Source organism: Aristolochia californica, unplaced genomic scaffold (assembly GCF_029961685.1).
Source record: "Aristolochia californica isolate CCGP_79_NKW_82.1479 unplaced genomic scaffold, dmAriCali1.0.hap1 SCAF_6, whole genome shotgun sequence".
Classification (NCBI taxonomy): Eukaryota; Viridiplantae; Streptophyta; class Magnoliopsida; order Piperales; family Aristolochiaceae; genus Aristolochia; species Aristolochia californica.
The window spans coordinates 35,815,126-35,887,214 of record NW_027182257.1 but is presented as its reverse complement, the minus strand read 5'-3'; the positions used below and the strand labels follow the sequence as shown (position 1 = coordinate 35,887,214).

Sequence of the window (72,089 nt, the reverse complement as noted above, 5' to 3'; positions counted from 1 at the left end):
TAATGCCTTGCTCGAAGTGCCCTAAGAGCCTCTTCACCGCTACTTCCTTTGCTGGAGACAACAGACCCTTGTAGACTGAACCGAATCCCCCTTTTTCGAGCTTATTCTCCTCAGAGAAGTGATCTGATGCAGCTATAATTGATGCCAAGGAATATTTCAAGGACTCAATAGCCAAGATTTCAGATTCATCTGTTGCACCTCTCGCTGTTGCCACTTGAAGTTCTTCCTTGATAGCATCCATTGGATACATTAGCTCGTAATGTTGCTTCTTCACACGAAGTTCTGGACTGTGAATATCTTGACTTACTGCATACACCTCTTTAGGGATAGGATACTGAGCTTCCAGACAAGTTTTAACCCAATTAAAGGTGAGGATCCGGCAAGCATCAATTGCATCAGTGGGTGAAATCAGAAGACTGAGACTTGGATCCCAATTCTTTTTAATAGTTAAGCCAGTCAAGCTTGCGAACTCATTATCCCATCGGCAACCTTCTGTGTAAAATGAACATGGAACATGATAGCTACACCTACAGCTCTTAGCATAGCATCCAAGGGCTTTCCACTTCTTCCCACATTCACTGCAATTGATCTTTTCACTCCGGGCAACTTCTACTTCAAAATTCATGACTATCTCATTAACAAAATATACTTGTGGCGCCCATTCAACACATCTTTTATGAACATGCACAATATTAATATCTTGTGCTTGATCTGCCACAAATGCTTCCCCATTGACATAATGCAGCCTTGCCCCTGTAACCTCATAAGCCTTAGGAGACTGGCAAAATGCACATTCAACAACAAGATTTACATCCACAGGATTTGGTTTGTTTGATGACAAAACTTGACATTCAAGGTTTAATTTCTCTCTCTTTGATTCCTGGTCAGAGTTCTCTTTAGCCTTGGGAGACTTGTCACTTGTGGAAGCACCTTTAGTGTCATAACAAACAAAAGATTGAAAACCCAATCTCCCAGGTCTATAAATTTCTATATCAAGTCTAAGCTCACAAAAGCTTGGAGGCCTTTCTGGCAGCTCCTCATCCTGTTGGCTTGGGAAAATAGGAACATCAGCCTTGTTTTTGCATAAGAAAGACGACTAAGACGAGTTCAAACAGATTGCATCTTCCTTAGGACTATTTTGTGGTGCCCCCCCCCCCCCCCCCCCCTGAACTTTTCAGTGGTACTCGTATTTTCAGAGCCCACATTGTTGCCAAAATCCAAACGTCCATCATGAAAATTATTCAGGGACTTCAAATGAAAAAGATAGGTATCAAAAGCAGACTCCATGCTCTTGTAGATGCTTGTCCTGTTTTCAATAAAAGGGGCAGACCTTACCTCTTGTGATGTATAAAGAAACTTGCAAATTGGACATTTCAGTTCTAATCCCATTTTCTTCATGTGAAGTAAACATAGATTCAGAAACCCTTTCTCACCAACCGTGCTCACCATTTTTGTTGTCGTCCTTCTGTTGGTATAGAGTACACAGTGGTAGCCTAGAACAACAACCCTTTCTCTACTGAGTATGTTCTCATAGGCAGCAAAAAAGAAGGGAACCTCACAAGCATCACAAGCAGTTTCACCTCCCATATGAATGTGCACGATTTTAACCTTGCACCCAGCTCTTGTCTTAATACTTCTTAGCATTTCGACATACATCTTGCAAGCTACATCAATCCCACAACTAGTTGGAATCTCCTAGAATTTTAGATCACCCACAAATGTTGACCGCCCACTAACATGAGACTGCATATTTTTTTCCTTTTGCTGAACCTTATGGTTCCTCCTCTCATACTTTAAAATTGCTCGACCAGCGTCTGCTAATTCCATAATTCTGTTGACTACACCAACAGGACCCTTCTGCAACAGTGAACTCATCTCTTGTTTCACAGTTTTGGACGGAGCGAGACAGAGATTAGTTAGAACGGAGTATGCCCCAATAGCATTCCAGAACAGAGTAGGCACTTCAATAATTTTTACTCACAGGGCAGAGGGAGGGTGTCGAAGCTCTAAGGCAGTCCTGAATTGTTCCTCAGTGATAACCAAGGCATTCCGAACCTCAGCCTCAATTGATTCATTTTCTTTTCTTAAGTTGTCGAAAAGTAGCCCAACATCGGAATGAGAGTCACCCCCACCAACGATTCCAACACCGAACTTCAGTTTCTCATTAATTTCATCTTCCGCCAAAGCAACAATTTCCACTTCAAAATTAAAGTCTCCGGATTTTTTGTCTTTCCTGTTCGCATCCGTGTACACTCTCTGTCGATTTATCAACAAGATCTTCTCAACACCGTTGTCACCGAGAATAATGACCTTAGGAAGCTTTTTACGACGGCGAATAGCAGCAATAGTGTTGACGAAGGAGGCATCTGGTTGAACGAAAACATGCAAACCCAAGTCAGGTTGTTCCGAAGAGATTTGAGGTCGAACGACTTCGGAATGGATGAAATTATTCACCAAGACAGAGGCTGCACCGTCTTCGTCCGGAACGATGATTTTCCCCTCTGAATCCTTATCAAAAAGTGTCTCTATTTTGGCCCGTCTCTCAGACATTTTAATGGAAAATTGTCATATCTCATCACGTATTGCCAAAATTAATTCTATGTGCACTGCTGCAAAATGATCATGGATTAGAGCACATATTTCATCTAGGATCGAAGAATCGCTCATTGTATTCCTGCTCAGATACCAATTGTTATGGTCCTAGATCCCACAAGGCAATTCACAAGGAAGAAGAAGGAGGAGAAACAAATCAAGCTCGAAGGGGATCTTGAAACCCTAGGTTCATTTAGGAGAACTTCGATCCTATGTTTTTGGATGAAAATAGACTTGTCCATTTCATTTCAGGTCGTCCTTTAAATAGGACTCAATGTTTACAAGAAGAGTTCCAAAAATTACACAATTACATTTATGCATGAAAGGTAAAATGCAAAGTTAAGCTATGAATTGTAAATTAACGTAAGTATGGTGCCTCTGAGTGACACAGGACACAATTGGGTCCACAACACACTATGCCAAGGCTTAAGGCCAGGCTTGTGACTAAAGGATATACCCAATATTATGACATCAATTATGAGAAGACTTTTTCTCTGGTGGCCAAATTAAATTTCTTACGCATTCTTCTATCTCTTATTGTTAATTTTTAGTGGCCCTTGTATCAAATTAATGTAAAACATATATTAGGTCTATATGGATGAACCACCTAGATTTGTGGTTGAGGGGGAGTTGGTGCAAAAACTACATAAATCCTTATACGGGTTAAACCAATCAACTAGAGCATGGTTTGATAAGTTCCAATCGAGTAACACTTTATTTTGGTGTTACAAGATGTATAATGGATCACTCAGTCTTTGTCCAACATACTAATAAAGGGGTTGTTCTCCTAGCTGTACATGTTGATGATGTTATTATTACAAGAAATGATTTAGAAAGTATTAACTAAGTGAAAGAAGACTTATGTGAAGAATTCAAGACACAAGACTTGGATTCCTTAAATACTTCCTTCGAATTGGAGTATTGCAATCTAGACATTTTATTATTTTGTCACAAAGAAAACATGTGCTTGATTTGCTTATTGAAACATGGATGTTAGAGTGTCATCTTCGCAAAAACTGTAACTAGACCTGGCATCTTCTTTGTTGTAAGTGTCATTAGCCAATACATGCACAAGCCTCGGATCTCTCACTAGCAAGCTCTAGAGCGGATCCTCCTATACTTAAAGAAAGCTCCTGGACATGGACTCTTATATAAACGCCATGGTCACATTAATGCTAAAAGCTTCGAAGATTCAGATTGGGTAGGCTCTCCATATGATAAAAAATCTACCTTTGGCTATTATTGCTAGATCCAATGTAGAAACAAAATATAGAACTATGACACATACAACAAGTGAGCTAAACATGGATCAAGTCACTCATAGAGTTGGGATTCAACTGAGCAAGTAGCCATCTATATTGCCCCTAATCCGGTCTTCCACGAACAAATAAAGCACATTGAGGTTCGTTGTCATTTTGTTAGAGAAAAATTACATGTTGGTATTATAATACGAGTATGCATCATCACAAGGTCAAGCTGCTGATATAATCACAAAACCGGTTGCGTTAAGGACAGCGGCCACTACATGCTCTAAGTCGAGAGTGTATGAGGTTTTTGTACCTCCAGTTTGAGGGGGAGTCTTAGAAGATTAGAAGATCAAGCACATACATCTAGTTTTAATATTTTTTTAGTTCTTAGAAGATTAGAAGATCAAGCACATACATCTAGTTTTAATATTTTTTTAGTTCTTTTTCATTCCTTAAGTTAAAAGGCCATTTATACAATTCTTAAGTTCAAGCTATTATAAAAATACACAGGGGGAGGCTTATGGTAGGAGATCAAACTCTAATCCTTTAAGTTTTCTCCTTGTCAACTTTGTCATCCCCACTTTCTCCTCTCCTTATCTTAACTCATCCCTTCTCCACAACACTTCTTCTAATTCTCCTCTCACACTCATCTCACTAAAGGTTCTCTAAGTGCTTAATAATAGAATCCCAAGATTCAACAAAATAGACTCTTGATTCATTCAAGAAGTAGTTATGGAGGAACGATCACTACTTTGTGTTTGCATATGAAGACTAATTAGAAGATTTTTTCACCAAATCTTTCGAATACAAAACACTTTGATGTATGGCCTATCAAGTTGAGTATATTTGATGTATATGCTCTAAATTAAGGGATAGTGTTATATCACACTCATAATGAAAAGAGACTAATATTTTTTTTCTCTTCTAACTAAAAATCAGATGATAAAAGTTTTTTCTCTTCAATTTGGGCTTTGAGGGACGCATTGCCTCCTCAACCTTCCCACCATTGATAAAAACTATTAATAGATATTACACTACCTAGACAAAGGGGGGTTACTCAACAAACATAAAATTTGAAGTTCATCTTCATCTCCTGCTTTAAAATCATTTCATTCACCTACATGAATTTCATCTTCAAAATGGGTATTAGTGTGGACGAGTTCATGTACATTGGAAAATAGTTTCCAGTGTTAGTACCCAAAATGAGAAAAAGGAGAAAAATATGAAAAATAAGAGAATTAGTAACTTGTAATAGTAAACTTAATTAAAACATAATACTTAAACATTAAATTAGGTAAAACAAACAATACTACTACACGAATAACTAATTTAATGTATAACTAATATATATTAATATACTAATTAATTGAATTACATATTATATTAGTTAATGATTACTGTTTATTGTACATTAATATAGTAATTACGTGAGCCAATTAAATGTGTACATGATTAATCATAAAAAAAAAATAACATTCAAAAAAACATAAACGAATATAATAAGTTTAGTTATTAATTTATTGATAATATATGGTATACTTTAACATAAAAAAGGCATGATTAAACAGGAAAATCTATCAAATGCTAACTTTAACACACTATATATATTTACATATTATTAATTAATAATATTTTTCTATTAAATTTAAAACCATTGATTTTATTAATTATAAAAATGAGTTAATTAAACCAAAATAATTGATCAAATGCTTGAGTTAACAATATTTTAATTACCACTATTAAATCACTAATAAAATAGAGTAATTAAAAATTAAATATAATTAATAAATTAAAAAGTATTTTATTAATAACACAAGATGGATTTTTACATGGTATTAATTAATAATATATTTACACAAAATTAAAAATAATTAATTAATCAAATGCATACTTTAACTATATTTTATTTACCAGACTTAAATATCAAGTTTAATATAATAATAAAATTTAAAGAAAATATTAAATAAATAAATATACAACTTTATTAATAACCTAAAAAAGATTATTCAAATAACTAGTTCGTGCGAGTTCGTGCCTTTAATATTAAAATCATAAAGTTACAAGTTTAGTACATATGAATGACACATGTTCAAAAACAATAAGATACAACCATCATTTATCATTCCACATGGAAGTCGCTTTGACATCTCGAAATTGTGCGGCTCTTGTGGATTCTAATGCACGCTGCCTTTGAAAGCTTGTTACTTGGCTATCCTCATCCTCAAGACCATCGCTATTGTCGTTGTCTGTTTCATCCATTTCACCTAATTAGACCACATCACCTCCTCCACCAAGCTCTCCACCCGAATTATCATCTTTCAATTCAAATAGATCATTGTAATCTTCTCCATGTATATAATTGTGCAATATGCAACAAACAATTACAATTTTTTTTTGGATCTTAAAAGAAAATGGAGGAGTGCCTTTTAGCATTTGGAATCAAGCTTTTAAAGTACCAAAAGTTCGTTCAATAGTATTCCACAAAGATGAGTGTCTTCGGATGAATAATTCTTTTTCATTTCTAGGAATATTATCTCCAAATTCTTGCATATGATATAGAGTTCCTCGATATGGAGCCAAAAATCCTGGAAGATTTGCATAACTAGCATCTACTAGATAATATTTACCTATAATAGAAATTATATTTCACATAAAATAATTGAAGATAAAATAGATAAAAAATTACTGCATAAAAATATATTATTTACCTTCAAGTAAAAAGATTCTATCTCGGTGAGCCAATGTGTCCTTCAGTACACGGAAATCAACTCTTGATCCTTCCCATCCAACTAGTACATAAGTAAATTGCATATCAAATAAACATGTTGTCATCACATGTTGTGAGAGATAACTCTTTATGTTCCAGAACCTTTGTTGTTCTTCAAGTGGAATGTTCGCTTTGATATGAATTCCATCAATAGCCCCAATACAATCCTAATTATACAATTTCAATTCATATTGACTAACTTTGTATATTAATCTAAAATTGTTTAGTAAGAGGGCAAGTGATGTTACCTTGAAGTACAAATAAAACATTGAATTGATTAAAATCTTTGAGTGTGTGCGTTCCGAAGGCTGTATGATGTAATCAGAGTGAGATTTGAGGATTGTATCCAACACCTTGTTGAAATACCTACTTATGGTCTAGCTCGATCTATCAAACATCTCTGTTGTGATACTATAAGAATGTTGTTGACCAACAGTTAGGAGGAAATATGCAAGTTGTTCTTCCACTGAGATGGTCTTTGTACTGATAAAAACCCTCTACTAGTAAGTATCTCTGCCAATTTGTGAAATACTATTTGATTCATCCTGTAAACTTTTCAAAATTTAACAGGTGATTTGTCTAGTGCATTTTGCAAATACAATTAGACCATTAATCCCACAAGAATGTGGTACATGTTTGTTGCAATGGTAGAGATAGTATCTTCCCATGGCGAAAATGAAACTTGTGAATGCAACAATAGTTGCAATTTTTTCTTCGTCTGTCATAATATCCATGGAAATCTAAAAATTCAATCACTTAAAAGTCATAAACACAAATAAACATCATTCTTCGATCACAACCTATTTGCAATCACACCTATACACAACCATATTCATCCACATTCCCACATCCCTACGCAACCATATCCATACTCATCCACCATATTCATCCATGCAATATATTAACACAACAATCCTATAAAATAAAAATATTAACCGCACTAATAAGTCTTGCAATATCATAATTCAAATATCATACCTAATACATAACAATATTCCCAAAGACGATATTGTACTTAAAAGGCATTACAAATAGTTTTTTGCACAATATTTATGTCATTCGATTCGCTCTTCCACTATCATCTCCGTAAACATGACCTTCTTACTTGGCATATCCAACCATGCAGGAGCGCAAAATTCAAGTTTACCGACAAGTCCAAGATTTCCCTGAGGGCATTGACCCAATCTCTTTCGATATTGCCCTCTTTAGGCTTGATGACATCCTTCAATGCCTGAACAATTTCCTTCATTGCATCAATGAATCTACCAGTGTCATCACCAGACATTTCGCTTCTCTTTCTACAATGACTTGAAGATGACCGGTTACTTCTTCAAGATTGATCAGTTGTCGACTCATTCCGGCTAAAGAATGGTGATGGAGTATCCCTAACTATATCGACATCCTCGGGCTCGTCCATAGGGACATGTTCTGATTCACGGAGGAGTTCATCGCCCTGATATATAGTAGTTATACTTGCTATCCCCATGGCTATTGCGTTTCCCACCACCACAACCAATTTGTTGTAAAGGGGGCAGCCTTCATGTCTATACTTCTCAGCATCTCTATGCTCCTACAAGAATAAAACATCCTTTAGACGTCTTGGAATAGACTTATAGCAACACAGAAAACATAAAAAATATTTTATAGTACATCATGATTTACTGACCTTTATGTAGTCTTGCCATACAAAATTACATGCAGTAACTCGTTGTGTGGTTGCATCCCAACCGAACCCACTAGTGTTGATACAGCTCGTTACCGTTTAGTATGTTTTCTTCTATAATCTTGTTTGATTCTTGACCTGCTCAACAATTTTTTTTATTGACTGCTTATTCATTGATCTTATTAACATAGTCCATATATATCTCATGCTTCCAAACCCCATTGGGCAACTTGTTCCCTGTATTGACTTGCTCGACCAAGAGATTGAGCTTTTTGCTATCATCTTCGAAGGTCCAAATGTCATATGGTCGATCAGTTTGTTGTCTTCTTAACACCATTTATAATCTAAATCCGAGATGGTCATCATGGAAAAAACTTTATCAGACAATCTTTACCCGTCACGGAAACACAAACCACAAAAAATAGAATACCATGTGGTGGATATGTATAACACCCGAATCTCCTCACCACATGGAAAAAACATTCCATAACACTTAAAAAAAATTTCAACATAATTTTAAAATATTTCAAAAGTAATCAAACTATTATCACTACTGTAGATGCACTAAACAATGCAAAAAAACACACATCAAGTCCAAATTCACCATATAACTTCGTAGTCACTACGAACTGTACGTCGTCAGTGATGGGGGTCGAGTTTCCTTGGCTAATGGACGCCTGTGTAGGTGATTCAGCCTTGTTTGAAATGGACTAAACACCCAATACTCTAAACCCTAATTGAGAACCTTATAAAAAACCCTAATAAACCATAAACTCCCTAAACCCTAAACCCTAAACCCTAGTCCTTAAAAACCCTAAAAGCCCCAAACCCTAAGCCCTAAACCCTATCACCCAAAACACCTAAACCCTAAAAATACCATAAATCCTAAACCCTAAACATTTAACCCTTAAATATCGAGCACCAAATCCTAAATACACTAAACCCTAACCCTAATCAAGAATTTAGACCATAAAAACCATAAATCGTAACCCTAAATCCACAATTATGCAACAATCAATAAAAATTAGGCACTGAAACTAAAATTAAATCAAATAAAACACTAAGTTAATAAAAAAAATTAGGGTTTAGGTATACCTTCTGAAATTTAGGGAAAATCAAAGGGCGAAGGGTGAAATCGAAGCCGAATGGGGAAATCCATGCCGAATCGAAGTAGAAATGAAGACATTGATGCCCACATGTCAAAATTGAAGAAAATCAAAATCAAAATGGGGGAAATTGAACGAAATCGGAAGGTATCTTGGGGGAAAAGAGAATAGCGACAGGGAGAAGGGAGTGGGAGACCGAAAGGGAGAAGAGAGGGAGGCCGAGAGGGAGAAGAGAGAGGGAGAAGCGAATGGGAGGTTGATAGGGAGAGTGAGTGCGAGATAGAGAGATGAAAGCCGAGAGGACATTCGCAACGAGAGGGAGAAGGGAAAGGGAGGCTGGAGAGAGACGGAGGCCGGAGAGAGATGGTGGAGAAGCGAGAGGAAGCAGGGAAAACGGAAGCCGCAGAGAGACGATGGAAAAAACATCGAGAAGGAAGAGACCGAGAGAGGGGGTGCAGGAGAGAGAGAGAAAATAAAATTAAAATCGTCGAGGCGAACCCCCGTGTTTGCTTCATCTAGATGATTAGCAAAATCGTGCGGAAATCATATTTCATAAATTAAACCATGGAGATGATTTTTGAATTCATCTTAGTCATCTTTATGACTTGAACTCTGGTGTTCCACTAACGACGACAGGAAATGAACTGAGTAATGTTGTTGAAGTTCATCTTCGTAAGTTGATGAGGTAGGGAAAAACCTGAAATATCATAGTCAAAAGTTGAGAGCCGAGGGATTGATGCTTAGGCCTTGCTAGTGCGTAAATTTCACTTACACTGCGTAAATGGAGCCAAAATGCATTAGTGTGCAACGTAAGTGCAGGGGGGAAAGTGAAATACAGATGTATTTCGCTTGCCCCCATTTTCGAGCTCTAAATTCAATTACCATTGCTCAATTACATCTTGGGCTCGGGTTGTAGGGATGGAAGCTCTGTCGAACAAGGGTTTCGAAGAAATTTTTTTTTATCTCTCGCTCGTTTGCGACCTTCGACGATTTCAATCGCCCTCTTGTGTGCGACCTTCGACGATTTCAATCGCCCTCTTGTGTGCGACCTTCGACTTCTCTTCTCTCTCGGCCTCCCTCTCCTCTTTCTCTCAACCTCTGTCGCAGTGCATGGGTGGCCAAGCCTCTGTTGCAAAGCCTCTCGGCCTCCCTCTCGGCGTACCATCGGAACACCACCTCCGTCTCTGTTGCCCGTTGGCCCGCCGCCTCCGTCGCTGTTGCCTGTTGCCCCACTGCATTCGATGTTGTTGCCCACTAGCCCGCCGCTGAGGAAGACGATGGTTTAATTTTTTTCTAGTTAAGGAAAATTAAACCATCGTCGTAAAAATAATAATTTATATTTTTTATTTATAAAATAATTATTTGTATTTATTTAATATATTTATTTTATAATTACTACATTAAATTAGTGATTTAATAGTCATAATTAAAATATTTTTAAAATAAATATTTGATTAATTGTTTTGGTTTAATTATCCCATTGCTATAATTAATTAAACCAATGGTTTTAAATTTTGTGACAATATATTATTAATTAATAATACATAAAAATATATTATGTTATTGATAATATATATATTTATTTATTATATTAATTTTTTTAATTATTGTATTAAATTAGTGGTTTTTAATGTTAAAACATATCTTATGTATTAATTTATTTATTATATTCACTTATGTTATTTTTTATTTTTATTTATTTATTTTTACTAATTTATTCTTGTCACACGTAATTATTTTATTAATTTATAATAAACTACAATCATTAAGTAATATAATATAGTTTTTTATTAATTAGGATATTAATATATTCTAATACTACACGTTAATCACTTATAACCCTGTTAATGCGCAGCGTAAAATTTATTAACTAATATTAATTTAATTTTTTGAAAGTCTGATATATCAAAATATTTTATTTAATAAATAATCTATATGCACTTTACACCACACTTTCCCTTGTGCACACTGACACAAACAAGTACTTTTCACTTTACTTTACATTGTGCACACTAACACGAACAAGTACTTTACATTGCACTTTTCATTGTTAGGGGTGGTATCGAGCCGAGCCGATCATAGCCTCGAGCCTAAAATTGTTATCGAGCTCGAGTCCAATAATTTTAACCGAGTTCGAGCCAAGCTCAAGCCGAACTCAAGCTTCATCCTTCATTTAAAACTTTTCAGAAAATTACATGTCTCGAGTTCGAGTTCCAACATACATTTAAAATTTTTCAAAAAATGCATGACCTCTACTTAAAATTATATATATATTTTACATAAAATTTTATATATATTTTACATAAAATTGGGCATGACCTCTACTTAAAATTGCGCATAAGGGTAGCTTCGAATCCAGCTGAGTCTGAACCTTCCTATATTCGAGCCGAGCTTGATTTAAAGATTTCGAACTCGAGCTTGAGCCGACCTAGCCTCGAGCCTAAAATTGTAATCGAGCTTGAGCCTAATGATTTTAACTGAGTTCGAGCTCGAGGTTAACCTACATTTAATACTCTACATAAAATATATGTCAAATAAATTATCTATAAAATTATGCATACATTTTTAAAAAAAGAATGATAGGGAAGGTTCGGGATTGAATCTCGATAATAGATTAGAACCCACCAATATTAATTTTTTTTACACCAAATGTGTTCTATCTTATTTTGTAATTTTTGAATATGGCCATAAATTTACTATGACCTCCTTTAGTGCCTTGATTGAAAATTTATATTCTAGGAAAAACTAGAAATGTTTTTCCTAGGATACACATTTCCAAAAAAACCTTTAAATAAAATCCTATTACTATTAGAGACTTACTAGAAAATTACAAGAATTTTTTTTATTTTTTTTAGAAACGTTAAATGGACCTCTTATTGCCACTTCTAGGGAAATAAATAAAAATTAATAATCAATCTAATATATTACTATACTTATCGATAAATTTTTAATCAAATAAAATATCAAACACAAAATTGTTATGAAAATTGCCTCATGCTAAAAGTATTATACCATCAACTGTCTAATACTTATTCAAAAATTTTCTATATGATTTTCTAGCCCATCTTGGCAAGAAAATCTTACTTAGAAAATTATATGATTTTTAGTAAAAATTTCTAATTAGAAAAATATTTCCAAAAAATAAGAGGTACTTGACTTTCACACGTGCGAAATCGACTTTCACGCGGGGGTGGGAGAAATTATTTTCTCCCAACTTAGGTATCTCTCTGTACTCACATTTTCCGCCAAGATGACGCAGAACGAAGGCGTGGCGCCGGCGACGACAAAAACATAGGAGGCAAATAAATTGGAGGAAGATGAAGCAATCAGAGGGAAGAGGATGTAGCGGCCGGCGAGGAGCTGTCGATGGTGACAAAGGCGGCTAGATCGGTGGACGGGAGGGGTTCCCCCCCCCCCCCTTAACGAGCAGGCTCGCGAGCTTTCGAGCCCAACCTTGATTCAATCGAGCTCACCTCGTTAACTCAAACAAACCGATTTCAAATCTCGAGTTTGAAAGATACCGAATCGAACCAAGCCAAACTCCGCTTGTGAGCCGGCTCGGTTTAAAGCCACCCCTATCCATTATGCACACTAACACAAACAAATAATTTACGGTCCGTCTCCATTTCCCTCCCATGCCCTCGTTACGTTGTAATCCACTTTCCCTCCGCACTTACGATGTGCACTAACCCCTCCCATCGAAACAAAACTACGCCCCTTTGCCTCTGTGCTTCGACGGCCTCCCTTGTCGTCGTCGTTGTCCTCTCCAGGTACCCCCTCTCTCTCTCTCTCTCTCTCTCTCTCTCGGTTCTTTTACGTTTTTTCCTGCAAAAGACGCCAGAGGAAAGGTTGCTGGGGGATGCTGGGCTCCGGTATCTTTCTGTAACAGAAAGGGGACGCTGGTGGGGCAAGGATGAGGGTCTCCCCTGCTTCCCAAGCTGAAAAGTGAAGAGCGGGAACAGCCCCCCCCCCCCAGCTGTTCCCGTCTGTACAGAGATGAGACTGGAGCCTGGGAGGGGGAAGCTCCTCCTCTTCCCGTCTATGCCTGGGGAGAGGGAGGTTTCTCCCCCTCCCGTGTGTGAGTGACTTCAGTAGGCTTTAGTCTTTTTTTTTTTTTTTTGTTAGGGTGAATGTGATTCTCAGCTCTGCTTACGCTTGGTATATACTTTTGCTTGCCTTACAGGAAACGCCCTCTCCCGGCGCTTTCTTACGTGAAGTACTATTAATGTATGGGACATCTCTGCAACTTCTCTCCCCGCAGTTTCCACGGCGCCGTGCCAGGCTTCGTAGACTAGGGCTTGGTTTCAATATTAGGACTTTCCGTTACCCTCAGTCTCCTCGTTGCTCCTCTCATCATGGAACTAGGACTCGCTGAGCTTCTGAGAGCGTCATGGCTCGCTGGAACTTTACCCATCATTATGACGTCAATCCCTTTTTCGCATCTCCGGTTTCTCCAGAAAATGCTACTTGGATTCGCAAAGCGGGGAAAGATCATGGACCTCCCTTCTCATGTGAGTGATATGATATTATGATTGTCTCTGATTCTTTTTCGGCTGCACACTTGTTTTTCTGTATTTTTTTACTTCCAGAATCATGCTTCGTCCATTTTCATGAAACACTATTAAACACCGATGAAACATTAAGCATGCCTGTAGTCATCTGTTTCCATTCATGGGATTGATAATAATTATAAAGTTGAATTCTTTCAATATCAAAGGCGGTTGAAGTTCATTTGTGTAACCTTGTTCTATTATCTCTTGCTCACCAACTAAGAGTGTTGGAGTTCTCAACGAGGGCTGGAGTCTCCACCTACTAAGCGACCTGTTGGATGAGGAAGCTGCTGAAGTAAGCTCCTCGTTGCTTCCCTTGAGAGCATCAGTTGCCGCTGCCTGTTTCCTGATAAAGTGATATGGACTAACTTGAATTATGGCAATTTTACTACCACTTCTGCTTATGCGGCCTTGAGGGAGCTGATTAGTGTTGCTGTTGCCATTGCTTGGTCTCTATCCACCTCCCAAATATCAAGTTCTTTATGTGGAGCATGCTTCATGGCATATTCCTACCTTTGACAACCTTCAAAAAGAGGCACGGTCCTTAGCAACAACCTATGAAAATTGTTTGGTTTGATGGGGTAATGTATTGATCATTTCTGCTTCATTGATCACTCTCTGGAAGTTTTGGACCCATTTTCTTGACAAATTTGGCCTATTTTTGTTCTCTTTCCTCCTTCCTTGATCTAGTCCATCATGGCCTCGGTATTTCTTTGCCAAGAATTGGGCACATCTTGGTTAAGGTCTGCCTTGCTTATATCCCTTGGGGAATTTGGCTGCAGAGGAACCACAGGCTTTTCAATGGCAGTTTCTGTTTTGAAGATGGTATCATTGAGAAGACTTCTTTCAGCATTATCTCCGGGATCAGCACCTTCAGGACTTTCAGGAGTTGAATCGGGGTATTATTCTGAGTATTTGGGACCTTGTTGCCTCTCTGGTGGTGACTAGACACAATGACCTTTTTCTGGACTCCCCTTCCTCTGCACTTTGTGAAGCTCAACTTCGACAGCTTTTCTCTTGGCAATCCTGGTGTTGTACACTTTTGGGTTGCTTTTTGTCTCCATATTGGTCGATAATCGCTTCCTACACCAGGTCTTTGGGCATATTGGACTCCAATGTTGAGCTTCAGGCCTCGTGCTATGGGGTCAAAATTATTAGTGGCTCAGTTTGCAATAAGGGGGAATATAAAGTTGTGATCAGTTGGTGCTCTGAAAACCTTGACCCTCCTTGGCAGCATTGGTAGATTTTGCAAAACTTATGGGTCTCTCTTTTTTCTTGAAAAAGTAAAATCAAATTTTTTGTGCCCGCGGGGATTTGAACCCACACTCAAAAATGAGATCTCTCTTCTAAGAATGAGTGTTCCTTTTTCTATTTCCATGAAAATGGCAAATTCATTAAGTGCCAAGAGGCCAAAGAAATGGACAATGTTGACTGAGGGGAGATCATAACAATAAGAGATTGGTGATCAACCCTATCCTTAGCTAATTTGTCAGCGAGATCATTAGCACTTCTGTTTATCTGAAACCAACTACAGACAACATTAGCAGCAAGATTACAAATCTCAAAGAACACAATCAAATGCCTCCACGAAGGCCTTGGGCATTTTGAGCACCAACTGATGACACCCATGGAGTAGCCTTCTACTTTCAGAGGAATAGAGAAATTTTCATGATAGAGTCTTAATGCATGAAGTATAGGTTGAGTGCATGCCCAGGCTACAATTTGCTGAGTGACCTCCACAATTAAGTGTTGTGTGGGATAAACCTTCCTCTTGAAATGTCTCACGTTTCTCTCAACCCCGATGATCAGAGGAACATAGGCTAAACATGCCTTTAATAGCAGTTTACCCTTGAGGGGGAAATTACAGAATTACATCTACTGAATCAACCTGCCAAAAAAGAAACGAAGGGGATCTGCAAGTTGAAAATCAACAGGAAGTGATTTGGAACATTGCGGGCTACAGTACAATGGATGAGCAGATGGTCCATGGTTTCACCGGTCATATGGTAGAGAGTGCAAAGAGTAGACTCATGGGGGCATCTCTTTTACATAAATTGTGAAAAGTAAGGGTTTTCCCCCTACCAGCATTCCAGGCAAAGAATTTAAACTTTGGCTTTTTTTTTTTTTGGGGGGGGGGGGGGGGGAGTACAGTGTGGGCCAACGAATATCCAATTTTGATATTGTGGACTCATGAAGCAATGGAGACCAAACTAGAGTGTCACTGGCTATTGGACTGAAGATGTGTGTGTTTAGCATAGATAAAAGTGTGCAGTGATCATCTATTTTTGCATCTTTGAGGTTATGCAAAGATTCCAGTTAGTCATGACTCCAAAATTAGTGGCTCACCTGTCAGCAACAACTTCTACAACAAGTTAATTGGGTTTGTTGGAGATAATGAAGAGTTTGGTAGCCAATCGAGAGATCAGGCTAGAGCTTTGTTGTGTCTCCAGCTCTGGCAGAGATTCTGGTTTGACACTGCACAATATGGGACATGGGAACAATTTTATGCCAGATTGGTGACAATTTCATGTTCGAATCCCATTGAGCCTCCTAGTTTCATTTACCATGCCTAGCTTTGCAAGGTTGATCTTTCTTTGGCTGGACTTGTCTTGCTTTGCAAATTTCTTGGTCTACTTGATCATGTAGGCACTGTTAAGATAGCTCACTTTTCTGATTCCCAATCTGCCAATTTTCTTTATGTAGGATTTTGGAAGAATAAAAGAGTTGGGGAGGGATTAGGGTTTCTGACCCTTTTCCCCTATTTATAGTTTAAATACTATAAAAATTACATCTATGTCCCTAGAATCCATAGAGCCTAGGAACCTACTTTCTAAATTACTAAAATGAATAGCTAGAAAATAAATAAAGCCTAATTAATACAAACTAATATCTTCCAACACTCCTCAAACTGGAACACATGGCTTAGCTTGTTATAAAATTTATCTCACAGTCCCTATATGCAAAAAAAAAGAAGCAAATTTAGTTGTCAAAACTTTGTAGTCTATGTAAGCTTCAAAAACTTTAAAATTTGTGGCTTCTGTGGTCTTTGACTTTGAGCTTCAATTGAGCTCACGGAAATAATTCCCAACTTAATACCATAGTAGACTTCTTAATAAATTTTCAATAAACTTACAGTTGAAAATTGTAGGATTAGAACAAGCTAATACTAGGATCTCAGAAGAACTCAGACAAATTAAAATAAAAATAGAAAGGTTATTAGATAATACTGATTACCTTAAAACCAGTAAAGGACAACAACAAAATATAGATAAAGAAATAGATCAAATTACCCAAAAATTAAAAAACATAAAGGTAGACACTAAAATTGAAAAACCTAAAAAGCCATGGCTCTTTCACTGGGAAGTGGAAGGACCATCCCAGAAGTAGGAAGTTCTTCTAGATCCCTTAATATTATTGAAAGACTAACAGGAAGAAGAAGTGTAGATTAGAGAGACATACAGTTAGATGAAATTATAGACGTAGATCGAGATATTACATTATTTAGTAACAATCAATTAAGTCTCTTAAATCCTAGACAATTATATAGAACAAGACCTCTAAATTTTAATACAAGATTATTTAGACACTACAGGGAAATCCAAATTAGTTGTGTAAGACAAGAATCTGTTAGCCTTAATTTTATAGCAGAACAAGCCTTTAAACAAATAAGAAATATATATAATCTAATTCATATAGGTTTAATAGTAATAGGTGTAAAAGGACTAGGTAGAAAACATTTAGGAACTAAAACACTATTAAGTATATATGATGATAGATGGGCAGATCCTAAAAAAGCTATGTTAGGAATAACAGAAGTAGACATGAATATGAATGGTGGGATATTCTACTGTTCACCAGATTTTCATATTGGCATAAATGATTTTAAAAAATATTTTAAGATAGGAATTCAAACAAAAGGATATGAATCCTTTGTAGGAAATAATTTGTTATTATGTATAGGATTTTTAGGAAGATGCACAACTTCTAGTACTACTAAATTTAAAGTTAAGATAGATGATGTTGTTAACCTTATAGGAAATAAAGGAATTAAATTAATAAAATCAATAAATATTCTCTGAAAGAATTAGCAGGTTTAGATTGGAATTTAAAATTTAGAGAAGAAAAAGTAATTAGTCCAGAAGATAGTATAATGTATACATATACAAAAGGAATATTAATATAAGATTTAATAATTATGAACACAATTTATCAGAGGAAACTGAATCAGTTACTAGTGAAGATTATGGTCCAGTAAATATAGAAATAGAACAAGACAATATTATATATCCAAAGGAACTTGAATTAATATTAACTGAAAGAGAACTACTTCATTTAGAAGAAGACTTGATAAAAAACAAAACAATAAAAGAAGAAGAATATTTTTACTATGATCAAGATAGAAATATTAGAATTGGAACTATGCCATTAAAACCCGAAGAATCTAACGCAGAACACTTTAGAGAAGAAACCACAAGTATACAAGACTTTATGGATGTAGAAAGCTCTGTAAGAATGCCCAATAGCAGCTACGTAAGAACTCCAACACCAAAAGTATATACTTCAGGAAACATGTCTAGATTTCCTTCACCCAAGCTGTAGATTTCCCCTATAAAGTAAAACCAAAAGGAAAAAGAAGAGAATTAGAAAAACCCATAAAATTTCAAGAAATGGGAAAAGGAAAAATTCTTAATCTCTTAGCTCATGACCCCAAGAATGGACCACAACTTTAGATGTTTGGAAAAACCAATTAGTTTCAGATTTTATCCAAAACTTCCAAGCCCATGACCTTGAAGAAATGTATAGATATTTAGAAACCTTTCTAGGTGAAAGCATAAAAGCTTTATGGGAAAGTTATAAAAGAGAAAACCAAGAAGAATTTGGAAATTTAATGAGTTTAGGATCAAACCCTTATAATTTTGTGAATAAGATCTACCATTTAGTAATAGGAGATGATCCTAATTCTGGATTTATGACTCTCCAAAAAGATGCAATTGTTTACCTAGAACAACTCAGCCTTTATAATTATAAATATTTTAAAAAATTTCTACAAGACTATTTCTACTATACCTGTGTTTCAGGTAATGCTTTTAATAAAGACTTAGGTACAAAATTATTTCGTAAACTTCCAGGAGCATTAGGAAAGGAAATCCATGAAAAATGGCAGGTTGTAGAAAATAATAACCCTAATCATATATATTCCATAGGACAAAGAACAAAATTCATAATGACAATCTTACAAGAAAATTGTACTAACATCCAAATACAAAGACAGCTTAAAGGAGACGATTTTGGTTTTTGTAAACAGATATATACTACTCAAGCCTATGGCCTTAAAGATTCAAATGATAAAACTAGGAAACATAAATTTTTTTATAAAAAAAGATATTTTATCCGAAGATCAAAAAATAGAAAACCATATTTAAATAGGGATAGACATGTAAGAAGATTTAATCCAAAAAGAACTCACAAAAATAAACTTGCTTGCTATATATGTGGACAACCAGAACATTTAGCAAATACCTGCCCAAAAAAGCAAAATATTAATTCTAGAAGATCATCCTTAGTAGAAAATGTTCAACAATACCTAATAGAACTAGATGAATATATGTCAGATACAGAATCAATCTATAGTATTGTAAGTATAGAAAATGTGCTCCAAGAAAAATCAGATTCTGATGAGGATTTAATTCAAGATCTTACTACTGAATCCTTAGTTGATTTCATGGATGTTAATCTAGAATGCCAACATACTTGGTCCTGGCAAACAGGTCTTGATAGTAACCCTTGTTTTAAATGCAATTGGTACCCTAGTAAAAAGAATAGAGCAAAATGTAACCAAAGTTTTGATTGAAGCCTGTACTCCATGCTTAAAAAACTTAGGATTCCAACCAGATGAGTCTACTCTGCAAAACAGAATCAGTACCACTAAATTAGAAATTCTATCTAGAAAAATAGCTAACTGTGAAGCCGAAATTAGTCTATTAAAACATAGACTGGATACTTTAGAGCAAGACGCTTATGAGGGCATTACTATGGGCTTAGATGAACCAAAGAGCTCCTATGTACATAATCTCTCCGAACCAGGCCCCGAAACATCCTATGTCTGTAATCAGAATAAAACTTTTTCTAGTATTATAGTCAGAGCCCAACTTATATTTCCAGATAAATACACTATTACTCTAGATGCCTTAGTAGATTCTGGATGTACAAAATGTATAATTCACCAGAGATTAGTCCCTTCCAGATATCATAAGAAAACTCCCAAACAAGTCTTGAGCTAGCAGGTAGATGGTACTTATAATCCTTATACTACCTACGTAGACACCGCCAAAATCCAATTCCTTACCAACTGCTCTTCTTACTCCTGCCCTTATACTCTTCCTCTCACCTGGATTAGAGATCTTAAGTTAAAAGTAGATTTTATATTAGGATTTCATCCTCCATAATAATGGATCCCTTACTATCTCTTGAGATTATCTCCATTTTTCCAAAAATTGCCATACCATTCCTGTTTATACCACATACTCCTCTACTGTCATCTATACTTCTGCAACAGAGCGTGGTGGTCCCCTTAGCACCTCCTGTCCATGCAAAATTCCAGGCAGCTGTAAACAACAATTAGCACAAGAAGGAAGCCCTCTTTATCCTATCCTCATAGACATAGACAACCAAATAGGAAGTACCATTACTAAACTAGATAATAAGCTCCTGTGTTACGAACACAACCCTGCAGATCCTCATCAAAATTTAGCAGACCCTACATACCCAATCGAAGAAGATTTAGTAGACGTCTCTATCCAACAAGGACAAGTTTATCATAATCCAAACCTACAAGAAATGCAGGAAGATCTTCAGATTGAAGATGAAGATTTTGAGGATTGGTTAGAACATTTCCTAGAAGAAGAATTCTCATATTTAGACACAGAAAAATTATACGTAGAAATTATTAATGTCACCCACAAAGATAAAATCCATCTTTAACAAATCATAGACAAGTTAGATATGCTAGAATATTTTGAAGAAAATCCTTTGAAACACTGGGCCAATAATCATATTCAATGTAGATTAGAATTACTAAATCCCAATTATATAGTAAAAACAGCTAATATTGAAGCCATAAATATAGACAAAGAAGATTTTAAAGAACATATTACAGAACTTTTAAATTTAGGGATAATTAGAAAATCAATCAGCCCACATAGGTCAGCAACGTTTATTGTAAGAAAACATAGTGAACAAGTTAGGGGAAAATCCAGAATGGTAATTAACTATAAAAGACTTAACGACAACACAATAACTGATAGTTATAATATTCCTGATAAGTCACAATTAATTAATAGGATTCAAGATAAGAAAATATTTAGCAAATTTGATTGTAAGTCAGGATCCTGACAGGTAAAATTGCATCCAGATAACATAGAATGAACTGCTTTCACACGTCCAGAAGGACATTTTGAATGGTTAGTAATGCCTTTTGGCTTAAAGAATGCACCAACTATCTTCCAAAGAAAAATGGATAACATTTTAAAAAAATATGATACTTTTGTGTTAGTATATATAGATGACATACTAGTTTTTAGTAAAAACATAGAAGATCATATTGGACATCTTCAATTAGTTTTAGCTGCATTTATGAAAGAAGGAATTATAATTAGTAAAAAGAAAATAGAACTATTCAAAGAATACATAAAATTTCTTGGAGTTAACATTGGGAATGGCCAAATAGAACTACAAGACCATATATCTAAGAAAATCTTAGAAATGCCAGATGACTTATCAGACACAAAACAATTACAAAGGTTTTTAGGATTAGTAAATTATGCTAGAACTTTTATCAAAGATATTGGACGTATCATGGGACCCTTGTATGCCAAAACCTCTCCCACGGGACAAATATTCTTTAACCAAGAGGATAAAAATTTGGTAAAAAAGGTAAAAGAAAAAGTCAATAGTCTATCAAAACTACAAATGCTCCTTGACTCAGATTACCTTATCATAGAAACCAATGGTAGTAATATAGGATGGGGTGGAGTCCTCATAGCTAAACCACACAAATATAGTGATAGAGAAGAAGAAAGGATTTGTAGTTATGCTAGTGGCAAAATCAAAGAAAAAGGTAATATGAGTAGTATTGACACAGAAATTTTAGCCATTATATATTCCTTAGAAGCTTTCCGCCTTTTTATTATCCATAAACAGAATTTACCCTAAGAACTAATTGTGAGGCTATTGTAAAATATTTCCAAAGAAGCAAAGAAAATAAAATTAGTAGAAGAAGATGGTTAAATTTAGTAGATATATTACATGAAATGGTTATAAAATAGAATTTGAACATATTAAGGGAAAAAATAATAGTCTTGCAGATACATTAAGTAGGAGGTTTTTTTAATACATCCCTTATTCATTGAATAGATGGATCAACCAGATCAGAATTCATCCAGACCATCCTCTTCCGGATTCAATAATTATGGACAAGAGTTTTTACAATTTGGTAATCAGAAATTAGTAGTTTTTCCCAAGTCAAATATTACTTTCAAGACTTTACCAAGTATTATAGTTACTAAAGAAGAACAATGCTTATTAGATAATCTTTGGTTATCTTATCAAAGAATTCCAAAAGATCAGAAGTATTTCTTAGCAAGTATTCATAGTCTTTCATAATATTTTTGTCAAAATAAAAAAAGGCTTTAATTTTTATGTAGTTTTTCAAGGTAAAACTTCAGGGGTTTTCCATTCCTGGACAGAAGTAGTAGAAAGTATTCAAGGTTTTCAAAAACCTATTTATAAAGGATTTAATAATTTACAAGAGGCCTTAGAAGCTGCTAAGCTAACAATAGGAACAACTTATTACATAGCTCCGTCTTTAAGATTTATGAGAGAAGATCAAGTATCTTATGAGGTTGCCAAAGACAATAGAAGAATTATTCTTTGTCATCACTGTGAGACTTTATCCAAGACCAAACAGAGACTAAATGAAAAAAGAAGGTTACTCCAAGAAAAGAATGACTTCCAGAAAGAATATATCGAGGAGATAGAAGAAGAAAATAGACAACTCAAGGCAAGATTAACAAGTACGTTCTCTACTCAGATACCTACTAGTGAGGGTAATTCACTAGCTAGTCCAGCTCAAACGGTAGCTGGTAAAGACAAATCAAATCTGTTTACGATTGGACATTAGCCAAAAAATGTCAGGAGAAAAGAATAAAGACAAAAAGATAGACAGTCAGATAGAACCAGACACAATAAAAAAGATGATGCAAGAATATTTTGAAGAATATTTAAAAGATCAAGGATACATAAGACAAGGTTCAGAAATTTCAAGCAAATCTGGATCTACGGGTACTCAGACACTTCAATGCTTTTCCCAAGAAGAAGATAATGATTATGACTTCGATTCAGAAGCCATCCATAACCTGGCTACTTTGGATGGAAAATAAGAAAGAAAGTAATGATAGAAAAGACATAAAGATTGATCCATCATGGTGGATGGCAAAAAGCAATCATAGGAAAGACGTATGGCTTCAGCAAATGGTTAGAGAAGATAAGAATTCCAGCCCACGGTTTCAGCACATGGTTTGAGAAGACAAGAATTCCAGCCCACAGTTTCAGCACATGGTTTGAGAAGACAAGAATTCCAGCCCATGGTTTTCCAGCACATGGTTTGAAGACGCCCATGGTTTTCAAGCACCTGGTTTTTGACTTTGTAAAAAGTTGTAATATCTTTTTGAGTGTTTACACCTCTGCCGCAAACCTGTAAAGACTATGAGATAAGTCATTGACGATGGGGCCCAATGAGCACCCGGATGATAATCTCTATGTCCATCTTGTGTCGGTAGAAGATTGTCTATAAATACTCAGTTGTAAGTTATAGATGATATGAATGAGAAACCTCAGTTCTTGCATACCTTGCTCTCCAAAACCCATGTCTCCTTTATCTCTCTCTGAATATCAAGCATAATTTCTACATCGACGTTGTTTCTAAGTCCTTATTTTCTTCTTAAATTTTACGGTTTAGGGGACTCCCCGAAGGGCAGTCCTAAAACCTTTTTCTGTTTGGATCTATAATAGCGTTCCCTTACCTTGGATTCATCTCAACCGCTTTGCAAAAGCATTGTATTGACCCTCTGAAGTTACACGGTCCAGAGTTTCGATTATATGCCCGATTTATGTCAGTATGGACTTCAGGGCTTTAGTTGTTTCGGAACGGAGACGGAGCCCATGGCTAATGCAAAGTTGCAAAGGAAGCACACACCGCGCTGTGTCTTGAGTGTCTGAAACTTGCGGGAAGCTAAAAAAAGATTCAAACAGTATAGGTTTTAGGATACACCTTAGGGGATTTTACAACATTTGTTACATCACTTTAGGATTTCTTGTTTTGATGATCGTACTCTTACTTATTGCTGTTCTTATTATTAGTCTTTTAATACTTACAATGTTTATAGTTTGTTAAAAATAAAAAAATAAAAAAGTTGATGAGGCTGGAAACTACTGGGTGAGGGCTAGTAGCTCTGACAAACCCCTCTGCCTTGAAAGACAAGGGTTGCTCCTGGTTGACACAACGCCACATACTCTTTCTTTTTATGCTTGTTTTGTTTATAGTTTTATTTATAATCCTTACTGCAAAGCTTTATATTTATATTTCAATCTTGTATAGGATCTTATATTTAGGAAAAGCTTTTAATATATATAAAAAAAAAGCTTTTCTTTTATTACTTTCCTTTTAGCCATAGCCATAGTTGATCTTTCTCTAAGAAACCATTTCTTGATATCTGTTTATATTATTCCTTTCTTTTGCTTTAGTCATAGTTATAATCAACTTGTCCCTCTTCTTTATTACCTATATTGTGTTATCAACTTATTTCTATAGCTATACCAGATTCTTAGGACCCTAAGCATTATTATACCCCCTTGAATCCATAGGAATAAAGTATGGATGCATATTTAGAGTCTACTTCGTGACTCAACTTCACTTGGTTCCAAGACTCGGTTGTTAAGAAGGGAGTATTCATCCCTTGTCCAATTTGTGCGTTCCATCTTTGGAATTGAACGGTGTGGTTGGACTCAATTTGTGAACGACGCTGTCCACCTTTTGAGGGCGTAGCGAAGGTTCTGTAGACATGATGTCTGAAAGTTTCAAAGGTTTAAATTTCTTTAAAAACTCAAACTCATTAAAACTTGTTATGTCTGGCTTATTGATGCTTTTCAACCTTGTAAACTCAGACGGGGTAACCAATTTTGTCTTGAATGATTTCTCATTGCTAGACAAGTCCGTTTCCATCAGAGATGGATCCGTTAAGGGTTCCTTTTCAGCTCGAAGCTGACAGGTAGAAGTCCCTGATTCTGATTTCAAAGAAATCGTTAAGGTTTCCTTTCCATCTCTAGACTGGCAGGTAGAAATCCCTGATTCCCCTATCTTCAAAGAAGACTGGGTTGTAATTTCCTTCTCATGCCTGACATGACCGGTAGAAATCCTGGGTCGATCTGTGTTTATCAAAAACTAAAGTCAACAGAGTAGCTGACGTTGAGGCTTCCTTTTCTCGCGATGGAGATCCGGTAGAAGTCCCGGAGGAGCTAGGCATATTATGCCGTTGAGTGAGTTCTTTTAACGCTTCGGTTAATTCCTTAACCTTGAGTTGTAAGAGTTCTCCACTTAACCCGTAACGGGCACAATTCTCAGATATGTCTCCTCGTTCTGAGAGAACTAAAAGACTGTTGAAGAGTGATAGTAGGGTAGAGAGCAATACCGAGAGAGTGGCAATTGCTGCTGCTAGGTCCGTCAGTGTGTTGCTGAGGGGATCCATTTTACCTGTCTGTAACACAAGAAAATTCTCGAGTAAGAGTATCAGGTAAATAATTTTTATCTCCTTTAACGTGTTCTACAGTAAAAGAGAATTGGAAGAACCATTGCTACCAACGGAGTAGTCTACCGCGACAAAGTGAATCTTCTAAATTTCTTGTCATAAAACCGACAAAATTTTTACAGTCAGTTCTTACCAGAAATTCTTTGGGGGCAAGATAAATATACAACTTCTTTATCCCATTTTTACTGCTAAAATTTCTTTTTCATAAGAATGATAGTTTGTTTCAGCAGATGAAAATGTTCCTGATGTATATTTGCATATTCTCTCAGAATCATTGATTTTGCATTTTAGGACTGCTGCCCAAGTATGATCCGAGGCGTCAGTTTCTAAAATTACTTTTGCATCTGGATCTAGTAGAGTTAACACCGGGAGGTGTTTCATCATTTGTTTGATCCTGATTACTTCTAAACTATCAGTGGGTGTCCATTCCCATTTGATGTTTTTCTTTAGTTTCTTTTGAAAGGGTTTCCTAATTTTTGCTAAATTCTTTATGAATTGTTCAGCATATGTTAGGCATCCTAAGAAACGTTGAAGTTGTTTTACATCTTCAATTTCATTTGGAAAAACTGCTAGTTTTTCCAGAATATGATTTTGGAGGATGATTTCTCCTTTTGAGATGTTTAGTCCTAAGAAGTCTATCTTAGTTTTAAACAACTCTGATTTCTTTTTGATGAGTGCTATCCCAACATTTTTTAAGGCATTTAATACCTTAAGTAATTGCTCTTTATGTTGATCCTTTGTTTCTGAAAAGACTAGGCAAAATTTAAAGAATGGTTTTAGAATATCGTCCATTCTTCTTTGAAAGATATTGGGTGCTTGTTTCAACCTGAAGGGCATAACAAGCCACTCATAATGTCTCGAAGGACAATTGAATGCAGTAAGGGGAATAACTCTTTCGGTTAGACGAATTTGCCAAAACCCTGATTTGCAATCAAATTTAGAAAACCATTATTTTCCTCTTATAGCGGCTATTAATCTTTCTTTGTTTGGAAGATAGTAGCCATCCATTTTGTGGCTTCATTAACCTTTATATAGTTAATGACCATTCTAGCTTTTCCACGTTTTATCTTTGTATGATTCCGAACCAGGGAAGCAGGAGATGTATGTGGAGAATAACTTGCACGGATTAAACCTTGAGTTAGCAAGTCATTTATCTGTGTTGAGAATTCTTCAGCATCAGAAGGAGTGTAAACCATAGGTTTTTCTTAGATTTCTTTTTCAGGATCAAGAAGTTCGAGGTCGGCATATGGTTTTTGTTTATTCCACTATTCTAAGAGTTTCTCAGAACAAGTGGAGTCTAGAAGCTGCTGAACTTCTGATTCGCAGGATTCGGCGAGGAGGAGAGATTCTAAGGGAGGAACCTAATCACCACGCTTGTTGCGTTTTTTGAAGACTTGATGGAGGACGTCTCCATTACCAGAGATGGCAAAGACTTCAGGGGGTTTTACTGCATAGACAAATACAGCTAAAATTCCTTTGAAAATTCTATGCGCTGTGCTTCCCCATAGGTTTCATAAAACCATCTTTTGAAACCTAGATTGTTGGGATGAAAAAATTCAGCTTTAATGGCTGCTCTAACCACCACAAAAGGAGGTGGATCTTGGAAATCAATCTGTGGAGGTGTGAAAATCATAATCACAGATTAAAACCAGTCATTTCACTGGGAGTGGGTGAAGTGCGCTCATGCTCCCGTTCGGTATAGACACCATGAGGTATTTGGGTGTCTGATAGGTGGATTCCTTTTAATGAGGAATCATCCTTACAAGATTGTTTTTCATCTACCTATTGTAGGCGCGAGGTCTGGCCAACGATGGTAATGAGACATGGTATGGAGTCTTATTTTTGAAATTGATAACCACGTCTCCATCAATGGATTGAATAACTTGATCAATATCCTGATTTATCAGGAGTCGTGGAGGAACAACCTGAGGAATTGTCCAGTTGGCGGGGAAATGAATTTCCTCCCAATTGATCATTCGAGGAGTGGCAACATTAGCACTCATTAGATCGGTCTCGATCAATATAGTCTTACCTTGATCTGGTAAGTGAAATACCTTGAAATGAATCCTAGCAATTATTGCTATGGTTTCAATTCCATGAATAAAATTGTATCCCTGTGTTAGAATCCTCAATTGGAGAGCTTCTAACAGATTCCTGTCGGTCAATGATAGGGTCAGGTTTGGATGGACTATAAAATAAACGGGTCCCTTACTGAGACTCGTTTCCACTATACCCATCAAAGAGGGTTTCCAATCCAAACATCTTCCATCATGTAAGATGGCCTGCAAACAGGTATTCATCCCTAATAATGTTAGGGGTTTGAAAGCAATTTGTATGAACCCAATATGCGTATATTTCTTTTCAGTATCGGCTAGATACTTATTGAGATCTGTTAAGTCTAATAATTTAAGAGTTGAATCCTGATTTGCCAGATTAATTGTTTGTTCCATAGTTTTAATTCCCATGGTGCTAGAAAGGGTGAAAGTACCTTTCTTGTAGATTGAAGTTAGTTTAATGGATGGAATTGTCCAATCATTTAATTGTTGTTGAACTTTATATTCAACTAAGGAAGCATTCTTGATAGATCCAGTAATCCTACTACTGGATGCCATTTTTACCTAATTAAAAATTTAAAATAAAACTAAATTAAAATTAAAACTAAAATTACACTACTACGAAGTGTGGTAAGAGAACAACAGAAGGTAGAAGTATTATAAACCTATTATATGATAATCATAAACGAAGCAAATTATTATTCATAATATCATAATTAATTTACTGTTCATCATCTTCTTGTGCAGATACACGCCTGTCAACGATTTATGAGTATAATGGCTTTCAATGCCAACCTCGGCAACACGGTCTGACTCAACGCGATTTGGGTGACGTTTCGTATCTTAACAAGAACAATGATGAATAGTAAAATCATTATAACATTACGAATGAAGTTAACTCCCCCGATGATTAAAATATAAAAAATTTATAATAACCTACTCCATACTTGGATATTCACAGTTTAGCCTTCCATGGCTCTGATACCAATTATAGTGGGAAGTAGGGAAAATAAACAGAAGGCAGCTCAAATCATTAAGGGAAAAGTTAGACAACTTTTTCTTAACTAGACTGATCCTTCTTATCCAAAGGTTGTAGAGAAAATATACAATGCTGTTCATATTAAAGGAGAATTGAACTCCTTAATGTATTTTTTTCTCCCCCTCCCCCGTCCTCCCTCCTCTTCCCTCCTCCCTCCCAAGCTAGGGAGTATATGGCTATAATCCTAGCTTAAACATGAAAATGCAATAGTTATCTTCCTCTATCTCCCCCTTAATAACAAACCATTTCAAAAGTGTCCCAAGAATTAATACTAAAATGGATACGGAATCTTAAAACCTTAACTAGCGGACAAACTCAAAAAATGAATAAAAGAAATATGGTCAATACAAATAAGAAAAATTTGAAATCGAAACAAGAGATTTCAAGCACAAAATAGTGATAATAATCAGTAAAAGTAAGTCACTAAAAGAAGGCAACAAAAACCTACCTAGGGTCAATGAAACATCCATATATTGCAAAGTAAGAAGACCAACCCAAGGAACTCAAACAAAGGGATTGATACAAGCAATTCCTATGACAAAGTTCAAATTAAACAAAATTTAAAAGTTCGAATAGAACTAAAGTGTTTCAAAACAAATATAAAGAATTGGTTTTAAAAAAATAGAGAATCAACTTTAAAATTTTGAGATGGCATGTGAGAAAAGTAGAACAAAATTTTCAAACAACACAGTTATGGAGGGTATATTGACATAAATGCACGAATATGCTTTCACATTGATATAACCAATAGGGTTTTAAATTCTGCTGCCTAGGCACCTGAGAAAGATTTCTTGCCTATGCAGATGCTGCCTCACTCTAGATTTTATGTTTTCTATCAAAAGACCTTTCTACTACCCTTTAGACTCTTTGTCTTGTTTTCTTCCTCTCTCTCTTTTCTTTTGTTTGATTCTAGGGTTGCATGTTTAGAGCATTTAAGGTTTGTGAGAAAAAAAATGAAAAAGAAGAAAGGAGAGAAAGAGCAAAGGAAGAAGAGAGCTCGAGTGGGTGAGGGATGGGGAGAAATTAGGGTTGAGGGCACGTTATGTTTGCCCTCCCCCTCACACCTTTATTTATAGACTTAAGGGCATAAATCGCTAGTACATGAGTGAAGTAAAAAGACTTAAAGGTTTAACATAATTACATCCTCTTGCCACTTACTCTCTAAATTACATACAATACCACTACCTTCTTTAACACTCTCCCTTAAGCTGGTGAGAACAAACATTACGAATTCCCAGCTTGGAACATGTCTTTGAGAGAGATTTTGCAGCAATGGCCTTAGTGAAGATATTTGTTAGTTGATTCTTAGATGGGTTGTATTACATAGATATTACAATAGCTTGTAATTTTCGACGCGGCAACCTCTGTCCAGGACCCATCTTGCCCCTTACTCTCTAAATTACATACAATACCACTACCTTCTTTAACACTCTCCCTTAAGCTGGTGAGAACAAACATTACGAATTCCCAGCTTGGAACATGTCTTTGAGAGAGATTTTGCAGCAATGGCCTTAGTGAAGATATTTGTTAGTTGATTCTTAGATGGGTTGAATTACATAGATATTACAATAGCTTGTAATTTTCGACGTGGCAACCTCTGTCCAGGACCCATCTTGCCCCTTTTGCCAAAATACTCTTGAAACTGCCTCCCATGTCCTTCTCCATTGCCACTTTGCCCATGCCGTATGAACTAGCCTCCTTAATAAAATCAGTCTCCAGTATAGTTCCTCCCAAAATTTACCTTCCATATCCTCTCAATCACCAGTGCTAGACTCCCAAAGCTCAGGAAACTGCTGATATCTAGTTGCGTGGGTCATATCCTCTGGGCCTAATGGAAGGAAAGAAATAGCCGGAAATTCAAATTTAAATCCTCCCCCATTGAAATGCTGATAGATAATATGGTCGGGCAAGTATCAACCTGGCTCATGACTCGAAAGGAATTTAGTGACCTTAGTGGCTCTAATCTTAGAGGGAACTAGCGGGTGGTAGCTGGGATGATACATCCTTCTCGTCCTTCGGTAATGGCGACCTGGGTTCCTCCACTGGCGGACTACTATAAGTTGAATTTTGATGGCAGCGCCTTTGGTTGCCTTGGTTTTTGATGAAATTTGTCGTCTCCTTTTCTCCTTCGCCGGGTTGCGGGGAGTCTCCGGCTCTACCATCGCAGAACTCTTCGGACTACTCAATGGGCTTCAGGTCTTCCAGGGCCATCTTGTGGGCCCCTTCTTATTGAAGGCGACTCCAAGATTGTCATTGAGTGGTGTCCAAAGTCAACCTATCCTCCTTGGCGTCATTGGAACATTTATTCTGAAATATGTAATATAACTTCTCTTTTGAACTGGAGTTTGATCGGTCATATGACAGGCCCTTGCAGGACTCTAGTTATGGCCATCTGGGATCCTCCCCCTTGCGACTGCATCAAACTCAATTTTGATGGCAGTGCTTTAGGCTGTCTTAGGCTGGCTGGAGCAGTTGGTGTTTTTAGAGGTAGCAATAGAGACCCTATTCTATCTTATGCTGGGCCGGTGGGCATTACTGATTCAAATACTACTGAAGTGAGTGCTCTTCTATTCGGCCTCTGAATCATCAAAGAACTTCTCTATGGCAAGCTGATTATCGAAGGAGACTCAAAGATTGTCATCAGTTGGTGTTCAAAAGATAGCTCCCCCCTTGGTGCCACTGTCCCATTGATTGTATTGCTGACATTGTGTCATCTATTCATTGTAATTGGAATCTTGTTCCCTACATCAACCAATTCTTTGGCTGATAAATTGGCAAAATTCAAAATCTCCCAGCAACCTCTCATTGTTTGGGAAGGTTTCCCTCCTTTGTAATTTGCTCGTTTGAGCTTTTATCTTAATAAATTCAGCACCATTTAAAAAAAAAAAAACTTCTCATTTGAACTATTCTTGTAACCACATCCCTAGGTCTGCCATTCACTTGGCAGACACTCAAGTTAAGTTGGCTATTTCACTCCAACACCTTGTTGTGGAGGAAGGTCTGCTTAGTTAGGTTTGTATATTCTCTTCCTCTTTTATAATAGTTTTTACATCCTTCTTCTTCTTCTTCTTAAAAAAAACAAAACAATAGCTTGTAATTTTCAAAAACAAAATGGTAGTATCTCGATATGTCTTGTTCTTTCATGAAACACTGGGTTGTTTGCAATGTCATGACTGCTTGATTATCACAATAAAGTTGCATCGGTTTATTTACTTGGGACCCCAACTTAGTCATGTAAGATTTGTGACATAATAGTTCACTTACTGCATATGCCATTGATCTATATTCTACTTCTGCTCTTGACTTTGTTACCACATTTTGTTTTTTGTTTCTCCAGGCGACTAGATTACCTCTAACAGTTGAACAATAACTAGAGGTGGATTTTCTATCATTGGGTGAACCTGTCTAGTCTGCATCTGCAAAGCTTTCTATGTCTTATGGCCATGGCTCTTGAATAATAAACATTGATCAAGATTTTTCGTTAAGTGTCGAGGAATCCTTTCCAATGCTTCCCAATGAGTTTGCTGAGGTTGATGCATAAACTGACTGATGACACTAACTGAATAAGATATATCAAGTCTTGTAGTCAAGAGATAGATTAATTTTCCAACTAACCGTTGGAACCATCACTGCCACCTTCAGTAGATAATTTAAAATAGGGTTCCATAGGTGTATCTACCAACTTGCACCCAAGCATTCCGGTTTCTTGTAACAGGTCAATAACATACTTCCTTTGTGACATAATTATGCCATATTTTGATAGTAGAATTTCTATGCCCCAGAAGTGTTTGAGAAACCCTAAGTCTTTGGTTTGGAATTTTCTTTTCAAGTCTTTTTTGATTTGTTGAATTCCATTGTAGTCACTACTAGTGATAACAAAATCATCAACATATACTATTGTGAGAATTTTTCCTCGAGTGTTATTTTTGAAAAATACTGAGTGATCGCTCTCACAACTCTTAAACCCGAGTTGAGTGACAACCATAGTAAACTTATCAAATCAGGCTCGTGGGGATTGTTTGAGCCCATAGGTGGCCATTTTTAACTGACATACTTCCTCCCCCTCGACCACATACCCAAGTGGTTAAACCATACAAATCTCCTCTAATAAATCACCATTTAAGAAAGCATTATTGACATTCAATTGATACAGTTCCCATTTAGAAGTAGCCGCAAGAGAAACATGAACTCGAATAGAATTCATTTTGGCCACCGATAAGAATGTCTTGTCATAATCAATGCCATATGATTGAGTATAGCCTTTAGCCACAAATCATGCTTTATATTTGGCAACAATTCCATTTGGATTGTAATCTTTTTCTTTGTTTTCAATATATGCACCATTTTTCAAAAAAAAAAAACAATTCCATCTGGATTATATGTAAGTGTAAAAACCCACTTGCAATTGATTGTCTTCTTACTGGCGGGAAGAGGAACTAATTCTTAGGTATAATTTTGATACACAACATGAATCTCTTCATCCATGGTAACTTTCCATATTGGATCTTTTGTTGCTCTTCATAATTACTCGGGATCTGAGAAGATGATATAGAAGACAAAAAAAGAAAGACAATTGGAGGACAAGTGATGATTAGAAACAAAATTAGAGATGGGATGTGAAGTGGATGGTGGACGAGTAGTGGTATGTGGTTTTTTACGAAGGGTGATAGGGTGAGTATCATATGGTGGGCCAAACACAATTGGAGGAAATGGAGGAGAACTTACCTCAGGAGCATCTGGAGATTGCACAAGTGAGTAGTCATCAAGAGGGGAGAGAGGAATCTCACGTGCTTGCTCCTCATGATGAATGGGATAGCTAGCCAAGAAGTGCGACTGGTCCTTAAAAAAAGTAACATCAGCAAAACAAATGTCTTCTGAAGAACAGGAGAGTAACATCCTTTTTTAGTTTTTGAGTACCCCAAAAATATATATTTAATTGCTTTGGGAGAATTTGTTTTGACGAGGCTCCTTATTATGAATGAAGACGGCACACCCAAACACACGTGGTGGTAACGGAAATGGTGTTGCATCAATAAATAATTTTGAAAAAGGTGTTTGACCATATAAGATGCTAGATGGCATTTGATTAATTAACAAACAAGCTGCAAGAACAACACACGATCAATAAAATTGAAGAACATTCATAAAGTGCATGATTGTCCTGCCTACCTGAACTAGATATCTGTTTTTCTTTCAGACACACCATTCTATTGTGGGGTGTAGACACATGAAGATTGATAAATAATACCCTTCGCTTGGCAGAGAGTCTAAAATTGAGTAGAAAAGTACTCTTTGGCATTATAAGATCGGAATGTATGAATTTTGGTACGAAACCGAGTTTCTACCATAGCACAAAAGGCATTAAATATGGATAGCACCCCTGACCTTTCTTTCATCAAATATAACCATGTTACTCTAGTATGATCATCCCCAAAAATTACGAAATATTTAGATTGAGAAATATTTGGGACAATAATAGGTCCCTACACATCTGAAACTAAAGCAAATGGACTTGAAACAACATTGTTTTCCCGAGGATGAAAAGTAGACCTATGATGTTTCCTAAGTTCACAAAATTCACATGATAATGTAGAAAGTGAACTAAGAGAAAAAACCAAGGATTTTAACTTGGGTAAATAGGAATGACCCAGCCTATTGTGCCATTGTTTTACCTCTATATCAGTAACCTCAACAATTGCAACATTTGTAGTACGTAAGAAGTAAAGACCCCCTCTCTCATGGCCTCCAATAATCACTTGTTTCGTCTTGATGTCCTGAAATACACAATAACATGGAAAAAAGGTAATAAAGCAATTGAGTCTTTCGGTTAATTGATAGAACAGACATAAGACTAAGAGGAAACTATGGCACAAATAAAACATCGGTGAATGAGAGAGAGGAGGATAAAGTGGAGGTATTGTTGCCTTGAATTTTTTGTTTGAGAACCATCTGCAATGGATACAAATCGATTTGTAGTACATAGTGACACATTTGACCGGTTATGTATGTGACCATTGAGATGTTCTGAGGCACCTAAATCAATTATCTAGGATGAAGAGCTACTACTAGATGTTGAGATTAAGGAGAACACACCTGAGGCGGCAACAATGGTTGTAATTGCACTCTGAGGAGCTGCCATAAAGCTCTTGAATTTCTGAAATAGTGTATAATCTTCTTCTGATGAAGTCTTTCCTTTTGTGGATTCATTAGGCACTTCGTTGCTTGCCAATGCGGTGGAAGTGGATACTTGATTTGCTTTGAAATAACTTGCTGTTCCATGTATATTCCAGTATTTATCAACCAGGTGATTATTAAGTCCACAAAAAAGTGCACTTCCTGTTTTGAACTGGATTTGAAGAGGAAATAGAATTGGAATTACTTCCACTTCTTCCTCTACCTTGGAGAGAGGGAGGGAGGGGCATTTTTGTCTTTTATAAAATATCACTTAAACCCTGATTAAAAAGAGGGAGGACATGCTTTTCTGGTACTTTCTCCAAGGCAACAAGGCTGCTCTTCTCCCAGGTCTCTTTTTTCTCCACTTTTCTCTTCTATTTTCTTCCCAAATCTCATATTTTTCATGGTATTAGAGCAATATCGCACATCTTGGATTGATTTCTTTCAATTTTGTGGCCCTTCTCTCCATTTTCAGCAATCTCCTTGAAGGATTTTCCCAGATTCCCTGGACTGGTATTGTAGCGATCTTAATTCCCTCATCCTCATGCAGGTTGATTTTGGTGACCTTGAAACTTGCCTGTTGGCGAAATCTTTACCCATCCCTGCTTTAAATGAGGTAGGTCAGTTTGGGTACCCCATTACCATCCGTAGACACATTTAAGTCATCTTGGTATGACCTTCTCCTACTCGTAATCTCAGATTGCACAATCTTCTCTATGGTTTTGTTGGAAGATAGGCCCAAGCCCACATGACCAAGGAAGACCTACAAGTCCAAGTGTGTTAGAAGATGGGCTCAAGCCCACAAGATCAAGGAAGGCCTATACATCCAAGAGAGGTGGAAGATGGGCTCAAAGCCCACAGACCATGGAGAAGGTCTATAGGCCCACACATTAATGACATTATGGTAAACAAAAAGTCCTCCAATATAATCCGAAGACCCAGTGTCATTTGAAAATCTTGTGAATCGACTTGCTCCACCATTGCTTACAGCAAGTCGCTCAAATCGTTGCTATGCAGAATATCCTAACCTTGTTACACATGCTGCCTACAAGGTTCTGCTGAAGGTTCCATGATGCTGATTGATTTCTCTGGACCTTGCTCTCTGGAACGTTGCTGTTTTTTTTTTTTTTTTTTCGTTGGGAAAATTTCCCTGTCTGGTGAACTTGTTCTGCTTCATCCAACCCACCTCACATAGCTTGGAAAACCGTGGCTGGAATAGCTGTTCTCCTGGTACGTTGCCTCTGAACAGGCTTGTTGCTATCAATCCGGGTATCTTCCTGGCTGGCATGCTCTATTAATCCACCATTAACAGCGGAACTTTCATCATAACTGGCTTCTATTGTTGGTATCTACTGCTTCCAATTCGTATTCAGCCTGTATGCTCATAATCCAAGTCATATGACTGTTACGGGTTGAAAGATTTATTGAACGAGTCGACATCTTTCCAGCAGCTGAGACAGCTGGTATCTTCGTCTTTGCTGGCGTGATTTATTTCTGGAAAGTTTCCATCACTGATCCAGCCAGCTTATTAATCCTTGTCCAGCGTGCGAGTCAACGAGTGGTATCTTCGTCATTCTCATCTATCCAGTATATCTCTGGAAAGTTGCCTCCTAGCAAGCACAGATTATTAGTTCGTTGCTGTTTTTGGACGATTTTCTTTGCTGTTTATCCTGACTGCTTGGCTTATTGAATCTTATTACCTCGAAATTACTGCTATTATTGAAAGAATCTGGCTCCTCTCCTTCGTTGGCCGAGTTAATGGTAATTCATTGAGTCCACTCTGTTGCTGGCATTACATTCCTGAGCTGTTTCTTATTTTGGAAAAGTTCTCTGCCGGTACCTTGGTGTTTTCAGAAGATCATATCTCTGTTGCTGTTTACAATCCGAGATATCTTGTCGTAATTGCCGTCCAAAGATGTTGTCTCTTTGATCAGCCTCATGTCCTGCTCTTTTCGGAAGTCAGCCTCGCCGGAGAAGACGATTTTGTTTCTATTTCTACTCGTTGGGAGAGACGAGATGTGCAGGTATGGTTTAATCTACCATGGTTTTGCGACGGAGAATTTAATCAGCCAGGTTAACTTAGCGAACCAGCGACCCGAGGATCACTTACTAGTTCTGTTCATGATCGAGTCAAGTCGGACCTACTTGGACCAAGTCAACTCAGCCGGCCCAACTCAGCTAGGTCAACCTGACTCGGCCTACTTGCTTATTGCCTCTGTTGTACGGGTCCAGGTGCTGAGTTCTATACCTATTTCTTTTGCGACTTGGCTATATTGGTCTGATTCTTGACACGACACGACTCGGTCCCTTGTCTACGACTGGATTACTTTCTTGAAGTATTGGCAGCTTATGACTTAGTCCTAGCATATTATTTGGTGAAACTTCCTTATTTAGTGATGGACTATTGGCAAATTATTTTTTGGGTCCTTTTTGAGGATTTTCATTATTTGGTATGTGTTATTTGGGCCCAGGCCAATTTCAGCTACTGCTATTGTGTCTCTCTGTTTGAGACATTGTTATTGAAGGAGGGCTTCTCAGTTGTTGACTGTTGTTAGCATTGATTATTCTAATGAAGAAGAAACACATGGTGGCCATAGAATATTATCTTCCAGTGATTACCCTTTACTCCCCTTATTTGGCATATTTACTCCTACCATTTGAGAGTTGGTGCCCTGTGATCAGACACCGTGGAGGAGTTTATTACTACACTTTTGAGCAATGCCTACAGAGGATAGGAGTGTCCAATATCTAGCGTGAGTCAAGTCTATTATTCACCCAAGAGTTTTTTTTTTTTTTTCTGAGATATCCTAAGAAAGTGGGTGGACTGTGCCCCACAGTATGATTACTTTTTCGCTTGTGAAATTGAGCGGAAAGTATTTTTGACTATGACCATTTGACTGGAGTGTGAAGCGATGTCTTACAGCAAGGAGTGATTTTACTCTCTTATATTTTGCCAGTTGGGTTCTCTTGGAAAAGAACAAAGAGACCACCAACTTGAGAGGGAGTGTTGGAAGATAGGCCCAAGCCGACACGACCAAGGAAGGCCTACAAGTCCAAGTGTATTAGAAGATGGGCTCTAGACTACAAGACCAAGGAAGGCCCACCCATCCAAGAGAGGTGGAAGATGGACTCAAGGCCCACAAACCAAGGAGAGGGCCCATAGGCCCACACAATGATGGCATTATGGTAAATAAAGAGTCTGTTACAATGGAGAGACCAAATCCAAGCACATAAACCAGAGTATTCACCATGAAGCATATAACAAAGAGAGAAATCGAAAATAGATGCAGAATATCAGTAAATCAACACAACAGCACAAGAGGCAACGATCTTACGTGGTTCGGCGACAGCCTACATCCACGGGAGGAGACGAGAATCCACCAAATGCGAAAAGGGTGAAGCTTTGCGGCTTCAAGCATACAAAATCGAGCTCAGATTTCTCCCTTGATGAAATCCCTCTTTCTCGCACAAAGAATCCCCAAATCTCAACGTCTCAAACTCAAAAAAACCTCCCAACAGAGAGCTCTCGATTTAATCACTTAATCGGGTCCCGACGCGGATCCGAACCGGGTAATCGGGTCGGGTCGGGTAATCGGATTCAAGACACCCGATTAACAAATCTCCACCTTGGCTTGAATTCGATTACTCCTCTCTGAAAAATGAACCTATCCATCGCCATCTCCACCTGGCCTCTTAGGGCATCTTCCTTAGGTACTGCGAAACACCAAATGAAAGTCCAAACCGTGCTTGAACTTGAGTGTAGGACTTGAAAGCCTAATTGAGCAGCATCGCTACTCGTGACAGCTTCACGGTAGTTAGAGGGTTCTGGAAACTAAACGGTCTCTGCCACAGGCAATGCATAAGCGACCATGTCGGCATAGCAGTACTTACCACCCTCAAACTTCACCTGCTCACTGATATGCCTTAATCGAATATTCCACAGACGAGTCGTGTCAATATCTGAATCTGAAGATGAGGAAACTGCTGCAGTACCTACGACTGTACTTCCCTGAAGCACATAAAGGTTACCAACCTTTTTCCTTTCATCACAACTAGTGTACCTATACAGACCTCCAAAAAACTTCACCTTGAGGTGTATATCTGCAGCCAAGAGAAATAAGAGAACCTAGAGAAATCAAATCTGGTACATGCCGAACTTTTTCAAAATCCTCACTATACCGCCATACATCTTGATCTGAACCGTTCCAATCCCAAATAGTTTTACAGGGCATGTTGTTCCCCATCAAAACTGTACCACCATCTACCGACTGATATGTCGCAGAAAAAAAAAATCCTTGATAGGACACGTGGTCGGAGCGGCTCGAATCAAGTATCCACTCATTTTGTGAGTGTGCAGCACTCAACTGTGAGAACATATTCTGAACCATCAGAATGATCTTCAGCAACCCCAGCAACCTCTTCCTTTTCTTCTCTTTTCTCCTTCTCTTTGAGTTTTAGACAATCTCTTGCAAAATGACCCGGTTGATGACAATAATAGCACTTGCCTCATTTCCCCTTTGACTTCGGCCTAGAATGGCCACTGCCTCCAAAATCCTTTTCCTTTGTTTGCCCTCAAACAAACAGATCATCTGCTTGCTCCTCGCTCCCACTGGTAGACACCTTCTTCCTCAACTCGTTAGAGTATAAAGATGCCTTAACATCCTCCATAGAGATGGTATCGTGCCCATGGAGCATAATCGTAACGAAGTGCTCATAGGATGGGGGTAAAGAGCATAGCACAATCAGTGCTTGATCCTCATCTTCAATGGTAACATCTATATTTCTCAAATCCATAACAATCTTATTGAACTCATTAAGATGTTCTTTGAGAGATGTACCTTCTTTTATCCGAAGAGTGTAAAGGCGTTGCTTCAAATACAGCCTGTTTGTGAGAGATTTAGTCATATAAATACTCTCCAACTTCAGCCACAAACCAACTATTGTCATTTCATCTGCAACTTCCTGCAAAACCTCATCGGCCAAACACAACTAAATGAAACTAAGAGTTTTGATGTCAAGATCCTCCTTGTCTTCTTCTGACATCGTAGCTGGAAACTTATCCTTTCCATTCAATGCTTTGTGGAAACCTTGCTATACTAATGAGGCACGCATTTTCACGCGCCACAAACTGAAACTCATTTGCCCATCAAATTTCTCTACTGTATACTTCGCAGCCATATTTACCAAAATACCCTCAGTCACAAAAATGCTCAGATGCTTAAATCTCCTCTTCCTCTGGACCTCTCTAAAAACGAGCTTCTCCCTCCCGGCATTTTCTGAAAATCAACAGCGGAACTGTGCCGAAAAAGAGTAGCTCGGGACAGAGAAAACTCTTCCTGTCGGCAGAAACAGAGAAGAATAAACTGAAATCCGGCGTCGTTGCCGGAAAAACCCTCTCTTTGATACCAATTTGTTAGTACCTAGCCAAGTGTTCCCAATAGACCGGTCTGGGAGGAACCGAACAGCTAGTGCACCCGAAGCGGAAACTGTTGCTGTATGTTCATGTTCCTAATCCCCCCGCTGGCACGGGGATTCGAACGCTGAACACGGCACCCAGCTCTGATATCAATTTGTTACAACGGAGAGACCAAATCCGAGCACATAAACCAGAGTATCCACCACAAAGCATATAACAAAGAGAGAAATCGAAAATAGATGCAGAATATCAGTAAATCAACACAACAGCACGAGAAGCAACGATCTTACGTGGTTCGGCGACAACCTATATCCACAGGAGGAGACGAGAATCCACTAAATGCGAAAAGGGTGAAGCTTTGTGGCTTCAAGCATACAAAATCAAGCTCAGATTTCTCCCTTGATGAAACCCCTCTTTCTCGCACAAAGAATACCCAAATCTCGACTCAAACTCAAAAAAACCTCCCAACAGAGAGCTCCCGATTTAATCACTTAATCAGGTCCCGACGCGGACCCGAACCGGGTAATCGGGTCGGGTCGGGTAATCGGATTCAAGACACCCGATTATTGTGGTAGGATTAATCATATTTCTGAGAAATGCTGGGAAAAAATTGGTAAACCTTCCTAGGACAACTCTATAGTCACAGGTATCAATAAAAAGTCTCCATGAACTTAAAACACCCATATAAATAAATGGGACCAACCAAATCAATGCTTCAAAAGGGTTTGGCCAAATGGGTAAGTGAGAGTCAAATAAAGGACGGTAGGAGTAAGTTTGCCAAATAACAATAACATGATAATGGGAATCAAAGGAAGATAAGATGATGGGGCCACAATATTCTTTATTCAAATCTTCATCAAAATAACCAATGTTGACAATAATCAGCAACCGAGGAATCCTTCTTCCATAATAACGTTTCAGTCAAAGAGACACAATAGCAACATCGGATATGGGCCAAAGCCCAAATAACACGTACTAAATAATGAAAGTCCTTAATAAGGACACATGAAATAAATCCGTTGCGAGTCCATCCTTGAATAAGGAAGTTTTAATACTTTTGATATCAATATCTCCAAAAATATAGCTCAGATTCACATGAAATTTTTCTTCTTCTGAAACTAAATTTCAATACCTTTCATCTAGGTATAATTTCTGTTAATTAAATATACTTCTTTTGTGAAAAAAAAATCTAATAGATTTCAAAATCTATAATCTGCCCCAGATCTTACAGATCTTTTTTTGAATATATAATTCTATATGTAAAGTCTCGTTCTTGATGGCATAAGCTGACTCGAAAGTTGAAACTTTCTACTGCTGCTCGAACCTCTCTTGCAATCTGACATTTGCTGATTCAAATATCAATTTTCTTTGTATAAAACTCCGATTGCCAAAGTTCGTTTTGTGTTGGAAAGTAGACTCAAATATCTTTCCATTAATATATAATATGCAATATGAAAAGATCAATATAGAGGTGAAAATGCAAAGCAAACAATGGGTATAGGGACTGAAAATATTTTTCAATGGGACTTTTCTCACTCAATATCTTACTTTGTGTGCAAGAGAATTTTGGATGATCCTTGTAAAAGAAAGTGACCAGTTGTGGACATTGTCAGTATAAAGGTTGGCCTGAAGGCCTTGAATGAAATGTTCTGGGCGATAGGTGATAGATGGAGATTGTAGTTATCTTGTATGACTAATAATTAGTTGTTATTTGGTTTTGGTTTGATCTCATATTTAATTATTGGCATTGCCGTCACTACAGTTCACAAATGAGTTTTGCTTATGTTGCATGCATTGTGATGGCAGAAATTCACAGTTCCTCAGCATTTCTTCCTGCACTTTTACATAGTAGCTGCAGTCTGGACAACAGTGCTACTTGTGTGTACATGGTTCTATGCTTATGATGCAGTTGGTTCACTTTCTTCCAAGCCATTTGATTATTCCACATGGGCCAGTCATTTGATGGGAGGGTCACATGTTTTTTCAATTTATAAATCTCGCTCAGTATCTGTAGAGCAGAAGTACCAAGTATGGAGAACAGTTCTATTGCTTTTACTTATGGAAGTTCAAGTGCTGAGGCGTCTCTATGAAACATTGTACGTCTTCACCTATAGCCCTTCAGCTCGAATGCATATTTGTGGCTATCTAACTGGGCTTTTGTAAGTTTGTACAGAAAATTTCTATTCATCCTTTGAGTTCTTCCATTTAACCACATATCTGTTAATCTGTCTTTTTTGTTTTTTGTGAGGTTAGTTTCTACACTGCGGCACCCCTGTCCCTTAGTTGTTCATATGCGCTGAAGTCATTGCGCCATACAGCATATAAAATAGCTCTATTCATTGTGAAGGACCGGGTTCAAACAGAAGTTCGTGAATTTGATTGGTCTGGCTATTTGAAACCTCTTCTATGGTTAGGTTGGTTTCAATGGATTGGTGTGGCTATTTTTATGTGGGGATGGATTCATCAGTATCAATGTCACGCTATTCTTGTGAGTATCAGGTTCTTGATTTAACGTAGTCTTGCAGTAGTCCCATTTTTTTCATATTTGATAATTGTATAATGAAACCTGTACATGAAATTTATCCAAACGATAAATTTTAGATGGTTCGGTTAAATTTACCAAAGGGGTGGTAACCGACCTTAGGTAGGCATTACCTCCCAACTTCGTGTGACAATTGGTGCCATTTTTCTGAGATTTTCACATGTCACAGGGGTCACTTCGAAAGCATCCAGGTCAAGCTAGTGAGTATGCAATTCCTCATGGTGACTGGTTTGAGATTGTTTCTTGCCCACACTATTTGGCTGAGATTGTATGTCTCTCTCTCTCTCCCTCTGGGCTTACCTGAACAGTCGTTCTTTTTAGTTCAAAAGTCAACTAAGATTTCCTTCTTATGAATCTAAACTGCTATGGTATTTTAAGAAGAGTGGTTCTCCTTTTTCCGTTGTTTGGCATGACAATGATTTAATCCTATGGCAGGTCATATATACTGGGCTATTAGTTGCAGGTGGAGGAACAGACATTACACTCTGGCTTCTATTTGCTTTTGTGGTATGTATCTAATTCAGTACTTCTTAGTACTTTTTAGGCTATATACCTGATGTTTTTTTGTCATAGTACCTTTCATAGTTTTTATTTTTATTTTTTTTATTCATGACCAAGATAATGTTAAAACATCAGTTCTGTTTGAAATGAGCTAATAGTACAGGTGATGTGGGCAAAAAGAGTATGGTAGAGTTAGCGAGCTTAAAGCCAAATCATAAGCTAATTTTTTGTTTTATGACAGATACGAGTAGTTCTTATGACACAATTCTCTTATTGTCTGTTGCTGATTCAGGTAGCAAATCTAACCTTTGCTGCTGGAGAAACGCAAAGGTGGTATCAAAATAAATTTCATAACTATCCACGTTCTCGTAAAGCTATTTTACCCTTTATTTATTAGATGGATGGCTACTAAAAATGCCTCAAGTTTATTGAAGATTTGTGAAATGTTTACAAATATCTTGTGAGTAGGTATATTCTCAATCCTTACTTTGACTAATATATTTACTCAAGTCTACAATTACAAAAACATATTTAGCTGATTACAATCTCACAATTTCCGTTATGTTTTCATTTTTCAGCTCAAGAAATTGTTAAGATGCAGCTTAAATGTTAAGTGGGTCACCTCATTCAAAGTTCACCCTTACTTGGGACGATGCAGACCTGGCTGGTCTTCGGATTTAGACAGGGAAATTGGGTCTAGGTGGAGGGTATTAAGAAGTATATGAATGGAACTGGATGTAGCTTCACTTATCTCGTTGGTAAGTGCTCAATTAGACTCCGAAAGTTTGCATTTTTCAAGAAAATCTCTGTGACCATGATAGCATGAATGGTTTGACCATCAACATTTTCTTGTCACCTTTGTCTATCTAAATCTGTCTTTATTTTTCTCTTTGTGAATGTAGGATCCATCAGTCTGGACCATATAATTTCTGCATCGAAGTCCCATTTATTCATACATTTTTTTGTCGTTGCGTACCCACCAGACCCCATCCACCCACTCCACCTACGCCTGCATGTTTAGGTTCTATTTAGCATTACTCGTATTTGCAAATTGCAGTGGCCTCTACCTTTTGACAATTCTCGTTTTGTATGATTTTTGAATAGAGGTTGACTGTCGTTCCTTGTAAAGTCCAAAAAAGCGTGCTTGATGTCTAAAATCCAGATTTGGTTAAAAGGATCCGGGTTTGCCTCTTTTTGAAGATTTTTCCAAGATGAGGAGTTAAAAGCGAGTGATTGAAGGGCGAATTTGGTGAAACGAGTAGTTGGTTCAACAGTGAAAAGAATTATAGCAAAGTGGAGGCAAACAAAACTGGACAGGAAGATAATAAAAGAGCTGGTGGGTAGTTCACTCCGTATATCTGAGAGCTTTAAGACAACGAAGTCTTCTGTGGTGGCATCATTCATGACTCGTGAGCCTCTTTTCCATCATCCATTTGTGGCCTTTCCTCAGAACACCGATTTGGGAACTCCGACATGGGGGTTAGGACCAGTTGGGTTTATGACAGGTCGGATTTAATGAACCTAGTTCACAGATATGATAGAGATATAAAATGGGATTAAGATAGTCAGGTTTAAGTTAGGTTTACGAGAATGTGGTAAAGACAAGATAGAGATATAAAATAGGATTAAGATGAGTCGGGTTTAAGTCAGGTTTACGAGAATGGGGTAAAGACATGATAGATATATAAAATGGGACTAAGACGAGTCGGGTTTAAGTCAGGTTTACGAGAACGGGGTAAACACAGGATATAGTATTTGTGTCTATCGTTTAGTAGTTGATTATACATGCATTGTGCCCTCCTTGGCCCTCTCTAACTACTCCTAGTCAACCCACTTCTAACTACCACATCATTAGCCACTTGTAGCTACTCTACTCCCACATTAACTACACAAGTTTAAAAAAGGGCAAGCAATAATAAGTGACAGAACTTGGCCTATTATTTTGATGTGGAACCTCTTCAATGAACCTAAAAAAATCTCAAGAGGTTTCACCAAGAGAAATTTAAAAAAAAAAAACTGAGCAGATTCCAGATTATGAGATTACTCTTTTCATCTTTACATCCTCCCAAAGCAGCAGAGACTGAATGGAAACGCGAGACCTCTCTCTCAGATTTGACCGTAACGTCACTGGGAAATAAAGTAAAGCGGATGACTCGCCGTTGAAATTCGCAGCACAGAGAGTCTTCTGGATTCTGAATTCCCCAGTTGGTGGCCCTATTCTAGAAAGAATGAACGCCTTTTATACTATATCATTTCGCTTCAAAACCAAGTCATCTTCCTCATCTGGTACTTTTCGTCTCTCCCCTCTTTCTGTTTAAACTTTCATATCACAGATGCTTTAATGGCTTTTCCGCGTTTCTGAATTGAAACTTAGAGAAGCAAATGCGAATGCGAGAGAAAAGCTGTAAAAAAAAGAATAAAGGGAAGATGATGATGATTAGTAAAATGAAACCAAAGGTTGTGGGTTGATTGATTTTTTAAAAGTAACAAAGCAACGTGGAAGGGAATTTGTATGATGAGAATGGAGGACGGAGGTTAGCATTCAAAGATTCTACTCAAAATCTTCCAACATTTAAAAAAAAGAATTTGGTAGCCTCGAAATTGATTGCTACAGAAACGGAAAGAAAGTCAGAAATGAGAAGTGGTTAATTGGTGATTAGCCGCACCATCTCCGTCAAAACCTATCCATTTTCGTCCTTTTTTCTTTTCCATTCATTATCTATTCAAAATCATCGAAAGCAAGATACGATTTGGGCTAGAAACACGGGCTGGGCTCCACCTATAACTGGACCCCCATACTTTTACGTGAAATTTAGAAAAAGAAAAAGACAGGAAAAAAAAAGTAGGGGATTGATTTGAAACACAGATGGGCCTCATCATTTTCGTTAGTTGCCCCTGATAGGGAGGTCTTAACAGAAACCAAAATATTATATCTGGGCTTCCTCTGTTTAAGTTAGCTGCACGTGCCTCTGATGAAAGAGATCAGAACCCTTCATCAGTGATTAGATTTGATTGGTCTAAGTGGGTCCCCCTTACTAAATTCCCAACTTTGTTGACAAAAAAAATAGTCACATGGCATTGGAGTATGTCTCACGTCTCTCTCTACAAAATAAAAAATAAAAAATAAAAAAATCCACGTCACTAATTTTCCATAAACTACTCTCCTTATTCTCTAATCACCCTTACGTAACGTAACAACCCCTCGTATGGGCCCCGCCCGATACGTAGAAAACCCGTTTCCTTCATGTGACGACAACCGAGACGACACCACCCACATTTTCCAGGCCTTAAAAACGGCTTCTCGGATTTTTAAACACGAGCCTCCGTATTTGGCTGGGTTCCGTACGTATCCAGAAGCTGTGAATGCTTTGCATGATGGAGACGCTGTCGCTCGTGTACTCTATGATTGCAGTGGAAGCCGGTGGACCCCGAGGGAAATCATTGGCCGATCCTGGCCATCAAATTGTTCTCCTGTTTTTACTGTTCCACGAATATACACGTGTCCCACCAGATGATGACTCTTGGTCCAATAGCAACTGTTATCATTTTTCTTGTATGATTAGGTCCCCTAATGGCAGCCATTATTATATTAATTACAGGGCTAATATTTTTTTTTTTTTAAAACTGAATGAGGCTATCATTACTGTGATAAATATTCTCTGACTTGGATTCATCTCTTAACGTCACCTTTTTCCCTTATAGCTAGGAGTCCCCCCTTGGACCATGCTCACACCCTTGCCCCTCTCACAGCCCTTCCTCCACCTTTTTGGTCTTTTTGGACTCTAAGAGAGTGGTGGAGGGAGAATATACTAAATAAAAAATAATAATTCAATTATCTTAGTTTTCCACTAAGCTATACCATTAGTATTCAATTATATATATTCATTGATTTTTAATTAATATTATAGGACATCTGGCTTGCCATATTCAATACCATGAGGGGCTTAAGAGGGCAAAAATATCTAAATTATTATTAAATATCATTTATTTCTATTACTAATACTAACACTAATGGTAAGTAGGTATATAAGGTATTACCTTAATATAATTTATTTGACTGTAAATTACAACCATTCTAAGCTTTTGTAAGGTGCTCCCAAATTCACTTTGGTCATGCTAGTGACGTTGGGGGAAAGTGAAAGTGAATTAAAATTCAATTTCACTTACCCAAAATCGTTAGTGCACACCTAACGAGTGAAAGTTAAAATAAATGTGTAATTCAATTTCTCTTGCTCCTATGTAAAACGAGTGAAAGTGAAAGTGAATTACTTATGTAGTTTACTTTCCCTCACTCTTTCTCGACACTCTCTAGAGACCTCCTCTCTCGACGCTCCTCTCACTGATGATTGGTTCAGAGCTTTAAAGCCTTCCTCTGACCCTCTCGCTTTGCTGCTTTCCTCTCACTCGACCGCTACTCCTCTGCCGCTGCCGCTACTGCTCGGCCTAGGATCACCCTCGATGCCTTCCTCTCAACCCAGTCTTCGTCTCAGCCACGTTTCTCATCCTTCTTCTCTATCATCCTCTTGTCGCCCCCTCTCTCAAAACCAAAGCCGTATTCAACTCCTCTCACCCCCTAAAATAGTATTTCAGAAGCCATCGATGAGGCAATTTTTTAGGGTTTCTGCTAATTTTGATGAATATATTTTTAGGGTTTTTGTTAATTGAACCTAATTTTTGTATTTAATTACTGCAATGATTTTAATTTAGGTATTTAATTATTGTGTTGATTTTTTTAGTGATTATAGTTTAATTACAATTTAATTGATGTCTTTTTGTTTATGAAACTTTAGTCAATTATAGATAAATTGAACTATGATTTAAATTGAAGTTATTGCTAAGTTTAGTTGAAACTTAATTGACCTCTCCATTTATTAATTTTCTGTATTTTAGTTTATGGATTTTTATGCCATCGAATATTGTATTTTATTTTGGTAAATTGAGCAGATTATTTAGTAATGATGATTTTGAATGCTGTATTTGTTTTTTAATTAAATGCTGATTTTTTTCTAATGGATAATTTATTGAAGTTGATTTTTGTTTTCTAATACAAATTATAATTTTGTGTGTTTGGGGCCTAATCCCAAACCCTATGCCCTAAGCCCCAATTCCTAAGCCCTAACTCCTAGCCCTAAACCCCAATCCTAACCCTAACCCTAACCCCTAACCCACCCTAACCATAAGCCCTAAACCCTAACCTTAACCTTAATCTTCCTCCCCCCCTCCTCTTTCTCCTCCCTAGGCCTCCCCCCTCCTTTTTATTCTCCCTAGGCCTCCCCCCTCCTTTTTATCCTCCCTACACCTCCTCCTCCTCTTTCTCCTCACTAAGCCTCCCCTTCCCTAGGCCCCACCCCCCTAATGAGTGAAAGTTAAAATAAATGTGTAATTCACTTTCTCTTGCTCCTATGTATAATGAGTGAAAGTGAAAGTGAATTACCTATGTAGTTTACTTTCCCTCACTCTTTCTCGACACTCTCTATAGACCTCCTCTCTCGACGCTCCTCTCACTGACGATTGGTTCAGAGCTTTAAAACCTTCCTCTGACCCTCTCGCTTTGCTGCTTTCCTCTCGCTCGACCGCTACTCCTCTGCCGCTGCCGCTACTGCTCGGCCTAGGATCACCCTCGATGCCTTCCTCTCAACCCAGTCTTCATCTCAGCCACGTTTCTCATCCTTCTTCTCTATCATCCTCTTGTCGCTCCCTCTCTCAAAACCAAAGCCGTATTCAACTCCTCTCACCCTCTAAAATAGAATTTCAGAAGCCATCGATGAGGTAATTTTTTAGGGTTTCTGCTAATTTTGATGAATATATTTTTAGGGTTTTTGTTAATTGAACCTAATTTTTGTATTTAATTACTGCAATGATTTTAATTTAGGTATTTAATTATTGTGTTGATTTTTTTAGTGATTATAGTTTAATTACAATTTAATTGATGTCTTTTTGTTTATGAAACTTTAGTCAATTATAGATAAATTGAACTATGATTTAAATTGAAGTTATTGCTAAGTTTAGTTGAAACTTAATTGACCTCTCCATTTATTAATTTTCTGTATTTTAGTTTATGATTTTGAATGCTGTATTTTTTTTAATTAAATGCTGATTTTTTTTTCTAATGGATAATTTATTGAAGTTGATTTTTGTTTTCTAATACAAATTATAATTTTGTGTGTTTGGGGCCTAATCCCAAACCCTATGCCCTAAGCCCCAATTCCTAAGCCCTAACTCCTAGCCCTAAACCCAATCCTAACCCTAACCCTAACCCCTAACCCCTAACCCCTAAACCCCAAACCCTAACCATAAGCCCTAAACCCTAACCTTAACCTTAATCTTCCTCCCCCCTCCTCTTTCTCCTCCCTAGGCCTCCCCCCTCCTTTTTATCCTCCGTACACCTCCTCCTCCTCTTTCTCCTCACTAAGCCTCCCCTTCCCTAGGCCCCACCCCCCTTCTTCTTCTTCCCCCCCACTCCTTTCTACATCTTTCCAACCCCTCCTCTCCACTAAGCTATACCATTAGTATTCAATTATATATATTCATTGATTTTTAATTAATATTATAGGACATCTAGCTTGCCATATTCAATACAATGAGGGACTTAAGAGGGCAATATCTAAATTATTATTAAATATCATTTATTTCTATTACTAATACTATCACTAATGGTAAGTAGGTATATAAGGTATTACCTCAATATAATTTATTTGACCATAAATTACAACCATTCTAAGCTTTTGTAAGGTGCTCCCAAATTCACTTTGGTCATGCTAGTGACGTTGAGGGAAAGTGAAAGTGAATTAGAATTCAATTTCACTTACCCAAAATCGTTAGTGCACACCTAACGAGTGAAAGTTAAAATAAATGTGTAATTCACTTTCTCTTGCTCCTATGTAAAATGAGTGAAAGTGAAAGTGAATTACCTATGTAGTTTACTTTCCCTCACTCTTTCTCGACACTCTCTACAGACCTCCTCTCTCGACGTTCCTCTCACTGACGATTGGTTCTGAGCTTTAAAGCCTTCCTCTGACCCTCTCGCTTTGCTGCTTTCCTCTTGCTCGACCGCTACTCCTCTGCCGTTGCCGCTACTGCTCGGCCTAGGATCACCCTCGATGCCTTCCTCTCAACCCAGTCTTCGTCTCAGCCACATTTCTCATCCTTCTTCTCTATCATCCTCTTGTCGCCCCCTCTCTCAAAACCAAAGCCGTATTCAACTCCTCTCACCCTCTAAAATAGAATTTCAGAAGTCATCAATGAGGTAATTTTTTAGGGTTTCTGCTAATTTTGATGAATATATTTTTAGGGTTTTTGTTAATTGAACCTAATTTTTGTATTTAATTACTGCAATGATTTTAATTTAGGTATTTAATTATTGTGTTGATTTTTTTAGTGATTATAGTTTAATTACAATTTAATTGATGTCTTTTTGTTTATGAAACTTTAGTCAGTTATAGATAAATTGAACTATGATTTAAATTGAAGTTATTGCTAAGTTTAGTTGAAACTTAATTGAATTGACCTCTCCATTTATTAATTTTTTGTATTTTAGTTTATGGATTTTTATGCCATCGAATGTTGTATTTTATTTTGGTAAATTGAGCAGATTATTTAGTAATGATGATTTTGAATGTTGTATTTGTTTTTTAATTAAATGCTGATTTTTTTTCTAATGGATAATTTATTGAAGTTGATTTTTGTTTTCTAATACAAATTATAATTTTGTGTGTTTGGGGCCTAATCCCAAACCCTATGCCCTAAGCCCCAATTCCTAAGCCCTAACTCCTAGCCCTAAACCCCAATCCTAACCCTAACCCTAACCCCAAACCCTAACCATAAGCCCTAAACCCTAACCTTAACCTTAATCTTCCTCCCCCCTCCTCTTTCTCCTCCCTAGGCCTCCCCCCTCCTTTTTATCCTCCCTACACCTCCTCCTCCTCTTTCTCCTCACTAAGCCTCCCCTTCCCTAGGCCCCACCCCCCTTCTTCTTCTTCCCCCCCACTCCTTTCTACATCTTTCCAACACCCCACCCACCCCTCTCTCACCCTTCTCTTCTCTTTTTCCTCCCTAGGCATCCCCCTCTCCCAGCCCCACACCCCCCTCCTCTATCTCTTCCCTCCTGCCCTCCCCAAACTCGATATCTTTAACTCATGTCCTCTGATCTTGTGGTGAGTAATTATTGTAATTGGTTTATATTATCATTAAATGCCCAAATAAGTATTTATTATCATTTTAGATGGTTGGAGGAAGAAAAGGAAAGGGCACCATGGACGAATCTCACAAGAGGTCATATGACACGTGGACCTCGATGAAGATAGCAAGATGTTTGATCTCCTGATCCAGTAGATCAATGTGGGCAACAAGTTGCCAAATGGTGTCAGGAAACATGAAGTTTTTGTCAAGTGTGTTAGTAAGTTCAACGAAGACGCAGTGAACAAAAAACATGTGAGCAGCTGAAAAACTAGACTAGGACATGGAAGAAAACCTACCAGAGTGTAACGAGTTGTCTCAATACCAGTGGCTTTGGCAAGGATCAGACAACACAAAGACACACTGCAAGTAATTCAGTTTAGCAAGATTACATCGAGGTCAATAAATCTTATATAGGAAAACATGTTTTTTTGCACTACTAAGAACTATTCCAAATCTTCTAAAAGATATTTTTTCTTGTAGGAACACATGGATGTTGATAAATATAGACAGGAAGGGAGCTCGCTATACGACAAATTGGTTTTGGTTGTTGGAAATTCCATAGCCATGGGGACAACTAGTCAAATCTGTGTCGAACTAGGTGATGACCTCCCTCATGTACATGAAGGGACATTGATCGACGAGATAGACGATTTTGATGCTATTAGGGAGATCCCTTTGTCATTCCTTAGCAATAATTGTTAAGTTATGGAGCCTAATTAACACTTTACGTTGAGTCGGTACGTGGATCGACCTTCGCGGTAAGGTCGTTGTGGAGGTAGGAAGGGGGGCGGGGAGCCCCCCTTCCCAGGGGTTCAGAGCGGAGGCCCCGCCAGATCCATGATATATTAATTGTTGTTTCATTAAGGATAATAATCTGGTTGCCCTAATTTTCTCTTTATATTTAGGGATGCCTTTGCTAGCGTTCGATCACCTAGAGTATGATCATCAAGGAGAATCATTAGTTGAGGCTGAGAGAGGTTAGAGAAGCGATTTCTCTTATAAACTATTTCATCATTATAGTGGAGCCACAACGGCGGAAGATATGACGTAGTCTCACTTTGAGGCGAACCTGTATAAATCTTGTGTCTTTCTCCGTGCTTGTTTTTTTCCTCTTCTGCGTTTATTATTATTGTTCTCACTAGTTTGGAATTAGGGCGTCTAATTCCTAATAGTAATACATATGCACATGATGAGCAATGAAGAGGTTAGTCATCATCACAATCCAAGTTTGCAACATCTTCTAGTCTTTGTAGGAAAAGGTCCCAAATGTCCCTTGATGACATTGGTAGGTTCATTGATGCGACGACTAGTACTGCAGAATCCTTTATGAATGTCTTCAAACCTAAATATGTCAATACAAGACTTCCATGGTATGAAGCCCTCTTAGAAATCCATGACCTGTCAAGAGAATTGAAATATCGCACTCCACAAGGGTTGGACATTGTAGATAAGAAGGACATGTTCGTTAGGATGACAATGGAAGAAAAGTATGGTTGGCTTGATTTTAATTACCATGAATTGTAATAATTGATTAATGAAATTTTAATTTTTGTATTGACTTTGGGACATCTAATCTTCATTAATTATATTTTTGTTAGTTATGACATTGTAAGACTTGGATAAAATTCTTATTAATATCTTTATGTTTTTAAATACCTGTGTGTTTGTGGATGAATATGTGTTTGTGATTATGGTTGTGTATGAATACCTATGGATGTGATTGTAGTTGTGGATGTGGTCGTGGTTAAGACGAAGATGTGTTTGTGGTGTAGATAGAGATGTGTTTGTGTTTAGGTTTTTGTGTTAATACAAGTTGTGTTACAAGTTTTGATACAAGTGTTTTTGCGTTGATAAAAGTTGTGTTTCAAATAACGATATGAATGTGTTGGTATAGGTTTTGTTTTGGTGTAGATACAAGTGTTTTTGCATTGATACATATTGTATTTCAAATAACCATATGAATGCATTGGTATAGGTTGTGTTCTTTTGTTAACACAGAGTGTGTTTTTGTGGTTCAAACATTAGTGGTTAAGATAGTGGTTTGTATTTGTGTTTTTGTTTTTATTATTTAATGTATACATTTGCAGGTATTCATGGATAATTTGTCAAACAAAGAAAAATTGGTTTTATGTTTGCCTTCACCACAATTGTATTCACTATAGCAAGATATTATCTATTTCATTGTAATGAGCTCATGGGATTGGTAGTTCACTGTATTTGATATCGAAAAGTTCACAAGATGTATCAAAATGTCTTTCTCAAATTGGTTGAGATATTAAAGAGTCGAGGATTCTTATCAGATACAAGGACCATCTTAGTGGAAGAATAACTTGCATATTTTCTCTTCACTATTGGTCAACAACAATCGTATAGTGTCACAACAAAGACGTTTGATAAATCAAATTGTGCCATAAGGAAATATTTCAATAAAGTGTTAGATGCTATTGTCAAATTACATTTTGATTACATCAAACGGCCATCGAGACGTACTCACTAGAAGATTTTGAACAATCTCATGTTTTATCCTTACTTTAAGGTAAGAACAAAGTCATCTAATGAACAATTTTAGCTTACTATCAAATGTATGTTTGTATTAATTGAAATTGTGTCATTAGGATTGTATTGGGGTTATTGATAGAACTCATATCAAATCTCACATCTTGTTTGATTAACAAGCAAGATTCTAAAACATAAAGAGTTTTTTTTTTCTCACATAATGTAATTGCAACATGTACATTTGACATGTGTTTTACTTATGTACTTGCTGGATGGGAAGGATCAGCAGTTGATTTACATGTACTGAAGTCAGCATGGATAAGACGAGATAAACTCTGGGTACCTGAAAGTAAATAACATTTCTTTACTTAGTTTTTTATCTATTATTATTTTTAATTAATTTATGTGGAATATATCTTCTATTGTAGGTAAATATTATTTAGTGGATACTGCTTATGCAAATCTTCCTAGATTCTTGGCTCGCTATCGAGGCACTTATTATCATTTGTTAGAATTTAGAGATTATCCTCCTAAAAATAAGAGAATATTTCAATTGAAGATACTCATCCTTGAGGACTACTATTGAGCATACTTTTGGGGCTTTAAATACTCGATTTCAAATATTGAAAGATGCTCCTCCATTTACTTTTGATATCCAAATAAAAATTATAATTACTTGTTGTATATTACATAATTATATATGCACGAAGGATTGCATGGATAATTTTAAAAATGAAAAAGATGATTTAAGTGATGAATCTCGTGGAGAAGATGAGGGTGGTGGTGTAGATGATGATAAAGATGGCAATGATAGTGATGATTTTGTGGATGATGACAACCAACAAAGAAATATATAAAGGGAGTGTGCAATACAATCCTCAAGAGTATCATATTTCTGACATTTGTTAGAAACTCAGATGTGGCATAGTTATTGATTATTGTATTTTAATGAATATAAACATTTAGGTTTATATTTCACAACTACTACTTGTGTTACTTGATCATGAATTGATGTTTTTTATATTAAATATTTGAACATGTTGTCATTTAAATGTTTACTTTTAAAATGTGAATTGTGTACTTTTACAAATCTATCAATTCATGATTGAGTATTTTTACAAAGAAAATATTTTATCATGGATTTAAAAGTATTAACCTAAATTACCCTCTATCAAAGTGTTTTTATAATATAGTATTCTATTTATTTATTCATATAAATTCATAATTTTTAATAATATATTTAATTACTAATTTAAGAGTGATAATGTAGATATAAATTATAAAAGTAAGGATTTGATCAAGCGTCTAGAAATTATAAAAGTAAACATCTTTGTTAAGGTTTTTTATTTTTTATAATTAATTAAATGAATAAATTTATTTTACTTTTTAATTATTTTATTAATTTAGACTACACTAAAATCTATCTTATTTTATTAATAAAATAACCTATTTATGTATTTATTATATTCTTGACTTTTAATAATATATTAAATTACTAATTAAAGAGTGAATAAGATATTATAAAAGTAAGAACTGATCAAGTATCTAGATATTATAAAAGTAAATATTTTTGTTTAAGTATTCTATTTTTATAATTAATTAAATTAATAATTTTATTTTAATTTTTAATTATTTTATTGAATTAAAATAAACTAAAATCTATCTTATTTTATTAATAAAAAATATTATTTATTATATATTCAATTATTATTATTATATTAAATTATTAATTTAAGAGTGATAATTTAGATATTGTAAAAGCAAGAATTTGACTAAGTATCTAGTCACTATAAAAGTAACAAAGTTTGTTTAGGTATATTATTTTTATATTTAATTAAAATTAAATTTATTTTAAAATTTTAAATAAAACTATCTTAATAAAATTAAATCTATCATAGAGTTTTATTAGTAAACTAATTCTCCTCATTTCACTAAAATTTTCATTATACCTATATTACACTTTACTTTCCATTAAACACACTAACACCAAAATGTAATTAATTTTTTTTTTACTTTAAAAATGTACTAAACATTCAATTGGCTGTGCCATGTGGGCTAAAAATAGGAATGGGCTGAATGAGGAAGCCCATGCTTCTTTCTGCAAAGCTGAAAGCCTTTACTTCCGGTGGAAGTATTGATTCACAAATGTCAGGAGGGTCACCTCACCATAAAAACTGTCATCTTCCTCAAAAGGGTACTTGAAACTGATAAGGCCTGGGCATCATGAGGTCCTTATCAGACATTTTCGTGATGGGATTCCTTTCATTGACCTGAGAAGTTGGCCTCATCCTCTCCTTTCTCTCCCACTCATACCTTGCAGAGTTTCGCCCTCTTTTATCCCACTCTCTCTACTCCTAAACAGCTCCTCCTTTAATGGGGTCTCACTCCCGACCCTTCCCCTCGCCCCCCCCCACCAATTCAAGCGTTGCTTTAATTAATCCTTTTACAGTAATTATATGATTCGATTTCAGGAAACTATGTGAATTCCTCACCAATCATCGAAGAAATGTCAAACTCTCCCCACCCTAATGATTCAGTTAACATCTCTCATCTCATGTTTCAGGAAACACTGCTCTCCTCCATCATCAACCTCAAAGCTGCTATCCTGTTCGAACCCACGAAGATGCAGAGACAGTTGCCATTTTGAAATCTCTTCTGATTTTAAAGCACAATTCGAACGAACCCAGAGAATTTCAATCTTTCAGGTCCGTAGTGTGAGACGGTGTTGCCATTATAAATGAATAGTCAATTCTAAGTCAAATCCTTCAATCTCTCTCTGTTTCTCAGATTCAAAACTGCTATTATATTTAATGGGCCATGGGTCAAAAGAGATTTACGGGGAATGGGAAGAGATGCAAGTCGCAGTCATATTATAACATTTATTTTTCTCTTGCATGATTTAAATAAGGAGTGATGATAATTAAAATAGCAGTGTTGGATCAGAGGGGTTGTTGGGGTCACCTCAAATGAGGCCAAACATGGATATCGTATTTGAGGCAATCCTGGAAAGTTGTTCTCAAATCTCTTTTAACTGTTAGGAAATAATTCGTCTAATTAGCTGGAGCGTCCTGTCTTCTCCTTTTGTACCCTCTTCTTCACTTTATACTGCTGCCTTTTTCTCCCTCTGAAGAATCTCAAATCTTTCAAAATTGTTTCTGAATTTCAGCAACGAACAGACTCGTATTCTCGCTGTCATTTTTGTTGTTCGAATCTTAATTTTATGGGATTTTCCACACTTTTTTTCTTTTTTCAGAATTTAATCTCGCAGTATCGGGAAGTTCTGGTGCAGTGGATGCGCGAAGAAATTACCTTGCTTATAATACAATGAAGTTTTCAACTATTTAATACTGCAGATGCGGAAGACTCGTTGAAGGCCTTGGAGGGGAGAAGACAAGAAGCAAAAGTTAAAACGAAACCCGCCTCCAGACGTGTTGCAGTTGAAAGTAATGGGGGTGGAGAAAGAAGAGAGAGGAAGGAAAAGGATTAGTCGAGGCTATGGACATTAATGAAGAAAAATTTCAAAAATGGAACAATCAGAAAAGAAGGAAAAGCCGATATAGGAGCGTTGGAAGGGAGAAGATTCTCGTAGAAAGAGGTGTTGTCCTATACACTAATCATTATATGTGTTTGCCGCTTTTACAAAGACAAGAGTGGGAGAGGATACAATACGAGTGAAAAAGCTTTGCACCCTACCCTCTAAAAGAAAAAGGATTTCTAGTTGGTGAGCAGTCAGCATTACAGAGACTTGCCGACAGGACTCTGTCTCTCCACCCATGGTAGCCTAATCCATCTCCCCCTAGTAAATAAATACTCCTCCCGGAGTCTACCATCTTTTCCCCTTCACTTTTTTTATTTTTTTTTTAATTTCTATGGTTTACTACCATCATGAGTGAGTTGTTACAGTGGTGGTATTTGAATTTGAAATTCTCTCCAACAGTATCTGTGCGTTTGAGTGTGGAGTAGTTCAAAGCTCAAATCTTGCTTTTTGGGTTCTATGATAAGAGGAAATGATGGTTGTGTCTACCGGGTAAATCTACTGAGATTGCCACTTAAGAAGGGAGATGGTATCCAGAACAGTGTTGGCTTCAAGCTGCTTTTTACTGGTTACTGTAGAGAGGATGTGATGACCATCCAATGACCCTCTCTTTCTCTCTCTGCCCCCTTTTTCTTCGTTTCGCCAGCTCCCTCTTTTCAGATTGAGATAAATGAATGCATGAACTTGGAACGTCTGCCACTCCCTTCTGATACCCGGATTTCCAGCAAAGTTTCTTAACTGGTTCTCAGAACTGGTTCATGTCTTCTTCCGCTCCTTACTAGTGGGAATCTACACAATAACAATGTCAGCCTACGGCCTACAGGAAGCCTGTTTGTTGCACGATCGCTTTCCACACTAGTTGCCTGGTGTTTGGGTCCTCTTTAAAAACTTTTCATCAATCATGGCAAGCATCATAAATGATTCATAAGCCTTGTTTTTAACCAGGGATCGAAAGTTAAAAGGGGGAAGCAGAATTGAGCTCAAAATGGAGAAGCTTGGGTAAAAAGTCTGGGAGATAAGTCTCCAAAAGATTAATGAAAAGAAGCCTCATAATACACTTTTTCTTTGACCACGACAACAGCACCGAGAAGGATGTCCACTGCTGTGAATTGTGACGGTGGGTCCTCATCACCCCCAACCAGACCAGAAAACAGATAACAGCCGATGTGGCCCGGATACAAAGATCCCTTCTTCCTCTCCTCCAATATTTTTTTTAACGAGGTTGACCATGAAAACAGCACCTCTGGTTTGCCATCGACCGCACAAGCACGAGGAAATAAAAAACCCATACAAAATTTGCCATATCTAAGCCGCTTTTCAATCTTTCACTTCAGCCACCATGTCCATCCTGTTTATTTATGTCCTGCAACTTCTATTTCAAGCTAACCCAACAATTTCAATAAAGTACATGTCTCTCTTCTAGTTTCTTTTCCTTTTTCTCTTTTCTCTTTTCTCTGTCGTAGGTTCTTCTCCTAAGCAAGGGGCTCACAAGTAAAACAGTCCTAACAGTTTTTTGGCAGTTTAGAAGCTGCAAACAGATAATCATGGACTATCAGAAACTACGATCAAATCAAACCTGCAACTGAATTCAGTCTTCGGCACAATGGATGTGAAAGTGTGGAGGGCCTGAAAAAAGATGCTTATAGTCACTGTTCTTCAAACAAGTTACTTGAATGTTTCACAACAATTGAAGCAGAAAGCTTGAGACTCAGCTATCAAGTAATACACATTCATCCTTGATTTAGCAGTCAAGCAGAAAGTGTGGTCCTCCACAGAGAGAAGCATAATTCAACTGCCCATCCTCTTTTATTGTAGTTGAATGGCAGGTTCACACTTTTGGAGGGAAGGTCATTTGAAACACAAAAATGCAGTGTCTGGATGAGCAGACTGTACATATGAAAATGTTGGGTAGGCCAGTTTCCAAAATTTGACCGTATGACCACGGAACATAAGAAGATAATAATAAAAACCCTGCAAGAAGAAAATATGACACTTTGGATTTTGCTACGGATAATAACACCATCTGATGGTTTTCATCTCACAAACCAAATAACAAATATTCCGAACAGTAAAGCTTCTTTAGTTGAGATATCCCAGTGGTTTTGAATCTACAGATGCAAGTCTCATATTTGGTTCATGGTTTGCCACAGTTCTTGTAAGCTGTAGTTCATTTGAAGCCATCATTGGTGACATAAGGAAAAGTAGAGAGCACACGAGGTTTTGAATCAAAACAAAATGAAAGGGGAAGAACATGGTGTCCAGCATGAAATGAAGCAAACTTGATAAAGCATACATATACCCTCTGAAACAACAGAAATTGAAAACAGCAGATGAAAGTTCTTCACAAACATAAATTGGAACATCGGGAGAACTTGATGAAGCTAATCAGAGTAAAACACAGTTATGTTATTCAGTCTGAAGATATGAGAACAAACTAATTTGCTTTCATGGTTGTTAATGTAGCAATTGTCTACACACTCATGGCAATCAGTGAACTTCCTAACAAATCAATGCAGTGAGAGAGAAAGAAAAGATGGATCACCTGGCACAATCTTCTGAATTCAAAGCCAGAAAACCTTCCGCTCCATAATATTATTAATCCCAGTTAATCTAGGAACCAAAATGCTACATCAACCATTTCCTTTTCTGTTCCTTCCAACATTCTATCTTTATAAACAAGAAAGAGTTTCTTTCATCAATCTCAATAAACCCAAAATCATGTTTGGGCAGGGAGCTGCCAATTTGATCGATTCATGAGAGAGGTTATACAGGAGTATACATCCCCCCTCATGAGGCGTCCCCCCCAAACGCCCTCAAAATCTCTACCTAAAGACAGTGAGTAAACAGCAACAACAACAACAACACAGAAAAGGAAGAAGAAGAAGAAGAAGAAGAAGAAGAAGAAGTAAAAAAAAAAGAGCGTAGAAAGAATTCAATAGTCCTACAAATTCAATTCTACAGGTGAAATGTTACATTGAGGAAGCGTCCACAAAAACTTCATTAAGCACATCGTTGTTCTCACCGTTTGCAAACAATTCTGCGTCCTTCTCTTCCTCATTGGAGAAGTCCCGCCTCTCAAGCTTTGCATGCGCTGCTATAAAAATCATTTTTTGAGCTCGGTCCATTCCAACCCTTGAATGCCCATGAGCACAAACCCACCTCAGAAACGACCAATTACACTTAAATCCGCACGAAGTAGCATGTAGAAAAATCAATCTCACCGCCACCTTCCCTAGTGCCTTGAACTCGCTGAGACAAGTTTCCCAAACAAGCCTACTACTCTGTGGGTTGGCTATCTTCATCTTCCCTGTCATGGGATCACGTTGCTTCACTTGGACTGCCTGTGCGTAAAGTGGGTCAAGACCTTCCGACCTCCACTTCATGAGCTCCATTAACGCAATGTGAGCTTCTTCCCTGGAAACCAATCTGGTAATAAGTTTATCTACATCTTTCTCTTGCTCAGGAGTCAAGCACTTGAAGGGAGGCAAGTATTTTCCACTAGTGTCCCTCATTAGATAAAGAGGATCCAGTATAAAGGCAGCAGACCATGCTGGGTGATAGTTCTTCTTGAACCTCTTGTCTATGATTTTCTCAACAGGCCCTTCTGGGATGTTGAATTTGGTGCACCATTCCTTCACCTTTGTTCTCAGCTCCTCCCACAGTGGCAAACATTGCCCCACCAAAGGCCTCTCTGCCTCGATGTCTTGAGCCATTGTTCTAACCAGCTTAACGAGCGAGTGAACAGCATCCAATTCGCTCCAAAATGTCATATCCCGGATTATTTCTGCGATTTCCCTAGCGAGGGGGTCCTCCACACAAACCATTTTATACGACTCGTCAAGGACCACCGACCGCAGCGCTCGGGCGGAATTGAGTATGTCCTCAAGCATTGCATACACAAGCATGAAATTTGCACTCTCAGCACGGTCTTCAGGCGGCACTCTCAGAAGACCTGCATGGTCGAGCTCCTGTAGCTGGTATTTGTGAAAGCTGTTTCTCACCTGAGACTTGGTGTTAAAATAATTTGAGATCTTCAAGCAATTGGAAGCCACGTTCTTGAACAGAGGAAGCTCCCGACTGAAGTCCTTCATCAAGCTAAGGAACCCTTGGAGCTGGCAAGAGAGATTCACCATCCAGTGATTCTGGACCTCCAGGTTTCTGAGAGCCTTGGCTTTATACTTGTCCGCCACAATCCCCACACACCTCTCCACGACGGTCCCACATATGCCGGTGATGGTCTCCCAGAGGATCTCCTCCGCGTACTTGGAAGGAACTCGACCGCTGGTAAAGACGGCCTTCCGAAAAAGGCTGGTCCCGTTGGGAAGATTGACGGTGAGATTAACGAGATTCTCCCCGGTGGGAGAAGTCCTGGACGACTTCCAGCCATCGGAAGCCACCTGGAAGAACAAGGCTTCCCGAATCTTGGCCTCCGACTCGCTTTTAACCTCGTCATACTTGACGTCTAGGCGAGGTCCGGCGAGCTCCCAGCGACCGATTGGCGGAAGGCCGACCTGCTGGAGAAAAGACTTGAATTTGGGATGCTCCACACAGGAGAAGGAGACAGCCCCGCACGACTCGTAGAGCCAGTCCGAGAGCAGGCTCATGGCGGAGTCTACCTGGCTCTTGGTGAGAGCTGGTCCAGGGGAGGCCTTGGGACTCTTCAGCTTCTTGACGCTGTCTTCCAGCATCGCAAGCGCTCCGAGGTCCTCCTTGCCGCCGGAAAGCACCAAATGTTGCGACTGCGATTGCTGCTGCGTGGCCGTCGGAGGCGGTGGAGCGGCTGTGGCGGGGTAGACGATGTCGGCGCAGAAGCGGCTGGCGTCGACGATGGCAAGGGGCGGAATTTGGTAGGAGGAGGAGGAGACGTTGCGCTTGCGGGAGGTCGGGGGACTAGCTTGGACGGAGGAGGGGGGCGGGGAGATGGTGGAGAGGGGTTTGGGAGCGGAGGTGAAATTAGGGCAGGTACCGCGCTTGAGGTGCTCGGAAGCAGTCCTGGAAGGGTTGGAGGCGGAGAAGGTGGCCTCGCAGAGGGAGCAGCGGAGTTTGACGGCCTTGGCAAGGCCGGTATCGTTGTTGAGGACGAGGATAGGTTCAAGATGAGCCCAGTACCAGGCCCCCTTGCCCTTGATGGCCTTGGTTCGGACGGTGATGAGGCCCTCGTATCGCTTATGCACCGCCTTGGCGGTGAGGTCGTCGGAGGCGGAAAGAGCGACCGTGGTATCTAAGGAGGCGGAGTTAGCAGTGGCCATCGGCGGCTGCTGCTTCTGCTTCTACTCTTGCTCTTCTTCTTCTTCTTCCTCCTTTTCTTAACCGAGTTCTTGGTCACTTTTCTTCTTCCGTCATCGTCCCGGATGGGAGAGCCGACGCCAGCTGACATTTAAACGGACAAATCAGCCCCCGATGGCCCCAGCTGCCGGATTTCCATGCCGGAAACCGGCGATCTGAAGAGCCAAGGAAGCCTCACAGATGGGTGGGGAGTTTCCTGGTTCCTCCTATTTTTCTATCCAGGGAACTCTTCCCGCTACGCTAGTGTTATAGTTTTTCCCCTGCGGCTGCTGCTTCTCGATGGGTTAATAGTTGATTTTCTGCTTTTTCTGTTCTTTCCTTGTGAGTGACAAGAGAGAGAGACAGAGGGAGAGAGAGAAGTGAAGAAAGAGAAAGGCGAAGAAAAAAAGAACACTTTGTCTGCAGAGAGTGAAGAGGAGGGAGCGAAAGAAAACGGGACTTCTTTCTATCAATGTTTGTCTTCTTTTTTCTTTTCGAGTTTTTTTCTCGCAAACACTTCTCCCCCTCCTTATATCCTCTCTCTCTCTCTCTCGCTCTCTCTCTCTTCTGTATTTTAATCTCATTTCTTCTACTGTTTCTCTTAAACATATTTAAGAATATAAAAAAAAATGGATTGGAGAAAACCGCGATTGAGAAGATGAAGTTTTATTGAGGGGGAACTACCTATCCCACTATCTGCCTTTTTTCTCTTCCGTTCTTTGGGGTCTTGTTGACCACCACCACCGCCACTACCACCACCTATCCCAAACTTGTAATATTTCTGCATCCAAAATCAACGGCAAATTTCCCATTAACTTCTCACCAAAAACATTTTAAATCCATCTTCCAAATGGGTGCAAGCAATTGAAGTCATCAGAAGATTTTGGACATTCTTTTACAGTTGTATTCTTCGATTTCATCTGTGGCCATTTCAAAGAGGCTTACCAATTCAATTTGCCTGCTAATTGTGTACGCCCAAGGGGCTGTCTTTGCTGTTGTATCTCTCCCTTAAATGTTGAGATTCCTATGAAGCATCAGAATTTAAGTGTAGTTATGATACCATCTCTTTCCCTTTTCCACTATTACTCTGGGTTCCAACCTTCTATCAAGCAAAACCTTGAGGCCAAGATAATTCGATACGAAAAATCTCCATCAAATGCTCCTTTTCTACCTATTCTCATACGTTTTTTAAAGTTCTAAAGCTTTAAGTAATTCAGATGTTGTGGTCATTAGATGGTTTATATACCTAACTAAAGATTTGTTGACAATTCAGCCAATAATTCTTTTTCGAGAACGAATCTATGCTGCTAACCCAAGTCATTTTACAAGCTAAATCAAGACGTGATTAGTGGATCTCAATCAGACTTAATTGCTGTGGTTGAAACTTTCAAGGGGAGGAGGGTTCAGATTAGGGTGGAGATTTGGACTAGTTTAAAAGCTCCAACATGTAGAAGAAGACAAGGCAAATTATCTTCTCTTCAATCTTGGATGAATTACAAGAAGCTTGGAACAGGGTAAACCTTGTCTTCTTTCTCCCTCTCCTGTTTTTTGGGCTATAATTGTTTTGTTCCTTTATGTTGTAGCATTTCAATACCATCTTTTAGCTTATTTGATCAAGGAGAAAGTAATCAAGTTGTAGAAGGCAACATTTCTGTTTCTGAACCAAAAATTGCTCTAAAGTTGCAAGTATTTTGGAGTTGAAGAAAAGCCTGATTACTGAAAGGTCATTGTTGGCATTTCCCCATCTCAAGGCTTTCTTTTTATGATCAAACTCTACACATTCATGTACCGAATTAGGTCATTATTGGTTGCTTAATACTGCAACAATGAGTTCTCATTACCTACCCATACCTTATGATTAAAAATTCATTTACTCTCCTCATCTGTCTTCTCCATTTGGAGTCTACTACTTCATTTCTCAAATCAGAGCTCAAATCAAGGGAACAAAGCAAGAAAGAAGGTTTTGTTAAGAATAATAATAATACAGCAAGTATAGGCCGGCCTAGCTAAATGTGGGGATGAGGTTGCTATTGGACGGAGTCCAGTTTATTGATCCTTTTTTAAAGATTTTATAATATTTTTAATAATATTATTATACATTAGAGTAAAATTCCTCCATACAAATATGTTATTTTTTATTTACAAATCTATGAATTTTAATCATTTTAAAATTATTTTTTTAAAGAAAACTGGGAACCCTATATTATGGTTTAAGGAAATATGAAAGGTGGGTAATAAGTACTTCAAGGAAACAAATTTCTAGTGTAAAAGTGATGGTTGCAATTTAGGGGAAAGGGTTTTCCCGACTTTTAGCTTGTTTCAACCAATACAATCAGGACTACGAATTCTTAAATTTTGATATGTAATTGTCTTGAGTAATCATAATCTTTTCATAATATGGGATTGATCCAAGTCCTCCCATTGATACAAAAAATATATTGTTTATGTTTTGATAGTAATTATACTAATAGCTAATTAGAAAAAAATGGTAATATTGTAATTTAATCATTTCAATTTTATATAAATCTGGAAAAGTTATTAAAACCACAAGACTCTGATGGAATTGTATTTTAAACAGTTAATAATGTTTGTGCGAAAAAGGCCAAAAGGTATATATGGATTTTGTTTATAATGTCAAACAAAAGTTATTGTATTTGTTCTTATACAACACTTATTTCATCCCAATGAAAATAGAAAGTACAGGATTGAGATAGTATAAGTGTACTCAATGAAATTATATATTTAAAGCATGAAATCAGGAAATCTTTCAATTATTCTATTTTTTCAGTTTTTAGTCTATTCTAAAAGTTGTTTCAAAGACTAAAAGAAACTCAAAAGTTAAGCAGAAAGAGGGTTGAAGAGAGAATGAAATGGACAAAACGTGGAAAGGAGACATTTGAGAAAGTGACTGCTTTGGAGGATTTGCACATCCCCCAACCTCTATTTATAATCAAGTTGAGTATAATTTATAAGAAAACTCTTACATTAAGTGAAAATCCTAATTCTCTATATCTCTGATTCTATGTGTTCTATTCATATGAAATTTGGTCCATAGACATAGTTTGTCATGTAGAAAAAAATTACATAAAAAATATAAATAATAGTAAGGTAAAATAACTAAAATACCCTTGTACTAGTTTTTCGAGTATAAGTTGAATAGTCCCATCTTGTGATAAAAGTTCAAATTTTTACGTTTTCCTAGTGCATTAATTAAGATATCACCGAGTTGAACACCAAACCAAACATATGGAGTAATTACGTCTTTATTCATTACTGCGTCTCAGATGAAATGACAATCTACCTCTATATGCTTTGTTCTCTCATGAAAGTCAATATTGTTTGCAATGATGATTGTTGCCTAGTTATTACAATACATAGTCATAGGCTCTTTCTGGTCGAGGCTTAATTCTTGGATAACATATTTTACCCACATTAACTCACTGACGGTGTGGGCCATTGCTCTATATTCAACTTCTGCATTGGACCGAGCGACAACATTATGTTTTTTTGCTTTTCCATCTGACTAGATTTCCTCCCATAAACACACACTATCCAGTTGTTGATTTTTTGTCAAGCTTGGAACCTGCATAGTCAACATTGGAGAAGGCCTCCATCCTCTAGTGATTATTAGGTTTAAAAAATAGTCCTTTTTCCTAGAGTTCCCTTTAGATATCTCAAGATTCTTTGTACAACCTCTAGGTGAATCTTACGAGGATATTCCATGAATGACTCACTACACTCACTACAAATGAAATATTTGGTCTAGTAATCGTAGCATAAATGAGTTTGCCTACTAGGCTTCGATACATTGTTTCATCTTTAAGTTTCAGACTTTGATCATCATAAAGATCAAATCCTACTTTCCTAGGTGTATTCGTAGGTTTAGCCCCTGGAATTCCATACTCTTGAAAATATATTAGTGACATATTTTCTTTGAGTTAGAGTTGTTCCCTCCTTGCTTCTTGCAACCTCAACACCCATAAAATATTTTAGTTAACCCAAATCTTTAGTCTAAAAGTGATTCGCCAAATGGGATTTAACTTTTTCAATGCCTAATTTGTTACTCTCAAACAGGATGCTATCATCTACATATACCAATAAAATAATAATTCTAAATGGTCGTTTCAGAATAAATAATGAGTGAACACGGTGGCTTCTACGAAATCCCATTAATATATCCACTTGACTAAAATTTTTAAACTATACTCGCTGACTCTATTTTAAGCCATAAAGAACCTTCTTGAGTTTACATGTCTTATCTGTTTCCCTTTGACCAACATACCCTAGAGGTTATTCTATATAGATTTCCTCCTCAAGGTTACCATATAAGAAGGTAATTTGTAATATACAGTCGAAATAGAGACTAACTTTGATGGACTACAACATAAATAAATATGCGAACAAAAGACAAGTGGGCAACCAGAGAAAAAGTCTCATAAACATCCACATCAAATGTCTGAGTATACCCTTCGGCAACAAGACTGTATTGTTCAAAAGATCCATTAGAGTTATATTTAATAGTATAAAACCACCGACTGCCAACTACAATAACACCTAGAGGTAAATCACATATCTCCCAAGTCCCCCTATCAATTATTGCTTTCATCTGAACATTCATGGTTTTCTTGCAACGAGGAGTTAACAAAGTATCCTGCTCCGAAGAAAGAATAATGCAAGTGGAGATGGACACACAAACTTACAATAATTATCACACAAGGAATCAAAGTAGACGAAATGAGATAACAAGTGGCAATTACCTTTGTGAACACCTTTTTGATGAGCGATAGGAAGGTGCATGTCACTAAACTCGATATCAGAAGACGATGAAGAATTATGGCTTGATGTGAGAAGGAGGTCAAGATCAGAATAAGATGGTTGTTGTCTGCAGTGATATACTTGTAGTGGTTTCTTGGTAGGAGCATCACATGAAGTTGGAACACATTCATCAACTAGAAGAGGAATAACCAAACTAAGTACCGAAGGTTCAGGTTGAACTGAATCAGATTTGGAGGATTCAAAAAATGAAACGCCCTCAAAGAAAGTAACATCTACAGGCACACTTATTTTTCTCATAGACGGACAGTAACATTTGTACCTTTTTTGTGTCTGTGAATATCCCAGAAATATACATTTAACAACAATAGAGACAATTTATCTTTGGACATATCAAGGATATGTGCAAAACATGCACACCCAAACACATGAGGTGGTACTAAAAACAAATGTGTATTAGGTAAAACAATCTGAATAGGAAGGTGCATGTCACTTAACTCGATATCAGGAGATGATGAAGAATCATGGTTTGATGTGAGAAGGAGGTCAGGATTAGAATAAGATGGTTGTTGTCTGCATTGATTTACTTATAGTGGTTTCTCGGTAGGAGCATCACATGAGGTTGGAACACATTCATCAACTAGAAGTAGAATAACCGAACTAAGTACCGAAGGTTCAGGTTGAACTAAATCAGATTTGGAGGATTCAAAAAATGAAATACCCTCAAAGAATGTAACATCTGCATACATAAATATTTTTCTCATAGATGGAGAGTAACATTTGTACTTTTTTTGTGTCTAAGAATATCCCAGAAATATACATTTAACAACAGTAGAGACAATTTATCTTTGGACATATCAAAGATATGTGCAAAACATGCACACCCAAACACATGAGATGGTACTAAAAACAAATGTGTATTAGGTAAAACAACCTGAATAGGAATTTTGCCATCAAGAGCATAAGATGGTATTCTATTAATTAGAAAACATACAATAAAAACTACATCACCCCAATATGGGGTTAGGTACACTCATATGAATTAGCATAGTGTGAGCTACCTTAAGTAAGTGACGATTCTTGCATTTAATAACTCCATTTTGTTGTCGAGTAAACACACAATAAGTTTGATGAATGATCCCTTGTGACTGACAGAAAGAGTCAAATTTACTGTTCATAAACTCAAGATCATTGTATGTACGCAAGATATGGATAAAAGTTGTAAATTGATTCTTTATTTTATTATAAAATAGTTGAAATACATCAAAGACTTCATATTTTCCTCACATGAGATAAATCCAAATACATCTATTAAAATCATCAATAAACAAAATATAAATACCTATGAAAAAATTGACTAGTCATAGGACAAGGACCCCCAACATCTGAGTGGACAAGCTCAAAAAGTTTGCTTGTCTTATGAGATGAAACAAGAAAGGAGCTCCGATGATGTTTGCCTAGGTGACACGACTCATTGAAAAGTAATAATAGAAGGATCATTTGGAACAACTTGAATCAATTTTGTAAGAGATGGATGACCAAGTTTGAGATGCCATAGAAGAGGTGAATCAACTGTGTGTAGTGCATGTAAACTACTGTCTTGAGTTGTGGCTGTCGAGATAGTCCCCTCTCTCATTAGCGTAACCAATCATCTTCCTCATCACGAGATCCTGATAGCCATAATGAGTAGGACAAAAGGTTAGAGAACAATTCATAGACTTAGTGAGGACATACCTGGCATATATTTTGTGGCACCAAAATCATGGACCCAAAATGGGGAATGAGACACTAAGAGTATAGACATACATGTAGGAGGAGTTGTATGCCAAGGATGCAAAAAGAATATATAGTTGTGCCATATGTTGGGAGATCTGTTGCTGCAATTGTTGGATTAATTTTTGTAATTTATCTAGAGCACCAGGTAGGATTTTAATTTCAAACCCCAAGGTTTTTCCTTCATGTGTAATAGCATTTGCCCACGTAGGATTCCCAAATTCTATCCAACATCAATCTGAGTAATGAATAGTGCATCCACAGTGAAAACACTTGCGCTCAAATTTACCATATCCTCGACCTTATCCTTTGCCTGAATTATTTGTTCCTCTGCCTTTGTTAGTCCTTGTGCATCCCTTGGATGTATCAATGGAATCAGTTGTTGTAGCTGATGTATTATGGGCAGTAGCTTCTCCCACTTTGGTGTCATTTCTAGCTCTAGGCACAATGGGTCTTTTTAGTTCTCTTTACCTTAAGTGTAGTAGAGAGGTTATGTATCTCATCCGAGGCCAAAATTTGTGTCTTTATGTTGTCAAATTTAGAACCCAATCCATCTAGGAATTTTGCCACAAAAAGTTGACTATGCTATTTTCGGAGTTTCCTTTCATTCGTAGTAAATAGATGAAAAACATTAATTTCTTGCCAAATACCCCGAAAGACACTATAATAGTCTATCACAGTTATGTTACCTCTTTTTAAGCCAAAGAATTTTGTATATAGTTCATAAACCCTAAAAAGATTGTTCTCTTGTCCATAAAAAGCACCCAAAGATAACCACATAGCTTTGATCGTTTCAAAATTCATAACTTGGCTCCTGATATTAGATTTCATGTTATTGACAAACCAAGTTATCATTTGACTGTCTTCAACTTTCCAATCATCATTACGAGCAACAGGAGGGCCATACCTAATAAATTTCAACTTTTTTTTACCCGTAAAGTACATTCTAATAGATCTAGACCAAGTAAAGTAATTATACCCATTCAATTTTTGAGAGGTGATAGTAATAATATATTTACCATTTGGATTATATGATTCATTTGATGGAATGTAAACCTCACCAAAATCAGCCATATTAGCCACATATATATATATATATATAAGAATACCAAACTGATCAAATAAACCTTCCAAAAAGTTTCAAATCAACCAACTTAAACGAGTCCCACAACATAAAATCACAATGAGGGCAAATAGATAATGTGCACAAATCAAGAAATCTAGAAAATCTAACACAGGGATCAAGTTGAAAAGATACAATGCACTGAGTGCTGCACTAGGGCTGATGTTAGCAAGTGATGCAGATGACATTAGCAATGAGAGATCCAGAATTTGGCGGAGACCTCTAGATCAACATAAAATAAACTCTTTTGGGAATTCAGAACATTAGAATTTGTTCTTAGAACAGTACAATTAGTAACCCTAAGGTTATAATAAAGAGAAAAGAATAATTTTTTTTTTTACTAACCAATAGCCAAAAAACTAGAAATTTTTTTTCCCTTTATGTAGATGTCTGCTTCAAAAGAGAGACAAACATACAAAAAGTCTTCTTGTGATCAACTACTCTGATACCATGAAAAAATTAAGAAGAGGGTTGAAGAGAGAGAATGAGAGAAAGAAAAATGGGGATGAGAGATTTGAGAAAGTGACTAAGTTGGGGGACCTGCACGTCAGCCTCTATTTATAATTAGGGTTCAGTACAATTACAAGAATGCCCTTACATTAAGTAAAAACCCTAATTCTCTACTATCCACTTTACATGAAATATTTGGTCCATAGACATAGTTTGACATGTAGAACAAAATTACAGCAAAAATATAAATAATGACAAGGTAAAAGTAGCAAAATACCCCTATACTTATTTTTCAACAGAAATTAAGTGAAATAATTTACAAAACCAATAAAAGAGAGCTGTTTCAGAGGAATACAAGTCTCTTCATCTAAGCATCAGTAGATACCACCCTCAATTTAATATAATCCGACTTACAATTTAATAAACTTGTACGTATCCACAGTGAATGGCTGAAGGAAGCTCATTGAAAAGAAAAAAAAAAAAGTATTTCAATTATGACACTACAGCTTCCGTGGAGAGAGAACCCAGGCAGTACGCAGATTTATTTAGATAAAAGTAGTAAATACAAGACAAAGGGGCCTGCGATATATCTTCTATCAATCAGTGTAGTTTACGAAAAGAGTGATTTAAATTTGAAGTACAAAGGCCAGAAAGTTGGCCATATGTTTCATCAGCTATTCATGTCGTTTGGTGAGAATCTGGATTGAGACTGAATGAAGCCACAAATGCAAGCCCAGTTTTTTTTCTGAGTCCCGCTTCAATGCATATAAAGTTCTTAGGATCTCTTTGTGTAAATTTCAGAAGAAGCAGTGCACTCGTCTTCCTCTTTAAGAAAGAAAAACACAAGTAGCAGAAGCTTTTCCCAACCAAAGGGCCCTCTGCTTCATCAACTATAGTTTACTCATTAGTGAGAATTACAATGCTTTTGCTTTCTGCGTCAAGTAGCCAACGCTTCTACTGCTACTGCTGCTTCTGCTTCGACTA

The 72,089-nt window shown here is 37.3% G+C and overlaps 2 protein-coding genes across 6 annotated transcripts; one reads left to right on the top strand and one right to left on the bottom strand.

Annotated features, from left to right (window-relative positions):
• Positions 1-13,055: 13,055 nt before the first annotated feature.
• LOC137934525 (polyprenol reductase 2) lies at positions 13,056-44,689 on the top strand. Of its 3 annotated transcripts, none has more exons than XM_068778920.1 (9): positions 13,056-13,145; positions 13,559-13,886; positions 42,276-42,628; positions 42,723-42,957; positions 43,181-43,279; positions 43,447-43,518; positions 43,805-43,980; positions 44,091-44,270; positions 44,415-44,689. In XM_068778920.1, exons 2-7 carry the CDS (start codon positions 13,731-13,733, stop codon positions 43,907-43,909), a joined length of 1,020 nt encoding a protein of 339 aa, XP_068635021.1. In that variant the 5' UTR covers positions 13,056-13,145; positions 13,559-13,730; the 3' UTR covers positions 43,910-43,980; positions 44,091-44,270; positions 44,415-44,689. The 3 variants fall into 3 exon arrangements, with proteins under 3 accessions (XP_068635021.1, XP_068635023.1, XP_068635022.1); XM_068778921.1 differs by lacking the exon at positions 13,056-13,145 and adding an exon at positions 13,385-13,453; XM_068778922.1 differs by lacking the exon at positions 44,415-44,689 and having other exon boundaries at positions 44,091-44,403.
• A 13,114-nt stretch (positions 44,690-57,803) lies between these two features.
• Positions 57,804-63,494, bottom strand: LOC137933992 (uncharacterized). Of its 3 annotated transcripts, none has more exons than XM_068778159.1 (2): positions 60,744-63,494; positions 57,804-59,347 (listed from the first exon to the last, which is right to left on the bottom strand). In XM_068778159.1, exons 1-2 carry the CDS (start codon positions 62,968-62,970, stop codon positions 59,310-59,312), a joined length of 2,265 nt encoding a protein of 754 aa, XP_068634260.1. In that variant the 5' UTR covers positions 62,971-63,494; the 3' UTR covers positions 57,804-59,309. The 3 variants fall into 3 exon arrangements, with proteins under 3 accessions (XP_068634260.1, XP_068634258.1, XP_068634259.1); XM_068778157.1 differs by lacking the exon at positions 57,804-59,347 and adding an exon at positions 59,355-59,692; XM_068778158.1 differs by lacking the exon at positions 57,804-59,347 and having other exon boundaries at positions 60,629-63,494.
• Between the last annotated feature and the right edge of the window lie 8,595 nt (positions 63,495-72,089).

Bases quoted from the DNA above. Each gene is read 5' to 3' on its own strand.
- LOC137934525 (XM_068778920.1), top strand. From the start codon at position 13,731: ATGGAACTAGGACTCGCTGAGCTTCTGAGAGCGTCATGGCTCGCTGGA. The intron at 42,958-43,180 runs GTGAGTATCAGG...CACATGTCACAG, and splicing joins ATCAATGTCACGCTATTCTT to GGGTCACTTCGAAAGCATCC. The intron at 43,280-43,446 runs GTATGTCTCTCT...ATCCTATGGCAG, and splicing joins CACACTATTTGGCTGAGATT to GTCATATATACTGGGCTATT.
- LOC137933992 (XM_068778157.1), bottom strand. From the start codon at position 62,970: ATGGCCACTGCTAACTCCGCCTCCTTAGATACCACGGTCGCTCTTTCC. The intron at 59,693-60,743 runs GTGAGAACAACG...TTCTTCTTGCAG, and splicing joins CGCAGAATTGTTTGCAAACG to GGTTTTTATTATTATCTTCT.